The sequence below is a fragment of the Hibiscus syriacus genome, unplaced genomic scaffold (genome assembly GCF_006381635.1).
Source record: "Hibiscus syriacus cultivar Baekdansim isolate YM2019G1 unplaced genomic scaffold, ASM638163v2 tig00000646_pilon, whole genome shotgun sequence".
Lineage (NCBI taxonomy): Eukaryota > Viridiplantae > Streptophyta > Magnoliopsida > Malvales > Malvaceae > Hibiscus > Hibiscus syriacus.
In genome coordinates this window covers 35,771-107,214 of record NW_024061802.1, presented here as the reverse complement: position 1 = coordinate 107,214, position 71,444 = coordinate 35,771, and the positions used below count along the sequence as shown (strand labels likewise).

The 71,444-nt window shown below is 37.0% G+C and overlaps 5 protein-coding genes and 3 pseudogenes across 8 annotated transcripts; 2 read left to right on the top strand and 6 right to left on the bottom strand.

Moving 5' to 3' along the window:
• Nucleotides 1–2,521: 2,521 nt before the first annotated feature.
• On the bottom strand, nucleotides 2,522–3,664 carry LOC120209036. The gene has a single exon (XM_039208126.1). It carries the CDS (start codon nucleotides 3,662–3,664, stop codon nucleotides 2,522–2,524), a length of 1,143 nt encoding a protein of 380 aa, XP_039064057.1.
• Nucleotides 3,665–6,802: 3,138 nt separating this feature from the next.
• LOC120209153 (fimbrin-1-like) lies at nucleotides 6,803–13,860 on the bottom strand. Of its 2 annotated transcripts, none has more exons than XM_039208223.1 (15): nucleotides 13,780–13,860; nucleotides 13,208–13,436; nucleotides 12,911–13,081; nucleotides 12,429–12,667; nucleotides 12,155–12,326; nucleotides 12,028–12,066; nucleotides 11,805–11,876; nucleotides 11,577–11,693; nucleotides 11,210–11,421; nucleotides 10,620–10,775; nucleotides 8,461–8,660; nucleotides 7,956–8,113; nucleotides 7,765–7,861; nucleotides 7,529–7,620; nucleotides 6,803–7,290 (listed from the first exon to the last, which is right to left on the bottom strand). In XM_039208223.1, exons 2-15 carry the CDS (start codon nucleotides 13,292–13,294, stop codon nucleotides 7,006–7,008), a joined length of 2,097 nt encoding a protein of 698 aa, XP_039064154.1. In that variant the 5' UTR covers nucleotides 13,295–13,436; nucleotides 13,780–13,860; the 3' UTR covers nucleotides 6,803–7,005. The 2 variants fall into 2 exon arrangements, with proteins under 2 accessions (XP_039064154.1, XP_039064160.1); XM_039208229.1 differs by having other exon boundaries at nucleotides 6,803–7,287.
• A 7,744-nt stretch (nucleotides 13,861–21,604) lies between these two features.
• LOC120209025 lies at nucleotides 21,605–22,340 on the bottom strand. The gene is made up of 2 exons (XM_039208117.1): nucleotides 22,070–22,340; nucleotides 21,605–22,011 (listed from the first exon to the last, which is right to left on the bottom strand). Exons 1-2 carry the CDS (start codon nucleotides 22,338–22,340, stop codon nucleotides 21,605–21,607), a joined length of 678 nt encoding a protein of 225 aa, XP_039064048.1.
• Nucleotides 22,341–28,674: 6,334 nt separating this feature from the next.
• LOC120209132 (glycerophosphodiester phosphodiesterase GDPDL3-like) lies at nucleotides 28,675–34,668 on the top strand. 3 transcript variants are annotated; one of them, XM_039208207.1, is made up of 10 exons: nucleotides 28,675–28,895; nucleotides 29,923–30,216; nucleotides 30,670–30,785; nucleotides 30,905–31,412; nucleotides 31,874–31,912; nucleotides 32,036–32,320; nucleotides 32,765–32,907; nucleotides 33,585–34,065; nucleotides 34,165–34,479; nucleotides 34,567–34,668. In XM_039208207.1, the coding sequence occupies exons 1-9, from the start codon at nucleotides 28,775–28,777 to the stop codon at nucleotides 34,464–34,466; spliced, it is 2,289 nt and encodes a 762-aa protein (XP_039064138.1). In that variant the 5' UTR covers nucleotides 28,675–28,774; the 3' UTR covers nucleotides 34,467–34,479; nucleotides 34,567–34,668. The 3 variants fall into 3 exon arrangements, with proteins under 3 accessions (XP_039064138.1, XP_039064147.1, XP_039064131.1); XM_039208216.1 differs by having other exon boundaries at nucleotides 32,039–32,320; nucleotides 34,165–34,668; XM_039208200.1 differs by having other exon boundaries at nucleotides 34,165–34,668.
• A 5,572-nt stretch (nucleotides 34,669–40,240) lies between these two features.
• Nucleotides 40,241–41,264, top strand: LOC120208998 (annotated as a pseudogene).
• A 430-nt stretch (nucleotides 41,265–41,694) lies between these two features.
• On the bottom strand, nucleotides 41,695–44,157 carry LOC120209123 (annotated as a pseudogene).
• Nucleotides 44,158–45,912: 1,755 nt separating this feature from the next.
• Nucleotides 45,913–47,779, bottom strand: LOC120208988 (annotated as a pseudogene).
• Nucleotides 47,780–48,892: 1,113 nt separating this feature from the next.
• On the bottom strand, nucleotides 48,893–50,068 carry LOC120209118 (probable serine/threonine-protein kinase WNK11). Its single transcript, XM_039208180.1, has 2 exons — nucleotides 49,550–50,068; nucleotides 48,893–49,389 (listed from the first exon to the last, which is right to left on the bottom strand). The coding sequence occupies exons 1-2, from the start codon at nucleotides 50,051–50,053 to the stop codon at nucleotides 49,006–49,008; spliced, it is 888 nt and encodes a 295-aa protein (XP_039064111.1). The 5' UTR covers nucleotides 50,054–50,068; the 3' UTR covers nucleotides 48,893–49,005.
• Nucleotides 50,069–71,444: the final 21,376 nt, after the last annotated feature.

Genomic DNA, 71,444 nt, shown 5'->3' with positions numbered 1-71,444 from the left:
AACACCAAAGGCCGCAATGCGAGAAGATTTGCAAAACGCCCCATCCACATTAATTTTAACCTCATCTCTATTCGGCTTACTCCAATTGCGCGATCTACACATCTGCCTCACCTCACATGAACCCCCAACTGGATTGATAGCAATATTATAATCCCCAATAAGATTAGAAGAATTAACAACAATATCTCTGTCCGATTGTAACTCCCCATCATGGACCCATTTGTTACGCCTATTCCAGATATTCCACAGCAGAGCAAGAAACAAATCAAAACCTTCCGATAGCAACATCGATCGAGCGAATGACATCCATCTGATACATGAATCCCCTCTCCACTCAACCACCTCCTGCGGAAGCCCCGATAACACGAGAACCGTCTTTGACTTGGGACAATCTTTAAGAGCATGAAGCGCCGATTCAACCTCTGTATTACAAAGCGAACACAGGCCATCCCCCAATTTTGCTTGCTTAATTTTTAACCCAGAAGGAATCGCTTCATGGCACACTCTCCACCCGAAAATTTTTATTTTTGGGAGAACTTTCGCCCTGGCCACCTCATTCCAAATCCCATCCGCAGTCGACAAAGTGGAATTCATCAATTTTAACCAATTGTATCCCGACTTTGCAGAGTACATTCTCGAAGAGTGATGAGCCCACAGCAAAAGATCAAAGTGAACCGGGGCAATTAACGTGTTAAGAACCTTGGCCGCATCATCCGCAAAAAGCACACTGTTAAGCTTATTCTCATCCCACCTCGTACAGCCTGGGATCATGAACTCCCCCACTCCCACCGGAGCCTCCAGGCTATCCAAATGCCTTTCCGACCATGAAAAAGGCTTAGAATCACCCCACTTATCTGCAAACATAGAAACTTTGCTATCAATGCCCACTCTCCAGAAAAAGCCTTCCCTAAGAGCCTCTTTAGCCTTCATTATACTCGTCCAAGCATAGGAATGTCTATCGGAAAGTTTCGCCTCAAAAAACGAAGTTGAAGGGAAGTACTTAGCCTTAAAAACCTTAAACACCAAAGACTTTTCATCCTGAATAAGTCTCCAAATTTGATTGCCAAGGAGTGCAATATTAAACAATTTAAGATCCCGAAATCCCATACCACCAAATTTTTTAGAACGACACACCTTATCCCAGGCAACCAGCGCCCATCCTCTTTTATTCTGTTTCCCCGACCACCAGTAAGATCTCGCTTGTGTTTTAATATCCTCAATAACTCCGTCCGGGATGAGATAACATGACATAGCGTACGCCGGAAGCGCTTGAACCACCGATTTAATAAAAACTTCTCGTCCCCCAAAAGAAAGAAGTCGCTTGGTCCAACCCTGAATCCTCTTCTCGGTCTTGTCTCTGATAAAATTGAAGGCTGCACGTTTGCCTTTCCCAACAGCAAGCGGTAAACCAAGATAGTTCCCCGGGTCCGAGGCCTCAACAACTCCTAGTGCACTCAAGAATCTCGTCCTATCCGCAACAGGGGTATTTGGACTAAAGAAAATACTAGATTTCTCGAAATTCACTTTTTGTCCTGAGGCCTTCTCATATTGGTTCAATATGTTTTTTACTTTGCACACTTCGTCCAGTGAGTTCTTCACAAACAATAGGCTATCATCGGCATACAACAGATGTGAAATCCTTGGTCCTCTAATGCTCGCTCTAATTCCTTTAATCTCATTCCTCCTTTGAGCCTTGAGAAGTAATGCAGAGAGACCCTGAGCACAAAACAAAAACAAATATGGAGATAGCGGATCTCCTTGTCGGAGACCCCTCTCAGGGATGAAAGAGTCAGATAGCACCCCATTGATACGCACTTGAAAAGAGACCGTTGAAATACATTTCCGAACAAGGTTAACAAAGGAACAATCAAAACCCATACGCAACATAACATCCAACAAAAAATTCCATTCCACTCTATCATACGCTTTCTCCATATCAAGTTTTATCGCCGCTCCCTTATTAGGACCATTTTTAGACCCTTTAAGATAGTGAATAAGCTCATGTGCAACTAAAAAATTATCCGATATACGTCTACCAGGGACAAACGCACATTGATTTTCAGCAATACAACCATGCATCAACGGTTTAAGGCGATTAACAATAGCTTTAGACACGACCTTATAGATGACCGAGCATAAGCTAATCGGTCTAAATTGCTTCATTAAAGTAGGGCTATCAACCTTTGGAATAAGAACAACAATGGTACGATTAACAAAATTAAAATCCATCGTACCATTCAAAAGACATAGACATATACTAACAAAATCACAACCCACAATATTCCAAAAAGAGCGATAGAAATGACCTGAAAGGCCATCAAACCCCGGAGCTTTCGAAGGATTAATTTGGGCAAATGCACTGGTAACCTCGTCCGCGGAGAATGCTCGGCAAAGCACATCGTTATCACTCTGAGAGACGCAACGATCAATGGCTTGAAGGATCTCCTCATCGGGTGCCACTTCGGACGAGCAAAAAAGAGAGGAAAAGTATCTAGTAGCAATCCCGAACATATCCTCCAAATTATCTTTCCAACCCCCCTTCACTCAGCAACCCCTCGATCCTATTCTTTTTACGGCGACCATTAGCCCTAGCATGGAAGAACGAGGAATTCCAATCCCCGTCTTTAAGCCAAGCAACACGGGATCTCTGGAACCAATAACTTTCATCTTTATCCATAACCTCCTTAAGATCCACCATGGCCTTGCGTCTAAGCTCACAGTTCACATCCGTGATCGGGCCAGATTGAAGCCGAGATAATAGTTCCCTCAGCCGCCTCTCCTCCCTCTTAGCTTGAGTCCTCCTCGATCTTTGCCAATCTCCTAATGAACTGCCAATTTTCCCCACCTTTGCCGTAAAAGTATCATCCTGTTCCCAAATCCGTTTCACAATATCTCTACATTGGTCTTCATTAGCCCAGCATACATCAAATTTGAAGTAGTCCTTCCTAGTCTCGCACATTCTTTCCTCCCCAACCAACTTCAACGAAATAGCAGAGTGATCAGACATAGCCATCGAGATTGTTTCAACCGAACAATCTTGAAACATGAGCCTCCAATCATTTTTTGCCACAAATCTATCGATTCTCTCGCAAACATAAGTTTTAGCTCGGGTACCACTTGCCCAAGAGAACCAACCAACTCTAGGCCGAATATCCCACAGATCGGCTCCGCGAAGGCATTGAAAAAATTCCTCCATATGGCTTCTGACCGGTTTTCGCCCCCCTCTTTTCTCATCAGAATGTATAATCTCATTGAAATCTCCTCCCACGCACCACGGGAGCAAAGAAGTCGAAGCCAACCGAGAAATCATCTCCCAATTGTGTTTCTTTTCCGCCCATGAACTACGCCCGTAGAACCCTGTGAAACGAAATTTATCTCCTATCCCTGACACTTCCACATCAATATGCAAATTGGAATAACTCAGCAATGTAACATCAATACGTTCATTCCACAACATCATTAAACCCACACATCCCTCGGCTCTTTCAACCTCAAAACACCCATACATCTTAGTTGCCAATCGGATAGCTTCCGACTTATTTTTCCGAAGTTTAGTTTCAGAAACAAACACCAACATCGGGTCCTTAATGGAGATCATTCTCCTAAGCTCATGAACTGTCGCCGGGTTCCCAAGCCCTCGACAGTTCCAACACAGGATCGTCATGGCGACCGGCGGGGCTGAGCCTCAGCCTCCGCCGAAACAAGAAGGTCCTCCGAATTCTCCTCTGGAATCTCGCTGGGATCCTCTTCCTCACTCGTTCCCACCTTGGAGTTAAACGTGGAGTCTGAAATGTGCATCGGCTGCCTGCTTATGCGTTTAGCCTTCCTCTTTTCTTTGCTCGACTCCCCACTCTTTCTCTTCCCCGTACTTGACGAACCAATTTCAGCTCTGACACTGGGGTCACGATCCGGCTGTTTTCCCTCCATCTTCGTACGCTCACAAACCACAAATACCTCCGGAAATGTATGAGGAAGTGAGTTATCAGAACCAGAGTGGTCCGATGAATCAACACCATCTCCTTGGTTGGAGCTTGACGAGAGCAGCAGGTCTCTTCCTAACATCCACGGTCTTCCACGCGGAGCCCGAACACTTTTTCCAGCAAGTGGGCTGTTAACCGGACTAGACATCGACCGGCTATTGTTCATTCCATCCGCATGAACTATCCCATCCCTTCTTCTGCTGTTACTTTCTTCGATCTTCTTTATGCTAGTCACTCTAAGCCATTCTCCGAACTGTAGTGGCTGTTGTATATGCTCCGAAAATCCAGTGCATTCCGTCAGGACGTGACCGATTAACCCACAATGATGACAAAAGGAAGGCAATCTTTCATACTTGAGTAGGCATTTTCTCGGTTGACCATTTGCATTCACTCCCATCTTAGCGCATCTCCTCAAAGGTTTGGTGCAGTCGATTTCCACCCTTATACGCAAATATTCTCCCATCCGTCCCTCGCCCGGCCTAGTATCCGTAGCAATGGTTTTCCCCACTTTGTTGCCAATCTTTTCCGCTGTCTCAACCCGCATCAACCCCATCGGAAGTTCATATATCCTCATCCACACCCCCAATGGACTAAAGTCAAATTCCTCAAGATTTAAAGTAGGGTCGAAATGCGCTAAAGCCAACAGTGTTCCTTCAAAACTCCAAGGAGTACGCTTCAATATAGCTTGTTTATCCGCAAGAGTTTTAAATTTGAACATGAACATTTGATCTTTAAGAATGCTAGATTCCGAGATCCTAGCATGCCCCCAAATTGACCGAAATACTCTTAGCACCGCTTCACTTTCAACACATTTGTAACCAATAATCTTAGCAACAATCCACTTGTCCATCTCCACAAGATCATCATCGGAAATAACCCTTGGGGGGGAGATATCCTCCGATTCCTCCTCTGTAAATTTCAGCTGCTCCATTAGATGTGCTACCTCTTCAAACATGATACCCGAAGCAAACCCAATCAATAAAACCAAGAACACTACTCTTTTGCACTCTACTTTAACCCCCACTTGTGCTACTAGCAAGAGAAAATTATAACCAGTACCCTTTTGCTTCTTTTTGGAAATGTAATAATAGCAAATATCTTTCTTACTCCTTAGTCTCTTTCTCCATCTCCCACTCGCAAACTTGAAAAACTGCCCCATTAATTGTTGTTCTGACTTTGCCCACCAACTTTCTCTATCAAATCTTAAGCAAATCAGAAATATAAGATATTTCTTTAGGCTCCTCTCCATAAAATAATACTCAAAAAAAGCCAGCCTACCAACTCTGCTTAAACACCCCCAGATTTTCCAGCCGCAATTCCTGTTTGAACAGTAAAAACCGAACCTACTCTTACAGTAAAAGCAGTGCATAACCATTCGATGGTTTCCCGATTCGGTGGGTCTGACAACCTGGATTTCCTGTCTGAGCCTTACTATCCCTTCCCAAGAATGGTCTCTGCCCTTGTCACCCTCAACCCGTATACTCCAGAAGTCTACAACGATCTTCCCAATGTTGACCAGATATAGGAGATTCTGCTAAACATGCTGTGGCCAGTGGGCTAAATAAAAAAGAATTTCTTTCACCTGACACCTTCTCTCTTCATACACCCCTCTCCAACAATTTATCCGTATTCCACCAACCCAATACCCTCTCCGAATCCTTCCATAAATCCCATTAAAAATAAACATCTCACATATTTCCTTTGAAAGTTGGTGAACTTCTCTATTCAACAGCTCATGTTTCCATCTCCCCATCACATCACACTTTGATATCTGCTGGAATTTTGTACACTTTTCCTTCCAATTGTAAATCTGACCCGAACAGCGTTTAGCTTGTACTTCCCCTTAATTAAACCATAATCTTCCTTAACACATATCGAAACCCAGCTCCGATCATCTTCTTCATTGCCTTGGCCTCCTCTTCCTTCTTTTCTCGATTCCAGAATATACCCTAGTTTTCCCTTTGCAACCGAATAACCCAACCTTATCTTATACCTAAGAACTCTCATTTCCTTCTTCCAAAGCAGCTCTTCATCCTTAGCTCCCCCCACCTCTTCCTTCCTTTGTCCGTTTTTCCCATAAGATACTTTTCCTCTCTCAATGTCGTTTCCTTTGCAACAGCCTTTAAAGGGATCCTGCAAAACATGAATCGCAATTAGAAAAATCCCCTGATAACAACAATAGCTTTTACCTTCAACATTCTCCACATAAGAGGAACACCGAGAATGGCTTTTGATTTTTGAGGAACACCAAGCACAATGTTTGGACTTGGACGAACACCAAAAACATTTCTTGCTTTTTGAACAACTTGCATCTATAACATAACCATAATATTGACTTAACAAAACCCTATCATTGAAGAAATTAAACCGTTTTGAGATCCAAGAATGAATCTCGACAACCAAATGTCCATGAATAATCATGGACGACACCCTTGAAACCACCCAATTTCCCATCTCGGAAAGAAATCCTAGAGAGAAGGGAGAGCAAATTCTCTCACTGAAACAACTACCAGTAGACATTGAAATGTCTGAAACGAGGACACTTTCTCCATTATATTTAATAATTTAAGATTGTTTTGCAGATGACCTTTTAGTTTTAACTCAAAAGCATCCCTGCAATGAGCACCGCCTCCAATGGAAGTCGAGACATGGGCGTTTCATCAATTTTCATTTAGCAAATTTTAAAAAAGTATATAATAAAAATCAATTGAATACTGATTTAATTAATATTATGACCTGCCATTGAAAAATTAATTAATCTTAAAATGTGCCTTAGCAATCTAGTCTAAACCATAATCCAATACGCAATGTTAGAAAGCACAAAAGCAAAATCGCCTCATTATTTGCAATTCCAATAGTGATTTTGTACCATTTATGAGATTTATCCTATTATTGTTAAAGAATATTATCTAAAATACAATTGGCTGATAACAAACGAAAAGAAAAAGTAAAGAACTTTCTGATTGTACGAGTTGATTCATGGCTTCTTCTACCTACTGCAACCATATTCTCAGTTGTATGGGGTTTACACAGTTGCAATTTCAGTATCTTCATTCTCACATTGAGATGACGAAACTGTAATGTCCGAGGCAGCGTCGTCCACGGTCAAGCTTGACATCTCACCACACAGCGATGATCTTTCATCTTCACCGCCACTAATGGATGGTGCTGGAGATGCATCTGACGTGTAACTAATACTCCCGTTGCCGTTTGAAGGGGATAGAGCAGCCTCGCCCTCGTCCGCCGCTTGTTGAAGGCACCAGTACATTATGCTGGCTGTTAATGTGAGGATCATTTTCTGGTTTACCTGCAAATATCGTAACAGCATCTAGTTGTCAACTCAATATATTCATCCATTTGCAATAACTAGTGACATCGGTTTCCTAATTCCTATTTGGTGTAGAGATGTAAATTTGAGGTTAAAAATGCAGCCATTCTGCCTATGTTACTGTGCTCACAATATGATTCATGCAACTCGGTTGCTTTGAAATTTTTCGATATTTCAATACGGTACAGTAGAAAGTGACCTAGTAGAGATGCACCCTTACCTCCATGATGTCCTCAGGCAACAAGAAAATCGAGCACCCAAGCTTTCGTGCCACGCTTATGATATATGTTGCATTCAACCTCTTCTCATCATCTATAATCCATCAGGGATAAAATACAGCTAAGTTCAGCTCAATGTCGACACTGTTTTCTCAGACAAAGGTATGAGAACTTGGTCGTTTCGTTCCATAAATTAAAAAATCTCATCAAAATAACTTCAGTTAGAGAATAACCATACCACTTTCACCCTTGGTTACAAGGTTCCAGTTGACCACTCTTGGCTCCACCGCACTTAAAAGTTCGAGGAAGAACAGACCACTTGAAAGGCTTTTGTCCTGCAAATTTAGTATAATCATCAGCCCCAACTCTTAAACTATGATGGTTTTCTTGCTAAACTTAAACTATGAAGAATGCTGATAATTGTAAAACCTTGAAGCTTTCTATTTGGGTAGTTCTTCCTGAAATTTTGACTTTCAGGTTTGCCCAATTCAAGATATCTGCATCAGTTATCTCCTTTCCGCGGGAGCGGGATCTCAAACTCTTGAGAAGTTGAAGAATGTTAAACCTCATTAATTGCCACAGAAAAGCTGTTACAAATGTAATCCATGAGCATTTGGACAAACGTTAAACAACCAAGTATACCTTCAAAGAAAACACAAAAAGAAAGGTGCGAATAATTCCCCACGAACCGGAAATTTTATATGAAAACCCAAGGCCAGAAATAAAAAAGAAACAAAGATACACCGAAAGATCGAAAGCAATTTGTCAGTCTTTCCATGCAGGTTGAGGTAGTCAATTTACCAGGATGTAGATTCTCTTTATAATAATAATAATAATTATAAACGTAAAGAGGGTTTTCCTTCTTAACAGAGGCAAAACATGTCAAGCAGCAAAGGGGATCATTTTAAAATCAAGGAAAAAGCATAGAGATTACCAACGATGAGCTTTTTATTTCCTTGTACTATATCATTTCCGCCAAGATTCACGACGGAAAATTTCAACTGTTTCCCGATCTTCACTACTTGATTGCAATTTTCCACTTTCCTAAATGGAAACTTAATTGGAGGTTTTGATGCATGCTTCCAGTTCACTGATCCAGGAGAAACTTTATCAAGCACTTCTAAAAGTATCCAACTGCATCAAAAATCAAGTTTCTTATGTTGTTAGTCAAAATATCGAATTGCAAACCTTCAATGCATCCCTCACATACAGTCATAAATCTATATGACATAAACAAGGTTAATGTGAAATTGTTGAACACATGCATGCAAGTTCCTTGGACATAAAAATGCATGCATGCTTTCGCCATAACAGAAAGGACAAGCAGGCAAATTGATGCTTTCATTGGTTCATTATTCTCAGATGGATTCTTTTGAGAGAAAAAAAGGACATTACCCTAACCTTTTGTAATGTTAGCTTAATATCTACAGTAGGGATAAAAATCATTATCGGAAGATAAAAAATTATAGGAGAGAGAATAAGTGAGAGAGCGATAGAGAATGCGAAAAGTCATTCTCCCTCCGGTGAGGAATGGACAGCATTCGTTGATAACCTGAGCAAAAGGGTAACAAGGAGAGCATTAAGGGAACTTTTTCACTATCAAGGTCCGGTGATTAGAGTCTTTATTCCGAGTGTGATCAACAAACCAAAGTACAAAGCTTCCACTTTCGCCTTTGTTCAGTTCGCTAATGAGAATGGTTTGAGGAATGCTATTGCGAAAGTCAATGGGACGTGGATTAATGGGAGAAAAGTCTCCGTTGGTGTAGCTAAATATCAGAGTTTGGAAGGGTGCAGCCATTGCAGGTAAAGCCTAGGCAGAAGCTAAACAGTCATCTGCAGTTGGAAAGAAGAAGACCAGGGAGGAAGTAGAGTCTCCTAGGAGTTTAAGGGATGACATATCCTATAAAGTACTGGTCTCAGATAGGAGGTTGAGGGCTGAACCTGAATCTATGGAGAACAGAGTGGATAATCCGTAAAATGCAACAGGGAAGAGGAATCTTTGGGAGTTGCGTATCCCTCCAGAAGAGACGGGCTGGATGAAGTGTTCCTTGACAGGGATTATAAAATCATCCGCTGGAATTGGTGCAAAAGGGATTGGTTAGTGACGGAATAAAAGCAAAGGTTGCTAGTTGGCTTAGAACTCTTGTATTATTACATTCCAGTCATCTGAAGCTTTATCGGAGACGTGGAATAAGAAAGAAGAGGAATTATCATTCTGGTTTGATTGGTTGGCACTCCTGTTGAATGAAGATGGAATTCCAATGGTATACTGCTTGGTTGAGTTATACGGAGTCCCTTTATTATGATGGCATGGGGCTTTCCTAGAGAGGCTTGCTGAAAGATGGGGATCACTGATTTGCATCCAGGAGTCGACCAGAAATAGAGATGATATGTCAGTGTTGAGATTGTTGATGAGAGTCGCAAGTCCTTTTGATGTTCCTAGGACTATACGGTAGGGTCATATGGAAGATCCTTTAAGGTTAGAATTATGCTGGGTTCGGTCTTTAAAATGCCGAGCTACCTTCTAGAGAAAGATTCGGATGGGGGTTCAGAGGATCAATGGATCGAGCCATTCAAAATGGTTTAGCTTTTTTTGCAGAGTCTGAGTGGGATGGAAAGGGTCGATTAATTCTCGAGTCAGATCTTGCATATAAAGAATCCAGAAAAGTGCGCTGTCATGTTTTCCCAGTTAGTGAAAGGAATTGTGAATTCTTTGGATCGTGGTGTAATTGTTAGGTTTGTTAAGAGGGATGTAAATGGGGAGGCTGACAGTTTGGCAAAGGCGGGTATAGGTTAATTTTGTTTGTAACTATAGTTGGTTTTTGCTATGTTTAGAGGGTTGTGGGGAGAATTGTGGGTCTTCTGATGGGTAATATCTTGGTGCTGTATATGGTGTAATTCCTTTAGAAGCAATAAAATTTTGAGGCACTCTTTTCCTTCCTCCAATGTCCGTTGAGTTAATTATGTAGCTTGACGGTTATGAAGGGTTTTTTTTTAATGAGGCCTCTCTTTCCTATCATAAAAAATATCTACAGTACGGATAACTCATGCAACTCGAGCGATTTAACTACATCAGCAAAGTGGAAAACTTACCCAGTTCTAACATCCTCAAAGACATTATTAACATAACTTTCGATTCCAAGACTATTGATCCATAGTCGAAAACACCTCTCTTCTCTGGAAATTTGAACATCATCAGTCTCCCTTTCTGCAAAAGAGATCTTTTTGCTATCTGTGCTCAGGCCATTCCTGCAAAATCACACATGTTTTTCCTACCAGATTACATAAAAATCAAAGAGCAGACTTTAGTGTTGCTAACAAAATAATCTAAACTACTGACATGATACTGGATTGTAGGCATGGAAAACAATTAAATAACACCAAAGCCGAACTGTTAAAACATCAAGTCATGGCACTTTCCCTCCTACCTTTTTAACAAGAGATAATGATGGCAATACTATGCAATAGAACAAAACCGTTCATGATCTGAAGTACATGAAAATATCCATCCACCTTGACTCCTAATTTCATATTAACATTTTTATAATGCATACCAGCATAATAACCTATTCCTAAAATTTGATTAGAAAACAGCTCTCTATGAGAATGCTATTAAACCGAAAAGGAATTAAAAAAAAATTAACACAATGTCTGTTACAACCGCAAGGCTTGTGATTTCTAACCTTTCATGGAAGATTTGGGCCACAAATGCAAGATTCAAGTTTGGTGAGCCCTCAACAATGTCTTTTGGGCTCAGATACCGTTTGCAACCCATTCTCTCTGCGTGGTCAAGAACAAGTTTAGCCCTTTCAATGGGATCCTTTGTATCTAGGGTCAACGGATTGCAGTACTCTGGTGCCAGAACATTAAGCAGGTAAGTGTAAGCTTTTGCATCCTGCATGTATGAGAAAACGAGTAAAAAGTGTCAAATTACCAATGCAAGAAAAATAGAACAATGCATCTTATTGGAGCATAATCCTCCACCTCAACACACTTTATCAGTTTATCCAACCCTTGTGTGACTCAATGTAAATTAACATATTCAAATACCTTCACATCTGAAGAGAAATTAGCAACAATTTTCTCATAGCCGGCTTTATTTAAATGGAAATTCATCCATTTCAGTAGAACTTTCTCAGGAGCTAACCCCATAAGTTCCTCAACATCCTGCAAGTGACGATAATTATGAAAGAAACAATCAGTTCATTTGTTTAAACATGTTTATTTCATGTTTTATTCTTAATTAAACACCAATCACATGGTAAGGAGATAAATTACTGCATTGCTATCCTCCACCAATTCCACAAGCTGAGGTGTCTTCTTAAGATTGAGATCTGCTAACAATTGAATCTGCAGTTTCAAAGTTTTATGAGACAGAGACTAGAGAGTACCCAAACAACTTGTTTTAAGTTAAAATCCTACTTTTCTCAGTCCATCAAGACAGTTAAAGCCTACACAAGAAATTGCAAATGAATAGTAGAGATGAAATTTAGATGCCTACCTTTATAATTTGAGATATCAACCCAAGCACAAGATGAGGCTGCGATAAAAATAATATAGATGAAAACCATCGGAATATCGGAATGTTTCATTCTAACTCATTTAGTAATCTGTTTAGCTGCACTAACCCTTCCTTCAACCAAGTCTTGAGTGCCAATATTTACAACAGTGCAGCCAATAGCCTTTGCAGAGTTAAGGCAAAGGGTATGGTTCTCATTCCTCTCCCACGGGTTAAGTACCCTTTTTGTGTTGATGGCTCTTTCGTCTATTGTTCCAGGCACAGCAACATTTATAAGCTTACTGCACGAATATAAGACAGAACAGAATTGATACCACTTTTTACCAGCTTTTATTGAAGAAATAAATAAGAAATGCATAATCAAGCACGCCCCATAATCGTACCATAAGAGTACTCCATCTTTTGCGAGATTGAAAATATCATTTGTAGCTGGATCAAGCGGAAGAAACTCTTTTAAAAATGGATCGTCCGCAAGATAAATATTTATGTGCGTTACATAAGTGGCTTTTTCCGATTCACTGATTGTGTGAAGGAGAGTGGTTGTGGAGGCCTTTAGGAACGATGATGAATGCTTTGAACCACCCAGTTTTCCTGTAGACTGACCTTGCATATTTAAATACACCTGCACATTCCATGCAACCAATTGAAATGTTAGCATCCTTCTACTAATTCCAGTATCGACCAAAGTTAAAACCCATCGTTCCCACTCATATGCAACTTGACAGAATGCAAACTGCCATATAAGTTATACTGAAGCAATGGTTCCATTTTCCAACACAATACTGTGCTCTTATTAACAGGAAAATAGAAAACAAGCATAGAACGTTAGCATGCACACGCTCGTGTGTATATATATATTACTCACCCTGAGGAATGTCTCAAAATCAATCTCGGTGCTCATGTCGGTATATGATTCACCCAATATCTGCCTAATCTCATCCTCAGTAAGCAAAGTACTAAAAGCCTTCAATTTCATCATCAAGGGTGGCAAATCTTCTACTGTAACTTTACCATTTTGGCTCTTTACTGAAACAAACTAGAAATCATACAAAAAAAAGACGGTTAAAACTATCAAATTAGATTAAAAAAATATAAACTACATTGTTAAATAATAATTCAATAGCTAAATCAATAAGTTGGGGAAGGAACAAAATATGCTTACCTTGGATTTAAGGCTGCGAAGCTCGACTTGTGTGAATTGGCTCTGAAGCCATTGATCAGAGACAACAACACCCACAAAACTAGACATATCGAGTACCGATTAATCGGGCAGTGATTCTCAAAATTACACCAACTGAACCAGAAACCCAATGACCAATGCAAGACTCAAATTAGACTTCAATCTACCCGAGTAATTAAAACCTTCCGAAAATATTCCTGAAGCCCAGAATCTGAATATCAGAAAATCAAATCAATGAAACAGGCATTAGATCCAGTGAATTCAAAGCAACAACTCTTCATGAAAATATCCGTACGGATTGCTTATAACTGATATAAATCATGAAAATCCAATACCTTTATCATATAACAGATACAAACTAATAAAAAATCCAAATCCAGAACTCAACTATAGATCCAATAAGCATAAATATCAACAAGAAGCCATCATGAAAACACCATACGTATTGCTTTCTAAGTCATAACAATAGGAAAAGAAGCACAAAGAAAACTCAAAAAGAAACAATACGACCCAACAAAGAAAACACAAAAACGAAGAAACCCAGAAATACTTACCTGTAAAAAGCAAAGATTTTCAATAAACGAATTCATTTCCCATCAAAATTTACACACACGAAACGATAAACACTTAAAGTATTAACATTTTTTTTATTTATAGGATTGATTAAAGAGGAAGATAAAAGGAAGAAAGGATCAATTTTTTCTTCTAAGAAGAGCAAAGTGAAAAGAGAGAGAGAGATGAGAATTAGCTATTACCTTAAAGACAGCATATGGAAAGACAAGGCTTTGAAACAGATTTGATCCTGTTAAGAATTGGGTGTTCCCGAGAGTATTGTCAGCCGAATGCACTCGTTTGATTGTTTGACACGTCAACAGAGTTGTGTGGACACGTGTGACAGTAGGGTGTTAGGTGAACTTGGGATCTCTGGCAGCTGCCTTTTGATAAATTTATGGGTAAATTTATTGTAGTTACCAAATTATCAGTCCAAAACTATAAATAAAAATAATTTTTTAAGTAAACTTTAACCTATCCTAATTTTTTCATTGTACACGGAAAATAATTTTTAAAGATATATAATTAAACAAATTTAATCTAACATTTTCAAATAATTTCTTCTTTTACGTTGAATATACTTCTCTATTTATCCATAAAGTAAAAGATATTATTAAAAATAATAAACATTTAAATATATTTAATTTAACATTCACTTGTACAACATATGAATAATAATTTCAATCAAACTGAATTTAATCGATCTTAATTATTAAAGAAGGACACCAAATTTTATATTAAAATATCAAATTTATAAAATTTTAAGAAAAGAAAATTAAAGAAAATAAAATAAATTTTCATAAAAAATATTTAAAAATATATAAAAATTTAAAAAAATTAGAAAAATGACAGTCCCTAATCAGCCCCACCTACGTCTATCCTACAAATTACACTCTCTCGTATATAGATAAATATAATAAAGAGAAAACTTAATCAATAAGTTTTACATAAATAAACTAATAGTTAAAGAAAAAAAATTAAATCTATTATAGGCTGTGGGACCAAAAAGACTTTGGTGACGAAGCAGCCGGCAGACTATATGACCCAAATTCTTTATTGCGGTTACATTTATAATTCAAAAGGTAATATTATTTTAAAAAATAAATATAATGGTCAAAATATGTTTGTAGTCTATGTTACATTTAAAAATTAACCTCCCCGTTTTTAAAATATTTTTAAATTTAAAACATTATTTCGTTTACCCCAAATTATTAGTTTAATTAAAAAAAATATTTTGATAGCCAATCAAGACACGCCACATCACCTCATAATTTTAAACTTTATTATTTGACCAAATAAAAATTGATTAAAAAATAAAGTATAGAATATACCAAAACTACCCCTCTCCCTCACCCTAACATCACCCCTTTCCTCTAACCAACCCACGCTGTTTTTCCTTTCTCCATCTTATACCACAATTTTGTTTTCCATTTATTGTTATTTTTATAATTTTAGCTTTGGGTTTTTTGTTGGAGTTCTTGGTTTTAATTACGAGAATGAGCGATTCTTAGTAGTTTATTGAAGTATTTATCAATGGTTGTTACAGAAAATTATGTCAGATCTAAGAAATGTTGTAAAGTTAAATAAATTGGGCTAGCAGCCGGCTGCTATAATAGTCTAAGGTGGCTGCATAATTGTGTTGAAAATGGTAATGGGTAAAGTGCACTTTAGGATATTTTAAAATATTAATCTCTAAACTTCAACTATAAATACCCTAGCTCATTTAACTTCAAAATCATCTCAAAATCCCAAATCATTTTCTTTCTCCCAATACTAGAGAACTTTCTTGTGAGTAGTGAGTGTTTTGTAAACACCTGTAAATTTTCTCTCTTAGTAAAAGATCTGCAGCAATCCGGAGACGTAAGCAAAATTGGCTGAATCCCGTTATCAATTTCGGGTATTATTTTTCTGCTTTTTATTTTGCATTCTCACTAATCTGGTTATAAGAAAATTACTTGTACTCATTTTATTTCTCAACAATTGGTATCAGAGCTTTTGGTTGTGAATTTTGTCAATTTTTTACGATGTTATTATTTATTACTATTCACGTGAATAGTAAAATTTTGTCGGCGATACGAATTTGTCGATGGAGGTGTTCTAATACACGGTGATTCGCAAGAACTGTCAGAAACGATCCAAACGAAGCCAGATTCGAGTGGGAGCGATGGCTACAGACGAAGGGAATGTGAAAATTGAAAAGTTTGATGGTGCGGACTTTGGCTTTTGGAAGATGCAGATTGAAGATTTTATGTACCAGAAAAATCTATATCAACCTCTATCAGGAAAGCAACCAGAGGGCATGAAAAATGAAGACTGGGCTCTTCTCGACAGACAAGCCCTCGGAGTTATCAGACTGACGTTGTCCCGAAATGTTGCTTTCAACATAGCAAAGGAAAATACCACGGTGGGTCTTATGGCGGCTCTCTCCAGTATGTATGAGAAGTAATCGGCCCCAAACAAAGTTCATTTGATGAGACAATTGTTCAATTTACAGATGACGGAAGGGGCATCAGTGGCTCAAAACTTAAATGAACTCAACACAATTACAACCCAGTTGAGTTCCGTGGAAATTGAATTTTGATGATAAAGTTAGAGCTTTAATACTCTTATCATATATATCAGACAGTTGGAATGCTACTGTTACAGCAGTTAATAACTCGTCGGGAAACAACAAATTGAAATTCGACGATATTCGGGATCTGGTATTAAGCGAAGAAATTCGACGGAGAGAATCGGGTGAATCATCAACTTCCTCATCCTTGCACACGGAGTCTAGAGGGAGAACTTCATACAGAAATTCAAATCGTGACAGATCCAAATCCAGAAGGGAAAATCAAGAACGGGAAAGAAAGATTATACATGTTATAATTGTGGCAAAAATGGTCACTTTAAAAGAGATTGTCGAGCACCAAAGAAAGATACCGACGCACAGGAATCTGCCAACATGACAGAGGAGACAGGTGATGCCATGATTCTAAGCGTCAACAGTCCGATTGAATCATCGATCTTGGATTCAGGAGCATCTTTCCACCCCATGCCAAGAAATCATGGAGAACTATGTCAGTGGTGATTTTGGGAAGGTTCATCTAGCTGATGATGAAACCTTGAAGATCGTCGGAAAAGGAGACATCCGATTAAAGTTACCAAACCAGACCACCTGGACGTTGAAGGGAGTGAGACATATTCCTGGACTTAAAAGAAATTTGATTTCTGTAGGACAGCTTGATGGAGAAGGATATAACACAACCTTTTCAGGCTGTGAATGGAAGATTACCAAATGAGCACTCGCCATTGCTCGTGGTAAGAAGACTGGTACTCTCTATGTAATCTCAAATTTAGATAATATCATTGCAGCAGTAGATGCTGATGGAAAATCAAACCTATGGCACCAAATGTTTGGCCATATGAGTGAGAAATGGATGAAGACACTTTTGTCAAAAGGGAAGCTTCCGGATCTAAAGAGTGTAAATGTCGGAATATGCGAGGATTGTATCTTTGGCAAACAAAAGAAAGTCAGTTTTACAAAGATTGGCAAGACACTCAAGGCAGAAAAGTTAGAGTTGGTTCATACTGATGTATGGGGACCATCTCCAGTTCCATCTCTTGCAGACTCACTATATTATGTCACCTTCATTGATGATTCTACAAGGAAGGTGTGGGTTTATTTTCTGAAGAAGAAATCAGAAGTCTTTGATACCTTCAGAAAATGGAAGGTCATGGTGGAAAATGAGACTGGTTTGAAAGTCAAGCGGTTGAGGTCTGATAATGGAGGAGAGTACATAAATAGAAGATTCAGAGATTTCTGCGCAACAATGGGATCAAGATGGAGACAACAGTTCCTATGACATCGCAACATAATGGGCTGGATTACCCAAATTTCTATGTGCTGAAGCTATCAACACTGCAACTTACTTGATCAACCGTGGGCCCTCAGTTCCTTTGGATGGAAGAATACCATAGGAAGTTTGGAGCAAGAAAGAAATAAACCTTTCACACTTAAGAGTGTTTGGTTATGTACACATAGACTCTGCTGAAAGAAGTAAACTTGATGCTAAGTCCAACAAATGTGCCTTTGTTGGTTATGGCGGTAATGAGTTCGGTTACCAGTTTTGGGACTATGAAAATCGAAAGATCATCAAAAGCAGAGATGTCATTTTCAATGAGAATGTGATGTACAAAGGCAGGGCAACCATAGAATCAAATAGCTCCAATACCAAAGCTGAAATAAAGGAATTTGATGAGTTTGAGGATATTTCTGCAAATGATGTTCATATCGGTCCTGAAGTAGTTCAAGAAGAACCAGGCACACTAGAACTGAGACGCTCATCCAGAATTCTTAAATCAACCCAACGGTATTCTCCTTCTTTGCACTACTTGTTGCTGACTGACAATGGTGAACCAGAGTGTTATGATGAAGCAATGCAAGTGGAGGATTCAGTCAAGTGGGAGTCATCCATGAAAGATGATATGGACTCGATTATGTCAAATCAGACGTGGGAATTAGCTGAATTACCACCAGGCAAGAAAGCGCTCCATAACAAGTGGATTTACATGATCAAATAAGAGCACGATGGGAGCAAACGCTACAAAACAAGATAGGTTGTCAAAGGTTTTCATCAAAAGGAATGTATTGACTACAATGAAATTTTCTCTCCAATTGTAAAATTGTCTACAATCAGACTGGTGTTGAAATTGTAGCTACAGAAAATTTACATCTTGAGCAGTTAGATGTAAAGACAGTTTTCCTTCATGGTGATTTGGAGGAAGAAATCTATATGTGGTATGCAGAAGGCTTCATAGAGGCAAGCAAGGAAAACCTGGTATGCAGGCTGAAGAAGAGCTTATATGGTTTAAAACAAGCTCTTAGACAATGGTACAAGAAGTTCGATAGCTTCATGGGTAGCAGTAGTTTTATCAGATGCCAAGAAGATCATTTTTGCTACATCAAGAAGTTCGACAACATCTTCATTATTTTATTGTTGTATATTGATGACATGCTTGTTGCAGGTTCAGACATGCAAGAGATTATAAACTTGAAGCAAAAATTGTCAAAGCAGTTTGCAATGAAAGATCTGGGCGCTGCAAAGCAGATTCTAGGGATGAGGATAAAGAGAGACATAAAGTTGGGGACTTTGATGTTATCACAGGCTGAGTACATCAACAAAGTACTCTCCAGGTTCAACATGCAAGATGCTAAACCAGTAAGTACACATTTAGGTGTTCATTTTAGACTCTCCAAAGAACAGTCACCAAAGACGGAGGAAGAACGTACACACATGGTAAAGGTGTCGTATGCCTCAGCAATTGGAAGTCTGATGTATGTCATGGTTTGTACCAGACCAGATATTGCTCATGCAGTGGGAGCTGTTAGCAGGTACATGAATAATCCGGGCAAGTTACACTGGGAAGTAGTCAAATGGATTTTCAGATATCTGCTGGGTACTACAAACAAATCACTTTGTTTCAAAGGTGGAGATACGATACTGACAGTATATGTAGATGTTGACTTAGCTGGAAACGTTGATATCAGAATGAGCACTATAGGGTATGTTTATACTCTAGGATGTACTGTAGTGAGTTGGGTTTCTCAACTACAGAATATAGTTGCTCTCTCCACAACTGAAGCAGAATATATCATTGTTACGGAAGCCAGCAAGGAGATGGTTTGGCTCCAAAGTTTCTTGGAAGAGTTAGGCAAGAAACAAGAAAACAATGTCTTGTACTGTAATAGTCAAAGTGTCATCCATCTAGCGAAGAATTTGTCTTTTCATTCCATGACAAAACATATACAACTGCGATATTATTTTATCTGGTCTCTTATGGAAGATGGGATTTTGAAACTTGAAAATATTAGTGGAGCTCAAAATCCGACAGACATGTTGACAAAGACGGTGACCACGAACAAACTGAAGTTGTGTTCAGTTTCAGTTGGCATGCTAGCGTAACAAGACCGTAAATGCTTCTGCAGTGATCGAGGTGTGAAGACAGATTAAAATCAGTCTTCAAGTGGGAGATTGTTGTAAAGCCAAATAAATTGGGCTAGCAGTTGGCTGCTATAATAGTCTAAGGTGGCTGCATAATTGTGTTGAAAATGGTAATGGGTAAAGTGCACTTTAGTCATTGCATTTTAGGGTATTTTCAAAGATTAGTCCTTAAGCTTCAACTATAAATACCCTAGCTCATTTAGCTTCAAAATCATCCCAAAATCCCAAATCATTTTCTTTCTCCCAATACTAGAGAGCTTATTGTGAGTAGTGAGTGTTTTGTAAACACCTGTAAATTTTCTCTATTAGTAAAAGATCTGCAACAGTTCGGAGACGTAAGCAAAATTGGTTGAACTCCGTTATCAATTTCGGGTATTATTTTTCCGCTTTTATTTCGCATTCTCACTAATCTGGTTATAGGAAAATTACTCGTATTCGTTTTATTTCCCAACAAGAAAGGTGTTGACGATGGAATAGAGAAAATTCGTAGCCCTCAACAACCTCAAGAACTTGTTCGATTATTTGCTTCAATGGTAGATTAATCATCTTCTAATTCGTCTTCTCTAACGTTTTCTTTAATGTCTCCTTTTTCTTCTTCGACGAATGCTTCTTTGACATCTTCAAGAATGATTTTTCATTTCTCTTCTGATGCATCCCTAGTCAATTTACTTCCCTTTGTCAATGCTCTACTCATCAATGCAAATTATTTTATGTTTAGCCCTCAAAATCAACAACATGAGTTCATTTATCGATCATTTTTGTTGAAGAATCGTCACATGTACTGTTGCAAATTGTTTTCTTTAAAAAGCAATGAAATTCAATATTTTTCAGCACTTGTTTTGGATTTCTTCATTGCTAATGGAAGCGAATCGATTGTTGGGAGTGATGGTGGTGACAAAAGTGATGGTGGTGGAGGTGATGGTAAGGTTTATGAAGTTATTGATAAGAGATATGGTGATGGTTGGACTTTTGGTTAATTTAAAAGGGTGTTGGGGTTGAGAAAGGACGGTGGCGGCGGCGGCGGCGGTGGAGGTGTGGAAAGAGAGGGATATTTTTATATATATTTTAATTAAATATATTTTTATATAAAAATTTTAAAATTAAGAGATGATTTGGTATCTTTTGATTAATCATCAAAATATATTTTTAATAGAATTAACAATTTAAGATAAATAAGTAATGATTTAAATTCAGAAAATAAAATGTCTCAAAAATATTTTAAGAGATAATTTAATATAAATAATATATTTTAAGGGATAATAATACATTTAAGACTAGTATTAATTAAAATTGAAAACTACAGTTTAGTTAATTTGTGAAAAGAAAAGCTGCCGAAATCTGGGAATCGATTGGGAAATGAGTGGTCCCTTTATCCCCTCCCAATCCATTATATTATTACTTATTATAAAATTATTTTAGAATTTCAAAACCTTTTTATATAGTTGACCAATAATGCATTTTTTATATTAGCACTTTAATTTTAGATAATGTAATCTTTTATAATTAAATTGATTTTTTTTGGATAATTACATTTTATTACCCAAAATAGCAGTAGCTGCTACATAACAATTCAATCAAATGAACAAAGAGGGGGTACTACTTACAACAAAAATTAGACAATATCCCATTGAGTACAAAGAGATGAATTTTTGTAATATGTTCTATTGATATCCCTATTACTTAGAATAGATTCAACAATATCCTTAATAGCATTGACAATTCCTTCTTCAGTTCTGCAACTTTCTCTAAAAATCCGACGATTTCTTTCCTCCCGAATGGTGTAATTAAAAGCGCACCATGATAGGAATTATGTTATGCTTCGGGACATGAAGAGGGTACCAAATCAAATTATGCCAAGAAACTTTAGTGTCTTTAGGACAAATATATTCCCAGATTTCTTTTGTAGCTTTGCTGCCGTGATAGGAATTGCTTGAGCAACATTTCTGATTTTTTGCATTCGCCTGAAGCACCAGCTAGCACTTGGATATTCGTCCATGGTCCAGAAATATTGCTGCTTAATTATGTAATTATGGATCCACGCAACCCATAGAGAACCTTCCCCTGTGAGTAGTTTCCTTGTAAGATGAATTAAGCATGCCTTATTCCAGGTCTTGAGATCCTTTAATCCTAGGTCTCCTTTGGATTTAGGCTGACAGATGTTCCCCCAACTCACCCTTGCACCAGTTGCAGGACTGTCCGAGCCTTTCCAAAAAAATCTGGCTTCTTGATGATGGACTGAGGTAATACAAACTGCATGTACCAAAAATTTGCAACCTATAGAGGACGGTTTTAATAAGCTCAATCCTACCTGCATAGCTCATTTTCTTCGTAGACCATTGATGAAGTCTGCTCTTGATATTGTCAAGAAGGGCTTTACAATCTTTGTCAGTTAGCTTTCTTATGACAAGAGGAACACCCAGGTAACGAACAAGTAGTCTACAATGTTTAAAACCAGAATAATTGATGATAGAATCAATATTATAAGTAGAAATACCAGCTGTGAAAATCTCGTATTTGCTTACATTAAGCTTCAACCCTGAATACTCATAAAAGTAGTCCAATATAGTAATGACACCCATAATAGACTGAAAGTTTCCTTTGCAAATGACAAGTGAGTAAGTCCAATTTTTTTGCATTTAGGATGAAAGGTAAAAATCCCTCTTTTAGCAACAGTATTAAGAATATTAGAAAGGACATTCATTACCATAACAAACAACGTAGGGGATAGAGGGTCTCATTGTCTAATTCCATTGGCTCCATTGAAATATCCCACCAAGCTTCCATTGAGAGAGATAGAGTATCTAGCATCCGTATAGCAAGATATAATCCATTCGATGACTAACAGAGGTAAATCCAAAGCTTTAAGAATAGCATGAATGAAGTACCAATTGATGGAGTCGAAAGCCTTTTGAAGATCAATTTTAAGTGCACACCTAGGGGAAATGATCTTTCTCCCATATCCTTTAACAATTTCTTGAGCGAGAAGTGTGTTGTCAACTATACTCATGTCTTTGACAAAGGGAGATTGATTAGGGGAAATAATCCTTGGCAGTAAATTTGTAATTCTGTTGACAATAATCTTTGTGATGGTCTTGTAAATAATAGAACAACATGAAATTGGGTGAAAGTCAAAAACTTTGCTAGGAATCAATTTTTTTGGAATCAAAGCAATAACAGTTGCATTAAAGGTTGGATAGATGTAAGATTCATGAAAGAAATACTTAATAGCCTTAAAAACGTCATTGCCAACCACTGGCCATGCTTTCTTGAAAAAGAGAGCTGTAAATCCGTCGGGACCTAGGGCCTTGTCATTACCTTGACTGAAAATAACATCTTTGATCTCATCACTAGTAACTTCCTTGACAAGAGTTTCGAAATCTTCAAAAGAGGGAATAGACTGCATCAGATCTTTGAGAAGTGTAGGAGGGCATTCTTTAACATTAGAATCCTTGGTGCCTAAAAGAGTTTTGAAATACTCTAGTATTTCCGAGGAAATTTCATCAAAAGATTCAAGTCTTTCCCCCTGATTGTTAACAAGAACCCTTATAGTCTGTCTCTTGTTCTTAGTTGCAATTTAGCTTTTTGTCGTAAGAACATGGACTCAACTTCTTGAAGAGAATAGAGCTCTCTTTGCAACTCCAGTTCATTTTTAATGGATTCTTCACCTCTTAAAGTAAGAATTTGTTGCCTTTCGAGTTCTTCTCTTTTTACTCTAACTCGAGTGGTGATGTCACTGAAGTAGTTTATATTGAGCTGTTTAAGACTAACTTTGAGGCGTTTAAGCTTTAAGAATAAAGACTTCATAGGATTGCCTTGAGTTGCCATACTCCATGATTGACTAACAATATTTAGAAACTCAGGATGAAGTGTCCAACATTTGAAAAATTTGAAGGGTTTTGGTTTATTAAATTGAGCCTCTTTGTGAAGATAAACCACTGCCATACAATGATATGAAGGACCAGGTGCTAAGAATTCCACAATTGAGTGAGGAAAATATTCAAACCAAGTGGGATTGATGAGGACTCTGTCAAGCTTGCGAGCGATGAAATTTTCTATTTGTTTGTTACTCCAAGAAAATGTAGGACCAAAGAATGGGTGATCATGTAACTGTAAGATCTGAGTAATTTCTTGAAAATCTAACATATCAGAAGAGGTGAACATATCCGTAAAGTCGCGGTCAGTGCTTTCTTCATTGTTCAAGATGACATTAAAATCCCCTCCCAAGAGCCAAGGAATGTCACTGAAATCTGACTCGAGATGTCGGAGTTCTTGCCAAAGTTGTCTTCTAGTAATATCGTTATTACTACTATAAATTATTGTGATAATGAAAGGAACATTTTTAAACTGACCTTTGACAGTGATACTCTGATCTGACACATTACATAAGGAGATTTCCAGACCCTTCCTCCACAAAACTCATATTCTACCATTTGCTGCAAATTCATAGTTGGTGATAACATTCCAATTCTCAAAATAAGTAGCTAAAATATTAGTTGATTTTTCCACTTTCACTCTAGTTTTCATCAAGCAGAGAATATCTACATTATTTTGGGCTGCCATTCGAAGGATTTGACCTTGTTTAAGAGGATTATTCAATCCTCTTACATTCTAAAAGTAAATGATCATTTTCCTTGGGTTGAGGAGCTCGATTCCCCTCCCTTGCTTCCTCCTGAAGAACTCATAGATTTGTCAAGATGAGCCTTCTGTTTAGTTCTGAGTTCTTTTAACAAATTTGCAACACCAGAGGTTGCTGCTCTAACTTTTTTACCTTGATTCTTTGCAGCAGGTTGTGTCTCATCAGTCGAGTTTAGAAGTTCAATTCTGTTGCTTGACCCTGTTAATGCATTACGAGCTTTAACATCCATTCCTCTACCGTTTTTACCAAGAGTAGTAGGAGCAGAAATATGATCAGCAGAATTGTCTGGAAGATCTGGTAAATTCAGGTTTCCTTCACCATTCAGCTCAGAAGCAATTTCTTGAACGATGACATTGGGGGAAGAGTAATATGATTTAACGGAATCCCCTGAAACATCACAGTCTTTGCCTGAGTGTTGCGCCTCTAAGTAGAATTTGTTTCCTGTAACATTATCCTCTAATGATTGGTTCAAAGAAGATTTCGAACCAACAGCCTTTAAAGTTTGATTTCCTTCAGGACGAACCTCTTCAGGAACTGGGGAGGCTGGAATGACATTATCTTTTTTCCTCCAGACCATTGATGGCGCTTGAGAATTAGGATTATGCTTATACCCTTTGACACTATGGCCAAACACATTGCAATTTTTACAGCTAGAAGGCATCCACGACACTTCAATAACAATCAAAGTAGTTTGGCTGTTATTTAGAACAACATCAATAAATTCAGGAATAGCATCTGACGCCCCAATTTCAACACACACTTTGGCAAATTCTAATCTAGATTTCATGTCAGTGATAAAATCCATTGAGAGGGGGTCACCTATCGCACTTGCAATATAGCTAAGGCCTTCGCATGAAAACAGTTCTAAAGGGACATTAAATAAGTGTACCCAGATTGGAATTCTAGATAAATCAAGATGCAACTTTTCCATGTTTGGAACCCATTTTCTTAGAATTAATGGTTTGTTAAAGATGTGTCAAGGGCCATTCTCCAATACCCAATCCCGTGCTTGTTTCGAACTAAACGAAAATAGGTAAAAATTGTTACCTGCATAGTTGACTTGCAATTTTGCTCCGTGTAAGGGTTTTCTCCATAGTGATTCGAGAATTTGTTGCAGAGAAGCAAGTTTGGGAGCAACATCTAGGAATTGCCCAACAAGAGAAAGTCTCCATTCAACAATTCCACCTTCGAAAACTTCAGGTGGTGGATGGACAGTAGGAATTCCATCTCGAGAATTTGGGGGGAAAGTATTGTAACTGATTTTCAGTGGGACACGAGAACAACTTACGCCAGTCCATCAATAAACCGAGTTGAAATTTAAACAGGATGAAGATGAATAAGAAAAGAAATAACTTTGAGGAGATGATCGGATCGCCACAGCAGATTTCTCAGAAGCCATTAGCCCTGCTAATGTGTGCCGAGAGAAACCCACACATCAGAACACTATTCACGTATCGACTGTGATAATGAAAGAAATTAATTAGATTTTTAATAAAATTTAGAATTCTTTAACAAATATTTGAAGCTATGTAATGTTTTTATTTGTTGTGAGCACAATATGCCATGTGATTACATATTAAGTAACTTTGAGGAGATGATCGGATCGCCACAGTAGATTTCTCAGAAGCCATTATCCCCGCTAATGTGTGCCGAGAGAAATTCACACATCAGAAAACTATTCACGTATCGACTGTGATAATGAAAGAAATTAATTAGATTTTTAATAAAATTTAAAATTCTTTAACAAATATTTGAAGCTATGTAATGTTTTTATTTGTTGTGAGCACAGTATGCCATGTGATTACATATTAAGTGTTCAGACACTTATTTCGTTTGACAATTAGCCATCGACCGAACCGACAATGTTCATTTTGTTAGTCCATATCCTGTGCAAATATTTGATTTTTTATTTAGATATCCTAATCATGTGTAGCATTGCATTGAACCAGGTGTGGCAGTTCGATAAAAACAAGCAATGTTGTAGTTCGATAAAAACATGGCAACTTGACTTGTCTCCGTGACTTCAAGGCTGCTCTCCCGGCTCTCAAGATTGAACCTTGCCGTCCGTTTGCATTGGCCTTGTATGCTTATCGTCGAACTTTCCCAATAGAAATGTCCGGTGTACACAGGCCTTCCGACCAACATACTCAAACTATCCATTGCGCAAAGGATATTAATTCTTCGAAGGATAGCAAAGGTAGGGTGAAGTCCTCCTTGGGGGATTTCGATCCTTGACCGCCGTCGCTCGTGCCGGTTACACGGTGCGGAAGCAGACAAGCAGGCGGAGTATAAGCGGCATTTTTGCGCGTTTCGGTGTTGGTGGGCGACCAATGAGATATTCCCACGTGGAAACATTCCAGGTCGGCAACACCCCCTGTTGTGGACCCCACAATCTAGCTGTCCTCCGGTTAGAAAAACTCGGTTTACCATGTACCTGTAAACGAACCGAACGTACACGAACGAATGTATGTTTATATTCGTTCATTTAATAAATAAACGAACATAAACGAATATTAACATAAACAAACAATTTTTTTTTGTTCATGTTCGTTCATTAAGGAATATAGTTTGTTCATGTCCATTTATTTAAATAATAAACGAACACGAACAAATGAACATAAACGAACATAAACAAACAACACAAACAAAAAAAAAACTTATTTGAACACAATAAACGAATGTAAAAAAAGTAAACAACAAGAATAACAACTTAAAATTCATTAATATAACTTACAACTTTAGAATTAATTTGTTCGAATACGACAAAAGCATACATAAATAATAAATAAGCTATATGAACATAATAAAATCTTAAAGTTAATTTGTTCAATAAAACAATCTTCTTCAAATCCAAACAACTTCAATAATCTTCGTAACATATTCAACTTGTCATTTGTTCGAACATAAATGAACAAACATAACTGAACAAACATAAACGAACATATAATCGAAAGTTCACGAACGTAAATGAACGAACGAACCATTTGTTCATATTCGTTCATTTAATTAAATAAATATAAAATCTTTTTCATGTTCATTCATTTAATAAATAAATAAACATAAATAAACTTTCTGTATTTATGAACGGTTGGCTAAACGATAAATTTATTTACAGCCTACCCCAGGTCACCCGCTTTCAGACTCAGCGGCTCGGATAGGAGAAGGGTCGAGCCAATCGGTCCAGTTCCATTCAATGGGTAGGACGGGCGGACTGGTCCGCTTATTGGTTCTGACCTGGTCCGCTCATTGGTCCCGGCCTGGTCAGAACATTTGTACAATCATTGTTATCGGTTAATGATTTTCATGAAATTTCAAGCCATCATGAAATTGACATGAAATTGACAGTTGAGCAAAACACTTACCGACATAAAATCATAAAGAGTCTGATTCAAGTTTTTCTCTGCCATAATTGTTATGTATAATTTCTTTTTTTTATGGGTAAATTACGTACTTAGTCACGCGACTCTTATTGTATCTCTTCTTAATTCAAGAGAAAGTATGTTTTAGTAAAAGTAATTAGCTATTTCAGAACAAAAGTTAAAATAAATGGACTAAAGTAACTATATTTTATTAGTAAAATTATTTATATTTTTTTTTATAAATTTACATTTGTCCAATAGTTTTATAACACTCATCTATGGAAAAAGTGAGATGAACTTTACAAAAGTTTTAGCCCCTCTCTCTCCTCCACACACACAAAGTTCTCAACTACCTTTTTTATTACTTCCATCAACCGAAAAAAGAAAATCTCATGCAACTTTAATTTTATTATTATTGTAACACTTTTATTTTTTTCATTAAAGGTTTAATCATGAATTTCGTCATTCTACTTTACTTACGATGAAAACTTAGCCCAACTACTTTAATTTATTGTAATTTAGTCCTTCTAATTTATGAAATTTGGAAAACCAATTTTGTTATTGGCAAACACGAACGTGAACAGTTGGTTTTTATTAATTCTTTGTTTATAAATTGTTAAATTGTCAAGTTTTATTAACTTTTAAATAAAATTATTCAATTTTAATTTTAATTTCAAAAGTACTCTAAAAATTAATTTTTATCTTTATATTTTTAAACATATTTTTTTATAAAATTAATTATTTAATAATTCTTATAATTTTAAAAAAATCAAACTGGATATTAAAGGAATCTTGAGCATTATCCCAAGAAATTTCCTTAATTAACTATAAACCATCATTAAATAACTTAATTAATTAAAAGTGATAGAAGTATAAATATTGGAACCAACAAAAAGCCAGCCTAAAAGTTCAGTATTTTTCTCTCTTAAATAATTCATTTTTCTCCATCTAAATCTTGTACGGTTAACGACGGGAGGGAGTGACCGGTGGCGGAGATCAGTGGAGGTATTTTTTGGCAATGGGAAGCTTACGTGACATTTCGGTTGCCATTTTTGTAGCTCAAGCTCTGTTAGCTTCAGTAGTTTTCGTTTCAGCTCAAGGATCTACTACTGCTCGTCCTCGGTGGCAGACTTTAAGCGGTGCTTCTCTCTTTAGGGTTCTTTCTTTCTTTTTTCTAACTCAGTTACATGAAGTGATTTTTTAGCTAGAATTTTTGTTTGATCGCTGAGAAAGACGAGGAAATGTTGGGAAAACAGCTAGTTGAGCCGGATGCTTTTTCGATTTTTCCCATGTTTCGCTTAATTATTAGTTATTTTTTGTTTGATTTACTCGAAAGGGAAGTAAATGATGGGAGAACTGCTCTTGTGGTTTTTTTTTTTAGTAGTTCTTGTTTATCTGCAAAGAGAATAGAGTGAATAAAGAAAAATTTTAATTTATTTTCCCAAAAAAGGCGCGTATCAAGTAAAAGAAAATTCATACTTTAATGATTTCCAACTCCCAAGCTACTCAAAATGGAAATATTTTCCTTTTATTTCTTAGAAAGGAAAACAAAAACAAAAGTAACTCTCTTTATTGATTTTTGATAATTTGAAATTTACTTATTTTTAGTTTGGTTTCATAGAGGAAGTGCATGAATTAGAAGAAAAAAAAGGATAAAATTTCCTCTATCAATTTCAACTGCATGTAACTTTTTTTGAGCCATGTTAACGTTTATTATTTCAGGTCTCCTTGAAATGTAAGCCTGTTTTTTAGTATTTCATTTGTGTGCTAGTACATATTTTCAATTTATGTTAACTGGAAAATTGAACAAATTGATAAGAAATGCAGCTACAAGTTTTTCCCGATTTATTTCTGTGAATACTTTTGCTTTCTACTTTCACTCTTCTTTCTTAAATTAGAAGTAGTCTTCTTCTTCATTCAAGTTTGGCATTTTTTCGGCCTACCTAAGAGCTTGAGCTGCCTCCTCCATCTTGTATCGAGTAAACTATCTTCAGGAGCAATTAAAGCTACAACATTACTACATTTGAATCTATAGACAGTAGATACATAAAACCATTTAAGATCAGCATCCATAGCAGACAAAATTTTTGTAAAGCTCATCTCACTTTTTAATTTTTCTGTTGTTCAATAACCTTATAGGCTTATAACGTTTGTTTGCTTTTTCAGGGGACGCGCCCTTTGTCATAGCACGTGGTGGATTTTCTGGAGTATTTGCAGACTCCAGTTTTGGAGCTTATAGTTTGGCTTTAATTACGGGTCCTTCTGATCTGATCTTATGGTGTGATGTGCAATTAACAAAAGATGGAGCTGGGATTTGCTTTCCTGATCTTAGGCTAGATAATAATTCTAACATTGCATCTGTTTTCAATGATAAACCAACGACTTACGTTGTTAATGGGGTCTCTACCAAGGGATTATTTTCTATTGATTACACTCTCAAAGATCTTGGAAATGTCATTTGTAAGTTCCGCTCACAGTTTATCTCCCTTTTTTTTGGTCACCATCGATGCTCACTACCTTTCTCATTCATTACTGTTGTTGTTGTTGCATTCTCTTTATTACCATCATCTTCAAAAACTTTGCTTGATAGATAGTTAATGAATTTGTGAGTCTCATGCTCATCTTACTGGTGTCAAAATTGGTTTAGTTTTGAATCATAAAATACTAACTCATTTCCTAACCACTAAAACCCAATTCAGGCAGTTTTACAACCAGTCGGGTAATTCATTCTGAAGTTTGATGTGATACTGCTAGCTTTCATATCAACATTATTACATATAGACATTAAGCATCTGTTTTGATAGGTTTGCGAGGTTTGACTTGCTCTGAAATGTACCAGTAGTAAATTCTTCATTGCTTTCTGCTACTTGTATTATGTGTTATATTCTAACGTGTTATTTGTTATCTGGACAGTAAGTCAAGGTGTCTTTTCTCGAACAAATAAGTTTGATGGCCAGAGTTTCCTTATTATGACTGTTCAGGATACCTATACTCAAATGAAACCACTTGGTTTTTGGTTGAATATTCAGGTAAAGGACTCTTCAATGCTTAATAATACCTTCTTACTTTTTCTCTCGTCCTTTCTATCCCCTTGTTAAATTTGTGTAACTTCATCTTGTTGTTTTTGGATGTATTTGACTCTTTGCAGCATGATGTGTTCTATGCACAACACAACTTGAGCATGAGAAGCTTTCTACTTTCCGTAACTAGAAATGCGACTGTCACTGTTGACTATATTTCGTCACCAGAGGTGGCTTTCTTGCAAAATATTGCTCCAATTTTCCGAAGAAGTGCAACAAAGTTTGTCTTCCGGTTTCTAGGACTGGAGGATGTGGAGCCTTCAACCAATCAGACCTATGATTCTCTCTCAAAAAATCTCACATTTATCAAGACGTTTGCCTCTGGAATCATTGTACCCAAGTCATATATATGGCCTGTAGATGGAGGCCTTTACTTGCAACCTTCTACCTCTATTGTCTTGGATGCTCACAAAGAAGGGCTAGAAGTTTTTGCATCGGAATTTTATAATGATATTCCATTTAGCTTCAATTACTCGTATGATCCAGTGGCAGAGTACCTTCAGTTTGTTGACAATGGTATATTCTCTGTTGATGGGGTGATATCCGACTTCCCAATAACTCCATCAGCAGCTATAGGTAAGTTGTATATAGGCATATGCAATGTGAATCCTTGGGGGCAAAATTGTCATCTTAAGCTGATTTTATACTTTTAAACATAAATCATGGTCAAATTTCGTGATATTCTTCAGGATTGTTACTCTTCCCAATGACTTGCTTTGCCATTTTTCAAGTTTCTTCCTTTTTTTGTGTGTGTGCAAATTAGGGAGTATATCCCACCTCACCTATGAGTTTTGCACTTATTGATGTTTTTCTCCATGTTTGCCTCCTGCCATAGTTTCATCATATAATTAAGAGTTCAAAGTTAGATGTCTGCCTTTTCTATCTTTACTCTCTTCGCCTGACATCCTCTACCGTCTGCACAATAACTAAGCCTGAGAGACAGGTTGCCTTATTTTACCAGATGCCTATCTTTTGCTTTCACTGAATATGAACCTCTTTTTTTTTGGTTAGATGCTAACACGTGTTTCACATCGCAGATTGTTTTGCTCACCTAGGAAAAAATGCTACAAAACAAGGTATGTAATTATAGAATGCTTCTGATCACGCACACATACTCACTGAGGGTTAGTAGTAATGGGCATATGATTATGTGTTTTAAGGTTCCTCATAAACTATTTCCTTTTTTCGACATGCCACAACGGACCTTTTGGTCATCTCAAATAATGGAGCAAGTGGAGACTATCCTGGTTGTACTGACATGGCATATGCAAAAGCAATTCAAGATGGTGTAGATGTTCTTGACTGTCCTGTTCAAATGACAAAGGATGGAACACCTATTTGCATGGGCTCTATAAATCTCATAGATGGTACAACAGTTACTCAATCGGGTTTTAGCAATCTTACTGAAACTATTCCAGAGATTATGCAGGGCAGTGGAATCTTTACCTTCAAGCTGTCATGGAGTGATATTCAAACCTTGAAACGTATGTTGATTTTAGTTCTAATTTACTTTTATCTTACTGTTCTGAATTGTTTTCTTTCTCTTTTTTCTTTATGTAGTGTGTGGGATGTCATCAAGATTCTAGAATCTTTGGTCTTTTTATAAAATAAAAACATAACATGTTGAAAATAAAAGTTGTCTAATTCAATATTGATTGAAGTTTGTACATGTCATTGACTTGGTTTGTTAGATATTTCTGAGCTTGAAACATTGTTAGCCATCTTGATTGAGCGTGTGAATAATACCATGCTTTGGGATGTAATGTGTCCTTGCATGCAGTACTCAATTTGAGTTTTATTTAATTTGCCCTATCATCTAAATCCGTGTTCTAGTTGCAGAGATTCAGCTGTTTGTTGTTTCTTTGATAGATATTATTGGCATTAGCTTGTTGTCAACCTATTTTAATCTATCATTATTGCACCTGCAGCTGTAATATCAAGCCCACAATCAGTGTACAAATTGTTTCGAAATCCGAAGTTCAGAAATGCTGGGAAGTTCTTAACGTTATCTGACTTTTTAAGCATGGCAAAAAATGCTAGCTCCCTTCATGGTGTCTTAATCGGCATAGAGGTCAGTTCTTGCTGTTCTATATTTTCCTCAAGTTTATTGCTTTATGATGGATGTTAAGAGATTAGGCACAGTGGCTCAAATCATGGATAATGGCTATTGTTTTCTATTGTGCTATGGTGGAACTGTTAGCATGGTATCTAATTATTGTGAGAAACATATCATATTGAATCATATTCTTGTATGGAAGCTGTGGATTATGCCGTGTGGAATATACTGAGCTGAATGATCAAAAAAATTCTAAAACATTTAATGCTCATCTTAATTGAATATCACTCGAGATTTGAAAATCATTCTCTTGTTTTTCAAAACGCTAAAGTGCATAACTCCTATCTCATAATTTACTTCGTAAAATAATGTTGACAGAAACAAGAAGGCTATCTTCCAATGGCTGAAGAGAGTAATCTTCACGATCTTTTCCTTCTTATGTGATACAATTGTCTAAGTACATTCTTCAACATTCAGTAACTGAATCTTCAAACATCTTTTCTCTTCCTGATGATTGAAATTTTGCCATCTCCAGCAACCCTTAGCTGCTTAAAATCTTTGTTAATGTTCATTGTCTCTGCTAGCTATGAATTTTGTATATTTGTATTTCAATTAGTTTCCTCTTTGATAACATGAAACAAACATGTTTTTCTGAAGATTTCTGACAGTTCCGACTTGTTTATTCCTTTCAGAATGCTCCTTACCTTGCAGAGCAGGGATTTGGTGTAATTGATGCAGTGCTCAATGCCTTGAGCAAAGCTGGCTACGATAAACAAACAGCTCAGAAAGTTATGATACAGTCCAGTAATAGCTCTGTTTTACTGAAGTTCAAGGGTAAAGCCAACTATCAGCTTGTCTTCAAGGTTAATGAAGATATCGGTGGTGCTCAAAGTTCAACCATTTATGACATTAAGAGATTTGCCAGCGCGGTTGTCATCAGCAAGGAGACTGTGTTTCCCGATAATTCGGCATTCCTTGTCGGTACTACAGATGTTGTACAAAGGCTACAGGCTGCTAATCTCTCTGTACTTGTTCAAACCTTCAGTAATGAGTTTACATCTCAAGCATGGGACTTCTTCTCAGATGCAACCGTTGAGATCAATACCTTCTACAAAGGAGCCGGTGTAAATGGTGTCATTACAGATTTCCCAAAGACGTCTGATAGATACCGGAGTAAGCGCTTACCAATTGAGTTTTGCAACTGTTAGATTGTGAAACTATAAAATCCTTTTGACATTGGACTGCCAGATTGACGTGATAATCTTTTTGTAGAGAACCGATGCTTGAGGCGAGGCAACAAAACACCCAACTACATGAATCCTGTGAAGCCCGGCGACCTTTTACAACTAGTCACATCTGATTACTTGCCTCCAGCTGAAGCTCCAAACCCCTACCTGACTGATGCAGATGTTGTTGAGCCTCCTTTGCCTCCTGTTGCTGCAAAAACCCCAACTTCGACTCCATCCAGTACCACATCTTCCCCAAGATCATCTCCAAACGGACAGCCTAAACTCGCTGCGTCTGACATTGTACCACTTATGGTTGTGCTTCTGGCCATATATTTACTGTTTTGAAGATCTTATAAGAGTCAGTCCTGCTCTTAACCATTTTTACCCCCCTTTTCTTATAAATCTTATTGCTTGGTTATCGAGTTGCTAAAAGGTTTTGATGCAGGAATGCACCGCCGGCGGCAAAGACCGGCCTTTCTTAGTTGTCTCCGCTCCAAACAGCACTGTTAATTCTCCCCCTTATAATTTTGTAGATATGTCCATTCTTCTTACTTGTCTTTAGTTACAGAATTCTAAAGGAGCTACATATGTTTAATGTACGCATTCCCTATTTGATTTGCTTGTCATTATTCATTTGTGTTCATTTGTGTCCATTATTCTAAATGACCTAGATCTAATTACAATTTATGACTTATAAATAAATATTTCTTTAACTCGGAGTAAAATAATATTTTTTAGGATTAGAGTTATGATTTAGCGTTTAATATTTATATTTTAGGGTTTATAATTTTAGAGTTTTAGAATTTTGGGTTTAGGGATTAGGATTGGGGTAAAAAGAGATTATTTTACTATGAGTTAAAAGATGTTTATTTATGGATTATAAATTTTAATTAAATTTAAATCATTTATTTATTTAAATCTAATGACTATAAATTGGTGTAAATTTTATTAGTTTTAAATAGTGTAAACGGATCATACTCCATATATATATATATAAACAAATATTGTATTATCTATTATATTAGTATATATATTTTGCATATGTAGTTGTTTGTTTGTTTCCTTGTAATTTATTTTTCGGAAGACATTTTCCTCATTTTCTATCCACATTTTCTAGTGTTTGGTTGATGGAAAACAAATTGTCAATGTAATTTATTTTTCCGGTAACCTGAAAAATGACTTGCAGTTTGATTTTTCGTAAGTCATTTTACAAACTTTTCACTTTGAAGCATAAATACTCAAAATATTATTATTTTATACACTTAATATTAATATATTATTTTATTTCATTTTAATAAAAATATTAGTTATTAAATTATATTTATTGATAATTTTAATAATATAATATAATATTTTTTATTATTATAATTATCAACCCGACCTCTATCGCCGACCCACACGCCGCCACGCGCCTCCATCGTGCGTGGGGCTTCCTTCATAGCCGAAAATTCTGGAAAGCTGAGTAAACTCGGTCGAGTTGACCAAGTTAACCCATTGAGTCAACTTGGACAGAGTCAACATGACCCGTTTACTTTGACCTGACCTGTTGACTTTGGTCAGAGTTGACTGTTGGTCGGTCAGACCGTTGACTTTGACTGATTTGACTGTTGACTTTGACTGAAAAGTAAAATTTTCTGAAAAGTTATATTTTATTTTTTTTCGACATCTTTAGTCTAAATCCGAAGTACGTTTTGTCAAATTCACACTCGATAAGCTGTTTTTCAGTGTTTTATTTTCGGATTCAAGTTGGTTTCTCAATTAAGTTCAGTTTCTCAATTAAGTTTAGTTTCTAACGTAAATTCGTTTGCTATGTATCCGATGAATTATTGGACATTGAATACAAGTTCAAGAGTGACCGAATGGAGATTAAATGTTTGATCGGTTGAGTAAAAAAATCGATGTAATACTCTACTACCTTTTGTATGATTTCCAGAACACATTGATAATTGGTAAATGCATGAATGTAAATAATTAGTCCATGAGGTGTATTTAATTATCATTGGACTCAAATTGAATTTGGAATAAAGACGGAACACTTTATAAGATTCAGTTGGCTCGTAAAAGAAATTGGTAGATCGATCGAAAACAAATCTAAGTTCAGTGAGTTAATCAGTAAATCAATCAATCTCAGGACTAATAAATTCTAATCAATCAGTAAATACTTGGATAAGAAATTACGAAAACACCAGTATAATATAAAGGATAAGGATTTTCCTGGAAAGTGAAATAATCATGTTAATCGATCATGATCTTTGAGATGGCAAAAGACTTAAAATTTCTAATTCCTGAGCGAACACCCGGAGGCTAAATTACCGAAAGTACCTTACACGTCTGAATTTCTCGAAATGACAAAGTTGAACTAAATGGAAGTACTGTACGTATTCGAATTGTTAAAACGATAGAGTTACCATGGAAACTCCGAAGTGACCGGGATAAACTTGAATACTAATTGATTTAAGTACCCCAATGACCTTGAATTAAGCGAATAACTTGGATAAGTATAGCAACACCGATGATCTTATATGGTGTACCATCTATAAGGGTTTTGAACCACGAATCAAGCACGTCGACATTTCCTGATATCATTGAAATGTAGAAATGAAATAAAGACCATTGGAATATTTGTGCGTCTCCCTAAGATCTATTCAACGATGATTTTAAAGATGATCAATTGACAAGAGTTGTCTGTATTAAAGAGTGAATATCCTTGAAGTACAACGATTTGACTGGTTGATAGGTATCATTGTTGGGATTTGTACAGTTCAAGTTAATTCGATATTCCGATAAATCGACACAAATTTTAAATGCCATGAATCTTCGTTTTTCCCTTATTAGTTCAAATCACTAAGAATTCTCTAAGAACCTAATGCCCAAATTACCTCTAATTTCCTGGATAATGGAATTACTCCTGTCATATCTGAAAACATGAATAACTCTGATGCAAAGGATTCTAAATACTTTGCTGATTACATAGTGCCTCCAACTATATGATCATGATAAATCATGTTCTGAATAATTGATGAATCTGTCAGCTATCAAACCCTTTTTATGGGGATCTCGTCTCTGAATTTAATCAGTTTACAGAAGTTCCATGACTCCCTATCTGATAAATAACAATCACCTCCGAATAATATCTGGAACCTCTAGTGTGTTCCCTGATCACACGAATGTTTTCTATGATTTTAAAAAGTATGTCTATGTTATCTGAAATACAGTCTGACCTCTGATTTTTGCTCTGAACTTTGATATATGTTCTGATCTCTGATTTCTGTTATGATCTCTGATCTCTACTATGATTTCTGATATCTCTATTTACTGATTGAAATTATTTTTATACGGGATACTCTGGGACTCTGGTATAACTAAAGACTATGGTAGGTTCAGTCGCTGCTGGTAATTCCTTGTATAGGTTCAGTACCGACTGGTAATTCCTTATGGACCTAAGGTGACTCTTGGGTGGGCTCTTGGGCCTAACGGTCCTAGTGGTAAGACCTTATAGACTCTAAGGCACTCCCTTAGGGTGACTCCTCTGTTGTGTACATTGGGTAAGTCCTTATGGGCCTGAGGGCACTCCACTCAGTTGGCATCTACGCTTTGGCTAGGGTAAGACCTTATGGACCCAAGGTGTTCCCTTAGGTTGGCACATATGCCCTTTGGGCCTAGGGTAAGTCATTATGAATGCAGTTTTGGGGAACTGCATATTGGCGTTCAGTTGAAGGGTTTTACTATGATTTTTAAAGATACATTTTAAACTGCTACTGTTTTAAAAAGGATATGTACATTTTCACTGGTTTTGTGGGAACACACTAGACAACCTATTCTGATATCCTAAACCAGTCATCGAAACATTTCCTCTGAACTAAAAGCTTCATGTCTTTTACTACCTAAGATATTAGGGAGACCTCAACTCAACATAAAAATATATAGATGTCTAAATCAATAAGGAATCATATGTTTGCCTATTATCTGGATGTCCTTCAGCATCACTTGGTAGTTCTGTATTACTGAGCTTTCCAAAGCTCACTCTGTTACTCATTATTTCATTTTAAAAGGATTGAATCAGTGCATCCATCGAAATCAGTATTCACTGGCGTTCTTGTGGAGTACGGTGCATGTGTTTAGGGGGCATGTATGTGGTATTCTGTTTTTATATCTGAATCTAAAAAAATATATGATTTTAATTTTGTCTGTAATATATGAACGGTTTTCCAAACTTGTATTTTGATTATAAATTTTTTTATGATTTTACAAGTTTTAAAAGAAATTTTAAATTTTCCGAGATTTTTACTGTGGGTCGCTCTGGTGACCCTAATATGACACCTCAGATCGGATCGGATCACCTGCATCGGTCTGTGGGTGTTACAATATCTTATTTATATCCTTAATTTACTATTATGATTGCAGATTTTTATTGTAATTTAGGATGTTTTTTATATTAAATAAAATTTGCGACTTTTATCAAGAAAATGAGAAAGATACAATGGATTATATAGAATCAATAAAGATAATGGGCGGCTACGATATTTTAATTAATTAGCCTCCTACTTTGACACGTACGTTGGTACATCTTTGTAATCGCAAGGCGGTTATAAAAATTGTAAAATTTATATTAGTAAAATTTTGTAAATAATTTTGAAAGATTATAAGATAGTTTTATTTAATTTTTTTAATTAATTAATAATATAAATATTTTATACATATAATTTTTGGAATTTAGGATTTTTAAATAAATTAAATTTTTTTATTAAAATAATTGGATGAATTTTATATTAATAGAAATTAAATATTGATTTTTGAGATACCAAAAATAAACCCTAATCAGCCCGACCACATTTGAGTTTCTTGATATAACTACATATAGTTGTGAATTACTCTAATTATGTGCCATGTTATATTTATTAACTTTTTTAATAATTAAATTTTATAATTAACGTTTATTTCAATGTGACGCTAGCTTTTACACCGTCTTTAGTTTCAGGATTGATAGTTTTGATATTTCTAGTGATCACCGAAAATGTTTTTCTTAGATTATCACTCGAAAAAAAGAGAAGGAAAAGGAAATAAAAGAGGAGGGCGAAGAGAAGGGGACGAAGACGAATATAATCGGAGTTAAACGGGTATAATTTCGTAGATTTCGCACCGTATCAGTTTTAACTGGAGCAAAGATGAGTATAATTTTAATAGTTAATGTGCGGGTGTAGATGTAAAAAGTTGTACTCGCAATTAGTAGTGAATAGGTGATTGGTTTAAAACTTTACCCGTTCCGCATCCGCCTGCTTCATATTCACCCACTAACTACCCATCATATAAATTTTGGACCATTATAGATTTAGATATAATTTCAGAAATTATTATGTAAATCTTAAGATTTTATAAGGCATGACTTGTAATTTAATCAAATTTTAAGGAATAAATATTTTTAGAATTAAAGACAGTAGCTTCTCTGGTATAAATGGGCACAAGATGAGTGGTTAGTATCTAGTTGTATAATGAGTGTGAGGGTGGATTTGAGAATACACATTCATAAAATATTATTATTTTTACCTAAAACATTAATGTTTTTTAACATTTTCGGTAAAGTATCCAACAATAACAAAATCGGTAAAAAAACAAAAAAACTTGTAGCCCTCTATCAAAACAGGTAAAACGTCCAATAATAATAAAACCGATAAAATTAATAATATTTCTAATAATTTTTTACTAATTTTATTATTTAAATAATAACAAACTTCGTAACACTTTTTTTAAGCTATTAGAGCTGTCGCACTTCATCATTTTTCGGATTTTCCGGTTTCTATTGTTTAAGTTCGTTGCTTTATTGGAATCTGCGTTTAAACTGTTGAACTGTAAACTCTCAGGTATTTTGAACACTTACAATTCTCTGCTTTTCTGGGGGTTCTTAGTTTCTGGGTTTTAAGAGAATTCTCTGGTTTTTTAAAGCCAAAGACTTCAGCTTTGTAGGTTGAAGCCTTGTTGGTTTCTTGTTTCAGCTTAGTTTAAGGATTTAGGCTTTTCGGCTTGGGTTCTTAGCAGCATAAAGGTTAATTATTTGCCTTTTAACTTCAAATTCTCATGTACTAGGGCTTGAAAGATTTTTTTTGGGGGGGGGGGAGTTGGGTTTTGATTTGGAGGTCAAGTTTTCTGTTCTTGGAATTGTTTTATTTTCTACTTTTGATATTTTGGATGACTTGATTTTCCATAAAGTTGCTTTCTTTTTCTTTGCCAGGTTCACTTTCTTGCTGTTATCATGGATTCCCCACAGTCAGTCGTCTTACCGTTCAAGAACTCTGTTGTGGCTGAGCCTGAGAACCTGACACCCAAGTTTTCCGGTGGGAATGCCGGTGGTTTATAGTCAAATGGGTCCCAGGTTAACAGACAGGAACATAATTCCATTGGTGTTCTTGAGGTTTATGTTCATCAGGCAAGAGACATCCATAACATCTGCATTTACCACAAGCAGGATGTGTATGCAAAGCTTTGTCTCACCTCTGATCCTGAGAGCACAGTTTCCACCAAGATCATCAATGGTGGTGGGAGGAATCCGGTGTTCAACGATAATCTACGTCTCGATGTCCGAACCATTGATTCGTCTCTCAAAATCGAGATTTTCATGATGAGTAGAGTGAGGAATTATCTTGAAGACCAGTTGCTGGGATTTGCATTGGTGCCACTTTCCGAAGTGCTTCTCAAGAATGGCAAGTTGGAGAAAGAATTCTCTCTTTCTTCGACCGATCTGTTCCATTCGCCTGCAGGTTTCTTCCAATTGTCTCTTGCATACGCTGGATGTCGGGGATGTTGACAGCCATTCCTCTGCAGCACAAAGCGATTCCACCATGAAACCCGTTGTTTCCGTTAATATTGAGCCCGAGCAGAAGTTGGCTAAGATGAAACTGCCACTGGACATCGACAGCAGATCGACCAAATCGGAGAGTTCAAGCACCACCGACCAGAAAATTCAGGCATCGAAAAACACCGGCTCTCGGGTGTTCTACGGAAGTAGGGCTTTTTTCTAAGCTTCCTGATCCTTTGTTCAAAGGAAGACTCACAGATTACTTTAGAAATTTAGGGTGAAGACAGGGGACTAATTCTACTAATAGTGAAATGTAATAACGTATCATGTGGTCTTTCCTCTCTTTTTTTTAACATTGTCTTCTGATTTTCAACTTTCAAAATAATTGCAAAAAATCACATTCCATGTTAACTACAGCAACTCTGCCAGGGCATTACAAATTTATAAAGAAAATGGGAAAAAAATAATACCCTATGGTTTGATAGACTGCTACCGGAACGCCTTGCCGAAGATGCCCCGTAGACCGCAGTATATATCCCTCAATCTGATTGTACACCTCACTCGAATACCAAGAACCGGAACCTAAATTTTCACTATTACGATATAAGAGAAGAAAAAAACGAATCGAATCGAAAACCTTAAGGAAATCCTCTTGTAACTGCTCACTCTGGATGTGTATATTTCAAATCAGTAACCCTCATTAGTGTCATAAGATCAATTTCCTTGCAAGCTGACATAGTAAACCAGCAGTTGTATCGAATTCGCAGATCCTTGGCCTGTTTCTGCAAATTTATTCACCCTACATCATAGCTTCTTATACCCAAATAACAGATCGCCTAGGCAGCAATTCCTGGATATGAAACAAACAAATGCAACAAGCTGGTGTTCACTTATCGAGCCTCGGCATATCAGCATAAATAAAATATTCAGAACCAAGCTCAAATAACTGGATGTAAAATACTTTCATCCAATGATTCTGTCCTATGACATGAATGAGATTCAGATTATTGAATTTGGGACTGCAAAAGAGAACGTTACCTCTATTGGACTGTCTACTTGTAACACTGTAACTTCCAACATAATCGTCGGAGGATCTTGCAGTAACATCTGATGATGCATTGCCGAGTCCATAACTGAATGAGCTAGGACCATCCAAGTCGGGAGCTGCGGACTGCCAAGTTGAATCACCATAAACTGAACCACTGTGGTAAAGATCCCCATAGGGCCCCTTAAAATAACCATTTGGCCCAGCGAACGACGATGTTGGAGCTGCAACAGTGCCACCGTTTCTACCATATCCTCCCCCTCCTAAACCGTAGTTGTCATCAGCACTCCCATAACCGGCAGTCCCACCAGTATAGCCAGAAGCGTTGCTTCCACTTTGCACAGGAGGAGGAACAGTCCAATTAGCCCCACTGTTTCCTAAAGGACCAAAACTCCCCCTTCCAGTCCCCAAGAAACTACCAGGGCCGGAAGCATTTGTGGCGTTGCTAAGGCCTCCATTTCCCCAGATATCCCGAGTAGCAGAGCTCAAATTAGAATCATTTCTTCCACTTCCAACACCATATCCAATAGGAGTGTTAGACCTGTTTGAAATCCCACCATAGCAAGGGATAATTATCTGTCCATATCCTAGGCTGTTGCCAAAGTTGGAACTCCCACCATAGCCTGGGCTCATTCCCGGCTCCATATCCATGCCTAAACCATAGCCGGTGGTACTAAGTGGAGGGAACCCGCTTCGACCAGTAGGAAGAGGATTAAACCTACCATCCATCCTAACTCCAAACTCGGCAAGTGGGCTAAGTTATATCCCTGAGCATGACTATTGAGGAGATTGGCAGCCCTACTCAAACCATAACTATATCCGATCACAGGGTTGCGGGTGGGGGCAGGAGATAGTTCTTTCGGAACAGTCCTCTTGACCTCCACCAATTTCCCTTTGAGTTCATGAAATGTTTTATGCAGAACTCTATATACCGCTTCCTCCGAATCATAAGTAATGAAACCGAACCCTCTTGGCCTTTGCGTGTTATGATCATACATCACCACAACATCAGTAATTGTACCAAAATGATCAAATTAGTTCTTAAAGTCACTCGGTGACCGATGAGGCTAAACCTCCGACAAAAATCTTTTTCATGCTTCCAGGAACAGGAGAACCAGTGATGCCACTCATGTTCCTGTTTATAATGTTCTGATCATCCCTAGGAACAGCCTTCTTTGCTTCAACCTGAAAATTGATCAAACAATTACACCACATTTTCTATCCCAACCCAACCATTGAACACAAATTCATTTGAACAAATTATATTCTGTCTACATCGCATTTGGCTGACTTTAACTAGTAGTATTTTCGAAAGGGGGAAACATGTAAAAAAAATCTCAATTGAATCTGCAATGTATAAAGGATAATCATAATCAAGGCTCTTACAGTGCGACCATCGATCATAAGCTTATCCTTAATTACCCTCTCAGCAACAGCAGGATCAGCAAAGACAACGAAACCAAAGCCATGAGCACGACCGGAAATTCGGTTTCTCATGATCATTGACTCCACCACTTCTCCATATTTACTGAAATACTCCTTGAGACGTTCCTCATCAGTGTCCCAAGATATCCCACCAATGAAGAGTTTACCATGATCTGATTCCATCTTATCTGCAATCACTATCATCAAACCACCAATTTCAATCCAAAGAGGAAAAAGTCTGAACTTTTCTCAAAACAAAAAGTACCACAACTGGATTCAAATATCAAAATTTCAAATTCAACCAAAATACTAACACCAATCCAATGAATGAAACTCACTTCCACAAGTTAAAAGTCCAATACCAAATTATCCAATTAGCACCAGTAACTAAAAAGGATCCATCCTTTAGAAAAAGGAAGCAAAACAGATCAAAATGTGAACAACGGCAACAACAATCAAACAGGAATATTGAAAGGAGAAAAAAAAACATACCTTTTGATATGAATTACAGGCAGAATCTGATCAAAAATAGAGTTGATGACTGTAAAATCCAATCTAGGATCATCTGGAAACTTCATGCACCAATCAGAAAACAACCCAAGAATCCTGACAATCAAAAGAAAAGGTTGAAAATTGAGACATGTGGATCAAGACAAAAGAAAAGTCCAGGAAACAGAGAACAGAGACAAGTTACCATCTTGGAAATAACCCAGAAAAGAAAATGGGAAGAAATTTAAGATCTGAGGTGGGAAATGTTTACAATGCTAACAGAAGAGGAGGTCTTTCTGTTCATTTTTGTTTTGTTTTTTTTTTTTGGTTGTTTCTTTTCTCCTTGGTTATTCCACTCCTCTTAAATAAATCAAAAGAAATGGAATTTCAGGAGAGAGGCAGAGGGAGAAAGAGAATATATATATATATATTGAGCGCAAATCTTCTGGTGTAAGAATATTTGGAGTAGCTTAAAGAGTGATGACCGGAGGTGTTGGAGTTCTATTTTTTTTCACTTTTGTAAGAAAAAAATATATAAAAAAATCTTATTACTACTTAATATCGATTTAATATAACTAACTATTCTTTGCTTGGATGTAATGTTAGAAGAAAATCAAGCTTCAACTTTTGCATTCTTTTAATAAATTTGCATCTTTTATAGAATTTATTTATAGACAGATTGATCAAAATTATGGCATGCTGCTGTTGTCCAAAGTTCGTCATGTTACAATGAGCCTTCTTTTGTTCCCAAAAGAACACAAAAAAGGATTTATAGAACATCATGACAATCATCATATTTTGTTCTGGATTGTTTGAAGTCCCCAAAAGTTGAAATCTTTTTTCAAATAACATTTTACGATCGAGTTGTAAAATACAACAACAGTTCATCTCATCTTTTGTTGTATTCTGCAAGTTAAGCTTTGAGCATACAAATACGTAAACCCAACAGTTCAGAATTGTTAGATTATGTTATTTGATTCATTCATTTCATCTTAAAATATTTATATTCGATATTTATATCGAATATTTAAAATTAGTGTTTTGGTAGGTTCCATGTGTGCCATGGGATGAAAAGGATTAAATTTTTACATTTCTTTTCTAATATAGGTTCATCAAATTTTTGCAGTTACTTGGTGTAAATTTCATTTGGCGTAAAGCAGAAAGCAAGGTCTAATGTGTATAATTTAAGATTAAAGGAGAGATTGGTTTATGGTTAAGATATTTTGGGACTTAATTTAATGATTTGGCGTTTATCCTGCAACTTCTAAGCATAGTATAAGTGAACAAGCAATGTAATAAACCATGCAAAATAGACAAAAGAAATTTCTAGGTCCAAGATCCCAATAGATTTTCTTGGAAATTAAAATTGGTGTATTAGAAATAAAAATAGTTCCTGTACTTTATATAATTTGTGGATTTTGACCCTTTACAAAGACTTAAAAAATCAAATTGAATGAATAACATGAATTTAGTTTACAACTTACACATAATACAACCACTAGTGGTTGATTTATTAGATTTTATGAGTACTATTTGGTAAGAAATTAGAGTCTAGAGATGGAATCTACAACTTTTATATAGTACAAGGATTAATAGGCCATAACTTCCAAATGGAGTTGTACCATTTCAACAGATTGATGATCCCAAATGGCCAAATCCCATTATTTATTACCGATAATATATTTATATTTTGCCTGTTTCACATGTCATTTTGAGCTTATTTCAAGACCATAAATAATGATGATTGCCTTTGATGTTTTATCAAATTAGGGTAGGAAATGGCAAGTGGAAGAACTAGAAAGTGCATAGGAGAAGTCATTGGTAAGACAAAGGAAATGTCTTCGGTAAGACAAAGCTACTTGCAAGCATGTATTTGGCTACGGATACGGGTATGTTCGATCATTTTTCTTAAAGATTTTTCATGTATTCGAAGTTTTTCGAATATATGAACTTTCTTTGTCTGAATTAAGCAGAAAAGTGGATGATCTTGCAATGGTTAGCAGGTAACTTTTAGGCAAAAAAGGAAAAGAGACGAAGTGAAGTTTATTATGACAGTAACATGACTTATAATTCTGTTCTCTCCCTCGGTTTGTACATTGGCTTAATGGCTTATATATTTCCTCTAAAGGGCTTGGATAGATAGCCATGTTTAGCTTAACATGGAAGGTCTTCAATGGTACGTGCTTTTATTTCCTCTAAAAATGTATTGAAATGTCGATTAATAATTCGACCCCGGAGTGTCCCATGTCTCAGGTATGACACTATGAAGCATACAGCAATCAGGGTGGCTGGATGTCAAAGACGACATAGACGAAATCGAACAATCTTCATGCGCAAGCAAAGCCTTGTCAATCTGCTGCTCTACTTCTGCTGTGGTTGGTCTGTCTTGAGGTGAATGCAATACACACTTGAGAGCGATATTTAGCAAAGGAAATGTCCACTGCATTGCAGCTCTAGGGACATCCTTGTCGAACACCTCTCAGGTCCATTCTTCTCTCACCATCGTCCCGACCGACCGAGGAAGGTCGACTCCAGTTTTCTCCTCGGTTTTACCGGATAGCAGCTCCAGTAGGATAACCCTGAAGCTGAAACATTGCCTAGTTCGGATAAACTTTTCTCCGGCGCTGTATAACCAGGAAGAGAAGAGACTATTCTGTTTGGGGTCTAAAAGACTTGAAATCCCATATTCACTGATCAGTGGTTCCATGTTGTCACTCAAAAGTATATTTGAGAGCTCTAGATTTCCATGAGGAATGCTTTCCTGGTTATCGAAACTCTGGTGTATGAATGCCTATCCCTTTGCAATTCCTCTAGCTATTGCCAGTCTAAGCCTCCAAGGAAATTCATTTTTACCCTCAATGTAGCCTGCAGGTTAACAAAAACAGTCTCGATTTTTCGCATTTTTAGGAAAGAACAATGCAATGTCGTTATGTTTGAGGTGATGTTTCATGTGTGTGCACATTCATTCTTGATGAAAAATCTAAAATTTTACCTTGTAGCAAGTTTAGGAGGCTCCCATTCTCTGGTACTTGTAGAACAGTAATTTTTCGTATTTCGCATAACGGTAACAGACAAGAGGAAGAATGTTCCGATGCTTCAAGTTCCCTATCCGACTCATTGTTTGGCCAAACTCTACAAAACTGACCTGCAATTTCTTCAATCTTTTGACAGCATAAGTGGCATTGTTCTTAAGTAGTACCTTGTAGAAGCTGGTGCAAGAGCTTTGGCTTTGTAAATAAGCCGAGGCAGCTAAGAGATCATCTAGTTTAAACGTTTCATGGTCTTCGGCAAAGAACACGAGCTGTTGGTGTCCACCCTCCGGCCTCACTTCTCTTATGGCATCGGCCGGAGCAAGTTTGCGAGGCGATTCTTTTAGAGCAATTGGAATCTCATCCTCTGTCCTTCTTGTATATGCTCTCTTGCTCATACAGTATAAGAACACGCAGAAGACCCCGAAGCCTAGAAATAAAGGCAGCAAAGTCAACAATAGTTTGTTTGAATCCTCTTCACTGGACTCTCTTGGGGGTCCTGCTGCAGTTTCATTCTGCCCTGATACGTTTAAAAGACCGTCTCATCGTAGCGCAATCGGTTCCTTGGAATACTTATATACATCCTTGAATTCTCGGCTGATATGGAAAGATTCGGATTCACGCAACTCACGTCCAGTACACACTGCAGCTAGTCCAGTAACAACTGCAATGCATATTAGCCCCTTCCAAAACATGTTGGAATCGGCTCTTCTCTGTATTTTTTCGACAACTTCTATCGGTCATCGTTTGAGGGGGTACTTCAATAAGCCACACCTTGATGGGATCACAGTACATTGTTGCTCCTCTTGTTTTTGATATATCAGATGAGGATATTTCCTTAGATATCTCCAATGGAATACATAAGATTCTTATTAGAATATTACCCGAGATGCCTTCGATATCGTGCTCGGAGTCGGTACTTTGCAGTTAACACAGTTGAAGCTACCATAGTCATCAGACTACATTAGTAATGAGAAACAATATCTTATTCAAGAAAGTGATGTGATATGCCTGGGGACAAGAACAATGTTTGTTTTATGGAACAACCTAAGAACTAAAACCAGACAGCTTGATTTGTACTTTTTTTTTTTATCTCTTTTCCAACAAGAAGCAAACATACATCGTTTTACCATTTCTTTGTCTTGAATTAAACCGAATATTATTTTTTAACTGAAAAGGCAAGCAATTTACATTGAAGGCATATTATACATGATATTCTATTAGAGAACAATATACAAAAGTTAGATGCCTGCAAATTTGACTAAAATTGATAAATCTCTCTATAGTCCCTTAAGGAAAGCATGAAATTATAAATTGGTCCAACAGAAAAATTACATGTTAGCCCCTTAAAATATCCTTTCTTAGTTCCTTCACGTCCTAAAAGATCACTTCAAAAATATTTATAACTTTCATCATATATCCATAAACTCTCCTCCAAATATCATCTAAATCATAAAAGACACCAATATATATGATAAAATCATCGAAAATAACTAACAAAATTTGACATATCATCAAGTCTAAAAAAATAATAATTTAGAGTGATTACATGATAGCATCCGATGAAATCGTTGAATAAAATCTTTTTGAAATGGAAAACGAGTGAAGGCCAGCCAGATAAGTGCCAGGCTATAGCAATAATTTCCCAACATATTTGAGTGTGACAGCGAATACATAACAAGAGGTATCTTTATTACAAAACTTCATATAATATAAAATATGTTCAAAGCTCCATATGTCATTGCCAAGAGCCACTAGTCTTCAAAAACATTGCATGTTCACTTCATAACAACCCATTAATTCATGGTGGATCTTTCTTTTTAGTTGTATATTGATCTGACTTTACTTCAAATACATAAAATATTGAGTAATTCATGGTCAAGAAACACAAGTTCACACTCAACCTTCTCCCATTCAAACTTGATGTATGCTTATGAAAGGACATGTACAAGTTAAACTAGTCTAATCCAGTTAATCTACTTGAAAAAAGAAATATTTTATGGGAAAACAACCATGAGTTTGGATTTGCATAATACATCAACCATGAACATGAATTAAGAATTTTAAAATATCAACAATACAAAAACAAGTCTGTATACCTAAGTGCTATTGATCATTTTCGTCATCATCATCGACTTCGTCGAAAAACGGATCCTCGAGCAGCTCGACTGCCGACGGTCTTGTCCCGGGCTGAGCAATGCATCTCTCAATGAATGCCTTCGCATCCTCATCTCTAACCTTGTTCAAGGCTTGAGGTCTAACCCCACTTGACACTTTCTTGTAAATTTTGGCCACGTTATCACACTCGCTATAGGGGATTTCCAAAGTCACCATCTCTAGCACACACATGCCAAATGAGTATATATCAACTAGTTCGGTGTAATGTTCGTCGTATAACTCCGGTGCCATGAATTCCGGTGTGCCGAGTATCGAGTGAGCGGAATGATTCTTCCCAACAATCGCTGCCAACCCCAAATCACCAATCTTAACCTGTTGAAGGATTAATAATTAATGTTGTGCATCAAAATCCAAAGTGACAAGAGAGAATTGTATTCTCCAACTTTTTCTTTCTTTTTCTTTTTCTCAGTTTTTTTCCTAGGGACCAAACATAAAATAAAAAGAATAACTTTATCTAACCAAAAAAGCATACCTGACCAGTGTTTCCATTAACAAAAACATTGCTGCAATTAAGATCTCTGTGAATGATACAAGGCTCATGTGAATGCAAATAGTTCAAGCCTTTCAAAATCTGCTTTGACCACTTCTTCAAAGCCTTCATTGAAACTTGCCTATGTTTCTTCCTATATTCCCTCAAATTCCCAGAAGTGCACACTTCGGTTATGAAATTCAGGGTGTTACGTTCCTCGTCGCGCCAAACGTTGTACAATGAGATTATGTTTTTGTTGGCCAACGATCTTAACAACCGGACCTCCGAGTAAAGCCGATCGATCATTGATGGATCGTCGGAGAAATTCCTTAGCTTGACTTGGTTCCATGCAACTTCAATGCCTTCTTCTTGATCAAATGCACGGTAAACCTTTTTAACTGCCCCGCACCCTAGAAGCTCCGTGTAACGACCGTATCGGCGGGTCGGATCGACGTCGACAAAGGGCTCCGTATCCTTGTCGGACTGGACTGGATTGACGCTAGGCATCTGCTCACGACAATATTGACGCAATAAACGTAAGCAATCAAAGAGCCTTATCCAAAACCAGTTAAAAGAAACTTCTTTTTTCGTGTTGGATCAAAGTTTAAGAACTAAAACAATGACAAACAGTGAGAAATCTTAAACAAATAAATGGAAAATCTAGAGCAAGAAAACCCCATAAAAATATGGGGGGAAAACTTGCGGAAGATGTCAATATAAAGAGGAAATTCTTAAAAACAACCGACAACGATAACCCTAAGAAAATTTTATCATCAAAAGCTAAGTTTTCAAGCCAAAACAAACTAAAAAATAAATGAAAAAGAGTAAAGAAAACTGAAAAGGGCGGGTTTATGGAGAGCTCACCATTAATATATATATATCAGTAGCAGAAACTTAATCTGCAGATACAGCGTATAACGGAGCAGGGCGCATGGTATTTATAGGGAAGGTTTTTATTAGGTTAACTTTATATTTACATTTATATAATTTTCATAAAATATTGATTTAATTAGTCTTGTTTTTTAACACACAACAGAAGTATTAATGATGGAGTCTTGTGAATGAAAAAAGGGTTATTTTTATATAAAAATTGGTTTTTAATTTTTTGACACGTGTCAGCGTGTTACTGGGATTTTATTGCCTTTTAAAGGTTGTGTTTCCTAGTATGTTGGAATATTAAAAAGAAGTCAACTCTGGCACAATTTTCGATCTTGAATCTTGAACATCCACGTTGATGATTTGGAGGGTCTAGATCAAAACTGGAGAAGTCTTGGATATGCGTTGACTGATGGGGAAGAAGAATTAGTCTAATCCAATACAAGCCTTTGACTTTGAATTTTTCTTATTTTGGGTTCTGCTTTGCCATGAACTAATAGTTTTGAGTGTGTTTGGGTTCCAAGAAAGTTGTTAGAAGAAATCAAATCTGGTTAAACTTTTTTTTTATTCATGTGATAAATGTTATTCTTGTCATAGGATTTTATGGGTACTTGAAGGGTTTTTTTTTCAAAAAAAGAAAACATTATAATAATTAAGAAAAATGATTTGGACCATCCAAACTCAATTAGAAAAATAAGTCTCAAAATTAATTTTTTTTTGCATTTTCTAAGTGAAAAATAGACCAAATTTGTTCCTTACATTAAAATCTTATCTAGTATATATATATAAGGAACATGTGACACATGAAGGAACATGTGATTTATGTCCAAGTTGTTTTGGCCACATGTGAGTCCCATTATTTTATTTGTTTTCTTTTTCCTTCTGTTTTTCAAAACTAACAAAATCAGATGTAAAAATGAGAGAGACAAACTTCAATCATTGTCCAAATCTTTAAAGTTAAATAATGTTTTGAGTCTCTGTATAGTTTAGATATTTGGAGTTTTTACTTTGGTTTTTAGTATTTTGAAATTTTAATATTTTTTATCATCCTATTAATATCCTACATAATTTACATGGAATTTGGAACGGATATCATGACTCAAAATTTGTTGAGAATCACAAGATGGGGTGAAAGTTTTACTTTTATCCAAAATTGATTTGCTTAATTTGAACAAGTCTCCAAAATGGAGTGGTTAAACCGAACCAATCTCTACAATAAAGGATTAGATTGATCGATTTAATGGTCAATGAACTAAATTAATATACTCCCTATGACAGAGGGACCTACACTGCAACAAAACAGTTTTTAGTGACGTTTTTCAGTCATATAGCAACATTTTTAAGTTCCGCTAAAAACCTTTTTGACGCAAAAACAAACGCCGCTAAAAGTGCCGCTGAAATTAACGCCGCTAAAATTAACGCCGCTAAAGGTTATGATATTTAGCGGTGTTTTTTTCCAAACACCGCTATTTATCTTTTCTTTTGTGGCGTTTTGTCCCAAAAATACCGCTAAATGTTCTAACATATATATAAGCCAAATATAGGTCAAATTATAAATTTGGTCCTACGTTCGAATTGAAAACGTTAATGACATTATTTAATTCTTCAAATATATGTCGATTAAAATATGAACATTTTGAAAACATCATTTCCAACTTAGAAAAGGACCAAAATACTACTAAAAAACACTAATTATGTGAGATTAAATCCCAAATCTGAATATAATAAAATGGCCAAAATAATTCAACTAAATCCAATTATGAATATAGTGAGACCAAAATCTCATTATTTGAGCCCCCAAAATTACATGATTCGACTAGCAGAGATCCTAATAACCAGCAGCAGCAAGGAGATTTATAAGCTCAAAAAATGTAAGTTTTACAGTGTACAGGTTCATAAACCAAAACACAAGCAAGTTATTTTGCATTGCATAGGGAATCATGATACACAAAGATAATAAAGGTCTGCACTTGTATCATATAACATTGAAAGTAATATCACATGCGCCTCTATAAGAGAAGAACCAACCAACGATATCACCTGAAAAGATTTATATCGGGGTCAAACCAACAACTCCTGCACAGAGATTACCAGGAAAAAAGAAAAAGACACTAATACCCACTAGCTTTGATATGTATGCTGGAAAGATCACTTAGTCCGACACTAAAACACTCAAGTGTAGTATGGCAGAATTGACAATATTAGGTACAACGTAAAGCATATAGATACATATACCACATCCATTGCCGTGCCATGGATGTGAAACTATTTCAAACAGTTCAAGAGTATATCTCAGATATATATATTTATATATATATATATATATATATATATATAATATATATTGTGTGTGATTGCTTACTAAAATAATCAAGTCAGAAATAACTATGGTCGAAACACGGATACAAGGAAAAGAAATCAAGGATGAGTCTGGAATTCTTGTATGCTCTGTAAACATATAGGCATGTAGATAAAAGTATATGTGCACATACCGACTAAATTCATGTCCACCTGCAGATGCATAAGACAATATAAGCAACCAAAATGAAAGTGGGAAGTAAATAAGAGGGAAAATCTGTAATCAAGAGAGTCAAAGTTTAGTGATCAAAAAGGAAATTGTAGATGCTTAATTTGTCTGGGAAGTTAAAAACCAGAAAAAACGTGGGCCATTAGCAATAGAGAGATATTTGAGCATTCAAGAAAACCGTAAAAGATCGGTTTATGTTTAGCAATTAACCACCAAGAACGTGGGGCACAGACAGGAAACTAAAGGAGGTGGGAAAACCAAAAAACGAACACAAAAAGGGACCAGCAGATAGAAAACGGGGGGGGGGGCCTTCGAAACAGAGATCAACAATAGGGGAGGAAAACATTGGTAAAGGAGGGTATTCGAGAATATCAAATAACAAAAAAAGAAGATTTGTAAAGGTTTTTTTTTTTAGATCTTTACCTTGTTTCCGATAAACCGAAAGCAATCAATGTAAGGGTTCCTACCATTTTTCGGAAAGAAAACAACAAGGAAATATCCAATTTTCAGAAGGTATTCTGTTTCTTTTATATTCAAATTGTTTTGTATGTACATTTATGTGAGTAAATAGAATAGAAATAGAGAGATAAGGAAGCATTTACCTTAGAAGAAGAGTAGATCGAAGAGTTGAGGGATGTTGGAGGTCGTTTGTCTTGCTCAATCGCCGTTGGTGTCCGGGGTTTTGAGTTTGAAGGCTTGGTTTTGGTGGTCTAGCTTATTTAGGTTTTGGTCTTACAGTGAGGTTTTTTGATCACCGGCTTGCGGTGGTCGGTTGAGGTTGTGAGACCCTTGGAAGCTCTGTTGGGGTCTCGACAGTGAGTGAAGAAGAAGAAGGGGAGAGCGGCTGAGGTCTTTGGAGGAGATGATGAGAATGATTTAGGTTAGAAATTTTACCCTAAAATCACATATATCAGAACGCCCAAACGGCGTCGTTTAGCCAGGTCCAAAACGGCGGCGTTTCATCAGGCTGGAATAGTGGGTTAATTGCGTGATAGGTCATTCCGTTTTCGATCTGTTTCTTTATGGTCCTTAAATTGAATTTTATTGGGTTTTTGATTTCGTATCTTAATTTTAAACGTTCATATCTTAGCCCAGAAACATATTAGGGCCATTTTTGCACTGTTTTTACATTGGTTGTGTAATTTACGAAACTTTCATTTTGGTCCTTGAACGAATCTTTTGTGCCTTCTTAATTTGATCTTCATATTTATGAACACTTTTCATGTTAGTCTTGGAATGTTTTTATGTTTTATTTTATTTTTTTATTTTTTTTTAAATGTAATTTGTAATTTTGGTTGTTTGACAATTTAGACGCTTAGCATATTTTTTTTTAATTTAATAGTGAATTCCTACTTCGCATGCTTAGTTTAAATTTATTTTATTCTGGTCCTTTATGGTAATTTTGAATATGAAATCGAGTTACTAATAGTATTTTTATGGTATATATTTGTTTTATTCTAATGTATGCCAATGTCGTTGTATGCATGTATATACCATATCACCATACTTTATTTTAGACTTAGGTGTTCATTTGAATATAGGATACTATTTAATTAGTTTTTACATGATATTATTTTGCATAATATGCATGATAGCCTCACGTGCATCACTCGACCGTATTCATAATTGGACTAAGGGTAATATCCTTTCAGTTTAAAATTGTTGAAGTGGGCAGTCATAACTGATTTGAGGTCCGCTTTTAATAATTTTAAAATGAAAGTATATCCCGAAAGTGAAACAAAAAATTGATTCGTCACCTAAAATTTGGGAACGAAAGAAAAAGAAATGTTCGTTTATTTAAATATATCGAGAAAATGTTGTTATATCTTTAAGATCTGGTCTCGATATTTGTAAATAATCGAACATTCTTTATCTTTCTAAAATGACTCGGTAATTTTAATTTAATTTATTTGAGTGTTTTTTAGTATTGTAAAATTCACTATTTTGTTGTTTCATGGGATCAAAAATCAAAATAAGTTCGAATTTGTAAAGGTCATTGCAAAGACATTAATTAATCGACTAGGTACCGATTTAGGGCGTTGTGGGGGTGCTAATCCTTCCCCACACGTAACCGACTCCCGAACTCGGATTTTGGTAACGCAGACCTCAATTTGTTGTTTTAATTAAAATTAATTTTTATTTAAAATGACAAAGCATTTTTGGGTGCCCAATCACACCCTAATCAAAGATTGGTGGCGACTCTTTGAACCGTATTTTTTGATCATAAAGGAAATCCAAAAATTTTCGAAACAAGAGGTTTTTTAAATCGCATTTGTTTTTAAATTAAAAAGAGATAATTAAAAATTAATGTGATTTTTTTTAAAATCTCACCTTTTTTCACCTTTTAAGAAAAAATCGTTTCGACAGCTTGGCAACTCCGCTGGGGACCGTTTTTTTAGAGAGTCAAGCCGATAGTCGATTAATTAATTGTCTTTGCAATTGAAAATTATAAATTAGTTTTAATTTGATTTTTGATCCCTTGTTTGGTTTTTAATAAGTTTTGTTTGTATTTTGATTTCTTTAATTTAATTTGATTGACAATTAAATAGTTGTACTGATCTGTTTGCTAATGATTTCAGAATAATTGTGTGTTTTGGGAATTGATTTTGAGTATTTTTATTGTTTGTTTTTTCGCTTTTCCTCACACACTGCACAGCTGCATTGTCATAACATGAGCTAAAACCCCGCTCCGTCCTATTTAAGTAGGAGTGAGAGACTATGCCCTCGTGTGGTTTTCACCTCCGCATGGGATAGTGGATCGCTCCTGGAGCTCACGCCTTATGGTCCTCGTGATGGTAATCACCTCCGCATGGACATAAGGAGGTGTGTTCCCTCGAAATTGAACTCGATCCCTTAAAGCCTGTGATGGGCCAGGATTGAGGGTTCGGCAGCCCAATGGGGCACCGGCAAGGACAATTCGAGAACCTATTACTTTAGAACCTAACCCGGCATATAGTGAACATAGAGCCTGAACTTAGGTTGAACCAAACCCGAACCTTAAGAATCCCGTGAGGAGGGTACACAAGGAAAAGCTTTTTTGAGTCATTTATTTTCGTTTTTTTCGAATAAATGCATGCGAACTAGATATCATGCGGTTAGGTTTATTTTTGAATAAGCATGCGAATTAGATATCATGCGGTTAGGATTTCTTTTTGTGGATAACAAAGCATGGGGGTAGATATCATGTTGGGTAGGATCTGATAAAGCATGATTGGGTAGTCAGCATGTGGGTAGGATTCTTGAATAAATTATTATCCCGACTTAATTGCTTTATGTTTACTAACCGATCTTTTGTTGTTTTTGCCTTGTTTCTTTTCTGTTTTGCATTACATTATCCATTACATGGTGTTGATTTGGGGTCGATGTCCATATAGAAGGCCAGTAATATGGAACGAACGGTTCGGAAAGAGGTTAAGGACAATGCAGATGTTCTGAGGTGATCGGAACAGTCCCAGTTGACCAATGGAGACAGCGTGATGCCTGGATATGTGTCAGAGTTATTTGGTTACACTCACATCAACGTACGTCAGAATGATCTGAGTGAGCTAAAGGAGATATGGGAAAGATGTATAGTAGCCGATAAAGAGATGTTTTATCAGTTGTACGACGATATTCCTTATCTTCTGGATGTTTCTATTGACCGAAATCTGTTTAGAGCATTGGCGCAGTTCTGGAATCCGGCTTATAGCTGTTTCACATTTGGTAGAGTAGATCTGACACCAACAATAGAGGAGTATCAAGCATTGGTCCGTTGTCCGAGGTCCCAGATAGATAGAATATATACCAAGCTGCCAGTCACTCCTTCATTTAAGAAGAAATTACTATTGATGACCAGAATGAGTGAAGATTGGGTAGTCAGAAACATTAAGAAGAAGGGAGACAGTGAGTGCATCTCTTGGGCTGCTCTGAAAGAAGTAATTGCTCATCACCCTGATAAGAGAAAGAAGCTTGACTTGTTTGCTTTAGGGATTTATGGACTTGTTATTTTTCCAAAAGTGCTAGGATATGTAGACGTATCAGTTGTTGACCTGTTTGAAAGATTAGACAAGCGCGTGGATCCTGTTCCAGCTATTCTAGCTGAGACGTTCCGGTCTTTGAGTTCTTGTAGGCGCGAGGGAGAAGGACGCTTTATAGGATGTGCGCCTTTGCTGCTAGTGTGGATTCTGAGTCATTTCAAACATGTTGAAAGGGCACCAGGACGAGTATTTTTAGACAGTTTCTCACCTTTGAAGGATTTCCTTTCTAAAGAGTGGCCTGGGGGTTTTACCGAAGAAAAATGGATGGTTATCTTCAAGGATATTAGAGATGGTGATATTTTGTGGCGAGCTTCGTGGAATACCTCTTCAGATATACTTTACCGATGTGGAGAGCGAGATTGGGTTCCTTTGCCAGGTATATGGGGCTCTGTTGGGTATGCACCGCTACTAGTTTCCAGACAGTATGGATCGAGGCAGTTCATTCCAGCCACGTGGGACTTGGTAGGGTCGGATTTTGCATTCAGAGGAGATCAGTATAAGGTTAAAGTTAAAGGGGTTGCTGAGGCTTGGAAGCAAACTCGTCGCGTGAATTTGTTTACCTATGATCTCGAGTTGTCTCAAGAGTACGAGCAGTGGAGAAGCGGTCGAGTAAATGACAATATCCCGATGGTGAATCCTGAAAATATTCAGCCGGTGGAGGAACAGTTGAGAGTGGTGCCATCTCTATTAGAGTTAGCCAAGCGCGATTTCGAAGCAGAACGGAGACAATGGAGAATGACTTTGCAGAAGCTAGAAGATGAAGTGTATCAAAAAGGATTGAAGATTGACATTCAGAAGAGTAGAGCAGATCGAATTGAAAAAGTAGAGAAGCAACTTCGGCTGGATTTTGACGATCTTCGGTCAACTTATCAGCGAATGGTAAAAGCTCAGGCAGGTTATAGCTCGAGTAAGTCTGTCGAATTGAGGCAAGAGGTGACGAGCCTCAAAAGAGTAGCCGGAGAGAGTCAAGAAGAGCTCAAGCAAAGCAGGCACCAAGTGAAAATTTTATCGAAAGAAAAGGATTCTTTAGAGCAGCGGTTACAAAAGAGTCAAGCCCAGAATGAAAAGTTGAAGGAGAAAATTTTAAGTTTAGAGATTGCATTACAACGATATCGAAACAAGGAAAGTAGCTCGAGCCAGGGAGAAGTTGAAAGTCTGAAAAAACAAGTGAGTGAACTTGAAGCCATGGTTCAAGATTTTCAGAGGCAAGCAAGTGAGTTATCGATAGTTCCTTATGAGGGGGATATACAGTGGCGTTTTCGATGGGAGCGAGCTCAGGCGAGAATCAAGCAAAGAGAGGACTTTATTGCTTGTTACCTAGAACACGCGCGGGGAATAACTCAATATTTGGTCATTCTATCTGAGGAAGCTGCTGATGTGACTGAAGAACTGGATCCTGAGGCTGAAGAAAACCAGAAGATCATGGAGTTGCTAGCACATGTACAGCAAATAGGAGAAATGGTGCAGATTTATTTGTGATATGTTTCAACTTTGTAATTGAACGTCGTTCTAATATAAAGAGTTGTTCTAAGGAGTCGTTCCAGGATCAACACCCTGCATTTTGCATATGCATTTTTAATGCATTTAATTTTTGCATCGCATTCTATTCATTCATAATCATATATTTTATATTCATTAATAAATATCAGCGATAACAAAATGACTCTGTGACAGAGTAATACTGGAAAATCCCAAGTATATCTACAGAACCAGGAAGAAAGTTATGGAAGACAAACTTGCCCAAATTGAGAAGGCTCAGTCGGAGTTACAAGATAATATCAAGAAAAATGCAAGAAGATATGATGAATGCCCAAAAGGAGATGTTTGCCAAGTTTGCGAGTATGTTGGAAGGAAGAAATCCAGAACATGGGAAAAGCCCTATGCCAGAAGGTGTAAGTGAGGACCCACTTCATCATCCAGGGTTAATCCCAGAACAATCTCAGAATGTTCAAGTGACCCCTGTTCATGTCGGGAAGGTGCACATTAATCCAGTCGGTGCTTCTGTTAACGTACAGCCTGGATCTAGTTCGTATCAGGAAGAACATCAATATCATCAAGTTCCGGACCTTGATGAAGAAGCCAAGAAGGACCAAAACAATCTGTTGGAAGAGAAATGGAAGCAGTTAGAAAGAGAGGTCAGAGCCATGAAGGAAGATACTAGTGTCTATGGATTTGACGCAAATGAGTTAAGTCTAGTTCCTGATCTGGTCTTGCCTCCAAAGTTTAAAGTTTTCTGACTTTGAAAAGTTTGATGGTACCAGGTGCCCCTCTGCACATATCACAATGTTTTGTAGAAAGATGACCGGATACATAGGGGACGATCAATTGTTGATACACTGCTTTCAAGAAAGCTTAACTGGCTCGGCAATCCGATGGTATAACCAGCTGAGTAGAGCTAATATTAAATCGTGGAAAGACTTGGCTAAGTCCTTTCTTGAGCAATACAAACATGTGAAGGATGTTAGGCCCAACAGGATGATGTTGCAAGGAATGGAAAAGAAGTCTAACGAGAGTTTTAGACAATATGCTCAAAGATGGAGAGATGTAGCAGTGCAAGTCCACCCGCCATTGGAAGAGGAAGAAACAAATATGCTTTTTGTCAACACCTTAAAGGCTCATTTTTTCTCGCATCTTATCGGTAATCCTTATCGAAGTTTTGCTGATGTAGTTACGGCGGGAGAAATGATTGAAATGGCTGTTAAGAGTGGGAAGCTCGAGGGAGGAGAGTCTAGTAAGAGGCCACCAACGAGGAAAAAGGAAAACGAAGTCAGTAGTGTGAGGCAGTACGATTCTAATAACATCACTGTTTCCCGTCCTCAAGGAGCAGGGTCATCAACACAAAATGACAATAAACAAGGAGCAAGGGACCAGAGGAGAGAGAGGCCTCAATTTGACCCCATCCCGATGACTTATAAGGAATTATTTCAGATTTTGTATGATCGACATGTGGTTTCGCCGTATCACGTGACACCAATGCAACCTCCTTTTCTCAAATGGTATGATGCTAGTGCTCAGTGTGAGTACCATGCAGGGAACCCTGGGCATTCCATTGAGAATTGTACTGCTTTTAAGAAGGTTGTCCAAGCTTTGAGAACGAGGAATGTCATCAACTTTGGTGACAGTGAGCAGCCAAATATAGCTCAGAATCTATTGCCAAGCCATGCAGGGGCAGGAGTTAACGCGATTACTGAAGAGAAAGGAAAGAGAATTGTAAGGAATGTTAGTGATGTGGTATCACCCATGAGTTGGGTGTGGTGCCAGATGGTCAAGGTAGGATTGTTGAAGCCCAATTTGACAGGTGAACAGTTTAACAGTGGAGTGGCATGTCTGTATCATAACAGTGAAGGACACAATATTCAACAATGTCCTGACTTCCTATCTTTGGTACAAGACATGATGGACAGTAAAGAAATTGAGTTCTTTAGAGAGATTGCTGAAGAAGAGGAAGCGGAAGTTTACGCTTCAGAAGGATCGTCTAAAGGGGTATACAATGCCAATTGTCCCCTAATTATTACACCCAAAAATCGAGTTGCTGAGAAGGTAGCCCCGAAAGTGGTTATTACACCTCCATCTCCATTCCCATATCGGGATAATAAATAAGTGCCTTGGAGATATGATTGCCAGATGGGAGATGTAACAAAAAGAGAATGAGGAAGTAGATAAGGTGGGACGCTTTACTAGAAGCGGTAGGTGTTATTCTCTTAATCCACCTAAAGAGTCTGAGAAGAAGGTTGCAGTTGATAAGGGGAAAAAGGTTGACGTCAGATAGAAGAGGATAAGCCTGTTATCAATGAACCAGAGTGAAGCGGTAGAATTTTTGAAGTTTTTGAAACACAGTGAATACAGTGTTGTGGAACAGTTACACAAGTTGCCTGCCCGTATTTCTGTTTTATCATTACTTTTGAGTTCAGAGGCCCATAGGAATGCTCTGTTAAAGGTTTTGAACCAGACTTTTGTTCCGAAAGAGTTGCCCATTGAAAAGTTGGATCGGTTAGTTTCTAATGTACAAGCTGATAATTTTTTATCTTTTTCTGAGGATGAAATCCCTTCTGGGGATGATGGGTAGTCAGAAGGCTTTGCACATTACAGTTAAATGTAAAGGGTATGTGTTGTCCCGGGTCTTGGTTGATAATGGTTCAGCTTTGAATGTGATGCCTTTAGTGACTCTAAAGAAGCTTCCATTAGATAGTACACTTATGAGAACCTGTCAAAGTGTGGTTCGAGCTTTCGATGGGACTAAAAGAGAAGTGTTGGGCAAGATTGATGTTCCTCTGAATATTGGTCCAGCAACTTATGAAGTAGAATTTCTCGTAATAGACATTATGCCTACGTACAATTGTTTGTTGGGAAGGCCTTGGATTCATCAGGCCGGTGCAGTTCCGTCCACATTGCACCAGAGACTGAAATTTGTGATTGATGGAAGGTTGGTATGTATTCATGCTGAAGAGGACATTATTGCTTCTGTTTCTACTACTGCTCCGTATATTGAAGTTGATGAGCAAGCCGTCGAGTGTTCTTTCAGATCGTTAGAGTTTGTCAATGCTGCGTTTGTGGCCGAAGGCAAGAAGATACCAAAGCCTCGATTGTCAAACTGTACCAAGATGGGGCTTAAATTGACTCTTGGAAGAGGAGCAAAAGTTAGAAAGGGTTTAGGTCGACAGTTGCAAGGACCGGTGAATCCCATATGCCCTATTACTAAAAAAGATCGATTTGGTTTGGGATATCAGCCAACTTCGAGGGATAAGATGAGGGGAATTAAGAAGGGCCAAGAAATCAGAAAGGCCAGATTGGCTGGTGAAGACCTTAGCTGGGAACCCATGACCTTCCCGCCGTTAAGTAGTATTTTTATGTCTGGGGGGCATATGTTTCATGGGAATTCAATGAACACTGAGACGATGGATGAGAATGCCTTGGGAGATTTAGGCATTAATGTTATAACTGATGATGAATCCGAGGAAATGAGAGCTATGGGCATTTATCCTGCACCACCGGGCTTCGTGTTGAACAATTGGACCGCGGAAGAACTGCCTGTAGTTTACAAATCTGTTACAGAGTAATGCACTGGAACTTTCTCCCTGTTGTTCATACCTTGGGGAAATAGGTGATTTTATGTAAAGGGTTAAGCTGTTTGTTTTTTCTTGCTTTCAATAAAGGATGCATTCTGTTAGTTCCCAAATGGCAAACATTCTCCCATCCATTTCATTCATTCATTCTTTGTTGTATATATGTATGTATTTATTTCTTTTTATTTATTTATATGGGAAAAGATCCTCCCATATGTATATATGTATATATATCTTCTCTTTCATTATTTTTTCAGGAGCTCATATATCAATAATATGAATGCCAATGACTCTGACCCGGAGATTGATTTCGAGAAGCCTATATGTCAAGGGGAAATCGAAGATTGTGATGATGATGAGGGATGTGAATTACCTTCTGAATTGTTGAAAATGGTGGAGAATGAAGATAAGCAGATTCTACCTCATAAAGAGCCTACTAGATTTTGAATTTGGGGACAGATGAGGATAAGAGAGAAATAAAGATTGGTACCACTCTGTCAGTTGGAGGTCGACATGATTTGATAGAATTGCTTCAAGAATACAAAGATGTGTTTGCTTGGTCATACGAAGATATGCCGGGTTTAGATACAGAGTTGGTTGTTCACAAACTGCCAATAAAGCCTGAATGTAAACCGGTACAGCAAAAACTGAGAAGAATGAGACCTGAGATGCTGCTCAAGATTAAAGAGGAAGTGAAGAAACAATTTGATGCCGGGTTTCTTAAAGTGGCCAAATATCCTGAATGGGTGGCTAATATTGTCCCAGTACCGAAGAAGGATGGGAAAGTTCGAATGTGTGTTGACTACAGAGATCTCAACCGAGCTAGTCCAAAGGATAATTTTCCCTTGCCACATATAGACACGCTAGTGGATAATACTGCTGGAAATTCTTTGTTCTCTTTTATGGATGGTTTCTCTGGCTATAATCAAATTAAGATGAACCCTGAAGATATGGAAAAAACGACATTTGTTACCATGTGGGGAACGTTTTGCTATAAAGTAATGCCGTTTGGACTGAAGAATGCATGGGCAACATATCAAAGGGCCATGGTGACGTTATTTCACGACATGATGCATAAAGAGATAGAAGTTTATGTCGATGATATGATTGTCAAAGCCAAGACAGAGGAAGAACATATCGGGAATTTGAGAAAGCTTTTTAAAAGACTAAGAAGATGCCAGCTAAAACTCAACCCAAATAAATGTACTTTTGGGGTGACATCTGGGAAGCTGTTGGGTTTCGTAATAAGCCGGAAAGGAATTGAAATAGACCCAGATAAAGTAAAAGCTATTCAAGACTTGCCAGCCCCACGAACACAAAAAGAAGTCAGAGGATTTTTGGGGAGATTGAATTATATAGCTCGGTTTATTTCACAGCTGACTGAAAAGTGTGATCCCATATTCCGCCTTCTTCGTAAGAATAACTCAGGAGAATGGAGTGAAGACTGTCAAAGAGCTTTTGAAACAGTGAAGAGATATTTATCGAGCACTCCAATTTTAGCACCACCCATCTCAGGCAAACCCTTGATTCTTTATTTGTCAGTTTATGAAAATTCAATGGGATGTGTGCTGGGGCAACGTGACCAAACTGAGAAGAAAGAAAGGGCTATCTATTATCTCAGCAAGAAGTTCACTGAATGTGAGACAAGATACTCACCCATTGAAAAGTTGTGTTGCGCTTTAGTATGGGCTACCCGAAGGCTTAGGCAATATATGTTGTATCATACTACTTGGCTTATATCCAAGCTTGATCCCTTGAAATATCTAATGGGTGTGCCTGCATTATCTGGAAGATTGGCTCGTTGGCAGATCTTATTGTCCGAGTTTGACATCCAGTATGTAAATCAGACGGCAATTAAAGGAAGTGCTATAGCAGAATTCATTGCAAGCAGGGCTTCGCAAGAATATGAGTCGTTGAGCTTTGATTTCCCAGATGAAGATTTAATGGCTATTTCGGTAGAAGAAGCAATTACATCCACTAGCAAATATTGGAAGTTGAACTTCGATGGTGCTTCAAATGCCTTGGGACATGGAATCGGGGCAATTTTGGTCTCACCAGAGGGAGAGCATTATCCTTTCACCAGTCGGCTTAATTTTGATTGTACAAACAATATGGCCGAGTATGAAGCTTGTGTTCTGGGTCTTAGAGCTGCCGTTGATTACAAAGTAAAAATGCTCAAAGTGTATGGTGATTCAGCTTTGGTAATATACCAGCTCAGAGGAGAATGGGAGACAAAAGATCCCAAGCTTGTAGAATACCGTAAGTTGGTTATGGAGCTTGTTGAAGAATTTGAAGAAGTAACTTTCAATTACCTCCCCAGAGAAGAGAATCAAATGGCAGATGCCTTAGCCACACTGGCAGCAGCGTTTAAGATGAACGAGCATTCAAATATGATGCCCATTGAAATGAAAGCTTATGAGTATCCAGCCCATTGTTTTAATATTGAAGAGGAAGAAGATGGAAACCCCTGGTATTATGATATCTTGCAATATATAAGGTATCAGAGTTATCCAGAACAGGCCACTGAGAATGATAAGAGAACCATTAGAAGAATGGCATCAGGGTATGTGCTTGATGGTGAGACTCTATACAAGAAAAGTCTGGATCAGGTCTTGTTAAGATGTGTGGACGCGAAAGAGGCCAAATTGATTCTTGAAGAAGTGCATGGGGGAATATGTGGTACCCATGCTAATGGGCATGTTATGGCTAGGCAGATTATGAGATTTGGGTATTATTGGTCAACTATGGAAACAGACTGTATCAATTATGCCCGAAAATGTCACATGTGTCAGATTTATGGAGATAGGATACATACTCCTCCTCATCCGTTGCACGTAATGACAGCTCCGTGGCCATTCTCAATGTGGGGCATGGATGTTATTGGACAAATTTCGCCCAAAGCTTCAAATGGTCATCGCTTCATTCTGGTAGCCATAGATTATTTCACCAAGTGGGTAGAAGCGGCTTCTTATGCAAATGTTACCCAGTCTACAATATGCAAATTTTTGAAGAAGGAGATCATTTGTAGATATGGTTTACCCGAGAGGATTATCTCCGATAATGCGTTGAATTTAAATAATAAGATGATGGACTCGATCTGTAAACAGTTCAAAATAAAGCATCATAATTCCACCACTTATCGCCCAAAGATGAATGGGGCAGTAGAGGCGGCCAATAAGAACATCAAAAGGCTCATAGAGAAAATGACTGAGACCTATAAGGATTGGCATGAGAAGTTGCCCTTTGCTCTGTTTGCTTATCGAACTTCAGTACGGACTTCAACTGGGGCAACACCATTTTCTTTGGTTTATGGGATGGAAGCTGTCTTACCTATTGAGGTGGAAATTCCCTCACTTCGGATTTTGTCAGAGGTAAAGCTTGATGAGGCAGAATGGGTCCAAGCTAGGTATGACCAGTTGAATTTGATTGAAGAAAATAGATTGAAAGCTATTTGTCATGGTCAGATGTACCAAAAACGTATGATACGGGCACATGGTAAGAAAGTTCGCCTTCGAGAATTCCATGAGGGAGATTTGGTGCTTAAAAGGATTTTGCCTATTCAGAAGGATTTCAGAGGAAAATGGATGCCCAATTGGGAAGGACCTTATGTTGTCAAGAAGGCCTTTTCTGGGGGAGCTCTAGTCCTAACTGAAATGGACGGATCAGAATTACCATATCCAGTGAATTCCGACGCTGTTAAGAGATATTTTGCTTGAAGAAGAAATAAAAGAGAAAAGAAGAAAAAATGAGAAAAAAATGATGGAAAAAACGAAAAGAAAAAAAGAGAAAAAATGGAAAATGGAAGAAAAAGAGAAAAATGGAAAAAGAGAAATAAAAGGAGGGTTCAAGATGAAAACCCGAAAAGGGCGTCTTGGAACCAAAAGAGGTCTCAAGTTGAAAATCCGCAAAGGGCGACTTGAGTTGAATTTGAAATTCAGAATTCGCGCATGGTGGAGGTTCTGAATCAATTTTGGAAGTGGAAAGAGTTCCTGATATGGATAGTAACAATGACAGCTGGTGATCAGGAATGAAACTAAAGATTAATGAGTCTCGATTGAAATAACCAAGAGAAATTGAATGCATATGAGATTCAATACTGGTTTAGGGCATCCAAAGATAGAGATTTGGGAGTTTAGAAGTAGCTTCATACTCGTAAGCATCACAATTTTGAAGATCCTTTTGACAGAAGCTACACTCGAGACATTCTAACGGCGTGCCAGTTCAAAAGCATTTGCATTATTGATATTTGAAGACGCCTACTCTTTTGTTCTTTTACTGTTTCCAGTTAAAAGTTTGCCATTTAGTTGCCTAAAATTCTCTGTATTTATATAAATAAAGAGATGTCTTTTCTTGATAATTGCCCTTTTGCAAACATCTTATTTTGAAATGTTAAAACATATGGCTTAACTTGAAGTACATGAGATCATTTTGTATTATTGTGCAAAAGGTTTTGGAAAATGCAGGTATTCTGAAGTTGACAATGGTTTAAACATGTAAGCTTGTGTGGCCATGGGAAACTAAAATCCTCAAATTCAAAGAAAATTTCAGCCATTAAAAGATGACCCAAGGAGGTTATCATTGATCAAGAAGTTGGTCATGGGTACTGACGGGTTTCAAGAAAGAAATAAGTCAAGGTACTGTTAAGCCGAGAGATATGGAATTGAGATTGTTAACTGGGGTGAACTGGTCAAACGTTCTGTGCCCAAGATGAAGCCGAGTTCCATCGAGATCAAAAGGAGATAGAGTTCCTTCAAAGAAGAAAGTGCATCAAATTGCATATTTGCATACATTTAGGCATGAATAGGATCATGGCACTCATAATTACATGACGACTTAAGCATTTGCAGGTTTCCCAATGATAGTTGAAGATTGAAGATATTGAAGCATTGAGATGAAGATATTTGGTTTGGAGATTTTGAAAAGAATGATGTTTATATGAAAACTGAGCTAAAGCAGATTCAAATATCCAATGGCCCCAGACAAGTTTTCACGATGGAGATGGATTTTCAAAAATTTTCTCAACTTCTAAATTTTTTAGTATAATATTTTTCAAATATACATTCATGATGAATAATGTTTGATTTTCAGGTTTGACCTTTGAAGCAAATCATCTATAAGCCTTCACGAAAGAGTAGTGAAGCAAATTTGTTTGTTGAAGATTGAGTCTTATACTCTCTGAAGGAATAGGGAGCGAACAAGTTCGTTGAAGATTGAGTCCTATACTCTCTGAATGAATAGGGAGTGGACAAGTTCGTTGAAGATTGAGTCCTATACTCTCTGAATGAATAGGGAGCGGACAAGTTCGTTGAAGATTGAGTCCTATACTCTCTGAATGAATAGGGAGCGGACAAGTTCCTTGAAGATTGAGTCCTATACTCTCTGAATGAATAGGGAGCGGACAAGTTCCTTGAAGATTGAGTCTTATACTCTCTGAATGAATAGGGAGCGGACAAGTTCCTTGAAGATTGAGTCCTATACTCTCTGAATGAATAGGGAGCGGACAAGTTCGTTGAAGATTGAGTCCTATACTCTCTGAAGGAATAGGGAGCGGACAAGTTCGTTGAAGATTGAGTCCTATACTCTCTGAAAGAATAGGGAGCGGACAAGTTTGTTGAAGATTGAGTTCTATACTCCCTGAACGGATAGGGAGCGAACACGTTTGTTAAAGATTGAGTCATGTACTCTCTGAAAGAATAGGGAGCGGACCTGTTTATGGAAGATTTTTCGAGTTCTATACTCTCTGAAGGAATAGAGAGCGGACCCGTTTTATTGAAGATTGTTCAAGTCTTATACTCTCTGAATGAATAGAGAGCAGACACATTTTATGAAGATTGTTCGAGTCTTATACTTCCTGAAGGAATAGGGAGCAGGCTCGTCATTTGAAGATTTTTCAAGTTTTATTTATCCTGACGTAACATTCTCAGGACCAGACAAATTCGATCATCTTTTGATCTTTGCTCTATTCTCGTTACACGACAATGAACAAAGAGGGGCAGCTGTAGATGCTTAATTTGTCTGGGAAGTTAAAAACCAGAAAAAACGTGGGCCATTAGCAATAGAGAGATATTTTGAGCATTCAAGAAAACCGTAAAAGATCGGTTTATGTTTAGCAATTAACCACCAAGAACGTGGGGCACAGACAGGAAACTAAAGGAGGTGGGAAAACCAGAAAACGAACACAAAAAGGGACCAGCAGATAGAAAACGGGGGGGGGGGGCCTTCGAAACAGAGATCAACAATAGGGGAGGAAAACATTGGTAAAGGAGGGTATTCGAGAATATCAAATAACAAAAAAAGAAGATTTGTAAAGGTTTTTTTTTTAGATCTTTACCTTGTTTCCGATAAACCGAAAGCAATCAATGTAAGGGTTCCTACCATTTTTCGGAAAGAAAACAACAAGGAAATATCCAATTTTCAGAAGGTATTCTGTTTCTTTTTTATATTCAAATTGTTTTGTATGTACATTTATGTGAGTAAATAGAATAGAAATAGAGAGATAATGAAGCATTTACCTTAGAAGAAGAGAGTAGATCGAAGAGTTGAGGGACTGTTGGAGGTCGTTTGTCTTGCTCAATCGCCGTTGGTGTTCGGGGTTTTGAGTTTGAAGGCTTGGTTTTGTGTGGTGGTCTTGCTTATTTTAGGTTTTGGTCTTACAGTGAGGTTAGTTTTGATCACCGGCTTGCGGTGGTCGGTTGAGGTTGTGAGACCCTTGGAAGCTCTGTTGGGGTCTCGACAGTGAGTGAAGAAGAAGAAAGGGAGAGCGGCTGAGGTCTTTGGAGGAGATGATGAGAATGATTTAGGTTAGAAATTTTACCCTAAAATCACATATATCAGAACGCCCAAACGGCGTCGTTTAGCCAGGTCCAAAACGGCGGCGTTTCATCAGGCTGGAATAGTGGGTTAATTGCGTGATAGGTCATTCCGTTTTCGATCTGTTTCTTTATGGTCCTTAAATTGAATTTTATTGGGTTTTTGATTTCGTATCTTAATTTTAAACGTTCATATCTTAGCCCAGAAACATATTAGGGCCATTTTTGCACTGTTTTTACATTGGTTGTGTAATTTACGGAACTTTCATTTTGGTCCTTGAACGAATCTTTTGTGCCTTCTTAATTTGATCTTCATATTTATGAACACTTTTCATGTTAGTCTTAGAATGTTTTTATGTTTTATTTTATGTTTTATTTTTTTTAAATGTAATTTGTAATTTTGGTTGTTTGACAATTTAGACGCTTAGCGTATTTTTTTTTAATTTAATAGTGAATTCCTACTTCGCATGCTTAGTTTAAATTTATTTTATTCTGGTCCTTTATGGTAATTTTGAATATGAAATCGAGTTACTAATAGTATTTTTATGGTATATATTTGTTTTATTCTAATGTATGCCAATGTCGTTGTATGCATGTATATACCATATCACCATACTTTATTTTAGACTTAGGTGTTCATTTGAATATAGGATACTATTTAATTAGTTTTTACATGATATTATTTTGCATAATATGCATGATAGCCTCACGTGCATCACTCGACCGTATTCATAATTGGACTAAGGGTAATATCCTTTCAGTTTAAAATTGTTGAAGTGGGCAGTCATAACTGATTTGAGGTCCGCTTTTAATAATTTTAAAATGAAAGTATATCCCGAAAGTGAAACAAAAAATTGATTCGTCACCTAAAATTTGGGAACGAAAGAAAAAGAAATGTTCGTTTATTTAAATATATCGAGAAAAGGTTGTTATATCTTTAAGATCTGGTCTCGATATTTGTAAATAATCGAACATTCTTTATCTTTCTAAAATGACTCGGTAATTTTAATTTAATTTATTTGAGTGTTTTTTAGTATTGTAAAATTCACTATTTTGTTGTTTCATGGGATCAAAAATCAAAATAAGTTCGAATTTGTAAAGGTCATTGCAAAGACATTAATTAATCGACTAGGTACCGATTTAGGGCGTTGTGGGGGTGCTAATCCTTCCCCACACGTAACCGACTCCCGAACTCGGATTTTGGTAACGCATACCTCAATTTGTTGTTTTAATTAAAATTAATTTTTATTTAAAATGACAAAGCATTTTTGGGTGCCCAATCACACCCTAATCAAAGATTGGTGGCGACTCTTTGAACCGTATTTTTTGATCATAAAGGAAATCCAAAAATTTTCGAAACAAGAGGTTTTTTAAATCGCATTTGTTTTTAAATTAAAAAGAGATAATTAAAAATTAATGTGGTTTTTTTTTTAAATCTCACATTTTTTCACCTTTTAAGAAAAAATCGTTTCGACAGAAATATGATCTAGAGCCGCGCACGCTAAAATGGAAAATTTTATGCTCAGACAAACGAGAATATCCATGTACAGAGATTTTCATGGAAAGAAACATGGGTTTTCGAACATCACCTGATTGTCCACAATCGTTGCCTCTGCCACTCCTAAAGCATTGTGTAGACAAATAGTGCAAAGCTAATTAGTACATAGGAGTATACAAACTGGAAGCAATTGCTAAGTCAGTGTGTAGGGATGAGATGAGAACTAGCTTTATGAACTGCAATTAGGTGGAGTAGAATATATGAGCACATTCATGGATGAACAAAACCTTTAACAAGCTCTTGAAATTTTAGCATGCGAGCGAAGTATTAATACCATAAAGAATGTCTCAAAAGTTTCAAATGGGAACAAACTTCAATAGGAAGGCAAAGTAGCAAAGTTAATTAAAATTTAAAAAGAAGAGAAAAAAGAAAAGAAAATAATAAGAGAAAGTATAAAAAAGAACTGACGTATGTTGGTGAAGGAAGTAGCGGACATAGTCGGAAACAACCTGAGAATCAGCAGCCTGCAACATGACACTCGTTTTACTCATATATATCTAAAATATCTAAACGCGCGTTCTTTCCCTTTCCCCATTGTAGGTGAATAAGTTGACCACTCTACTACCATTACATTATATTGGCAGTCTTTAATAAATCATATGGGAGATTTATCTTCTTTTTTTTAATAAATCATACCCCATAATTCGAATCAAAACAGGAATAAAAGTAAGAGACAAAGTTCAAGTATATATAGTTTGGGATGATTAACTTTTCTGTTTTAAATTCTTAGTACTATAAATAAAGCCAGTGGCAAGAGTAAAATAATACAATGGTACAAGCATATATATCAAAATATATACATTATAGATTATTAAAATACCAAAATTTATATAAATATATAACCTTAAAAGCTTAAACAAGAGGGTACTGGGTGCACGCGATGGTGGACCATTTCCACCTACTACGCTACCACCCATTTATCTGTTTAAGTGTTTAACCTTTGTTTTTAGTATATAGCAGTAGAATCTGGTATATACGTATTCGACAATAGGATTATAACATCTCAGTTTTAATGTTCAGTTAAAATAATGGCCGGAAGTATTTTTCTT

Bases quoted from the DNA above. Each gene is read 5' to 3' on its own strand.
- LOC120209118 (XM_039208180.1), bottom strand. From the start codon at position 50,053: ATGCCTAGCGTCAATCCAGTCCAGTCCGACAAGGATACGGAGCCCTTT. The intron at 49,390-49,549 runs GTATGCTTTTTT...ATCCTTCAACAG, and splicing joins TTAATGGAAACACTGGTCAG to GTTAAGATTGGTGATTTGGG.
- LOC120209153 (XM_039208223.1), bottom strand. From the start codon at position 13,294: ATGTCTAGTTTTGTGGGTGTTGTTGTCTCTGATCAATGGCTTCAGAGC. The intron at 11,877-12,027 runs GTAGGCATCTAA...TTGAAACTGCAG, and splicing joins TGATATCTCAAATTATAAAG to ATTCAATTGTTAGCAGATCT. The intron at 10,776-11,209 runs GTTAGAAATCAC...GTGATTTTGCAG, and splicing joins GCCCAAATCTTCCATGAAAG to GAATGGCCTGAGCACAGATA.
- LOC120209025 (XM_039208117.1), bottom strand. From the start codon at position 22,340: ATGGGTGTCATTACTATATTGGACTACTTTTATGAGTATTCAGGGTTG. The intron at 22,012-22,069 runs GTAGGATTGAGC...TGGTACATGCAG, and splicing joins GAAGAAAATGAGCTATGCAG to TTTGTATTACCTCAGTCCAT.
- LOC120209132 (XM_039208207.1), top strand. From the start codon at position 28,775: ATGGGAAGCTTACGTGACATTTCGGTTGCCATTTTTGTAGCTCAAGCT. The intron at 28,896-29,922 runs GTGCTTCTCTCT...TTGCTTTTTCAG, and splicing joins TCGGTGGCAGACTTTAAGCG to GGGACGCGCCCTTTGTCATA. The intron at 30,217-30,669 runs GTAAGTTCCGCT...TTATCTGGACAG, and splicing joins AGATCTTGGAAATGTCATTT to TAAGTCAAGGTGTCTTTTCT.
- LOC120209036 (XM_039208126.1), bottom strand. From the start codon at position 3,664: ATGACGATCCTGTGTTGGAACTGTCGAGGGCTTGGGAACCCGGCGACA.